The 71,077-nt window shown below is 41.1% G+C and overlaps 4 protein-coding genes and 1 non-coding gene across 7 annotated transcripts; 1 reads left to right on the top strand and 4 right to left on the bottom strand.

Moving 5' to 3' along the window:
* Positions 1–40,382: 40,382 nt before the first annotated feature.
* s1pr5a (sphingosine-1-phosphate receptor 5a) lies at positions 40,383–43,811 on the top strand. The gene is made up of 2 exons (XM_006805091.2): positions 40,383–40,498; positions 41,192–43,811. The coding sequence occupies exon 2, from the start codon at positions 41,491–41,493 to the stop codon at positions 42,625–42,627; it is 1,137 nt and encodes a 378-aa protein (XP_006805154.2). The 5' UTR covers positions 40,383–40,498; positions 41,192–41,490; the 3' UTR covers positions 42,628–43,811.
* Positions 43,812–45,279: 1,468 nt separating this feature from the next.
* spc24 (SPC24 component of NDC80 kinetochore complex) lies at positions 45,280–49,169 on the bottom strand. Its single transcript, XM_006805090.2, has 6 exons — positions 49,100–49,169; positions 48,431–48,605; positions 48,127–48,271; positions 47,934–48,038; positions 45,597–45,673; positions 45,280–45,494 (listed from the first exon to the last, which is right to left on the bottom strand). The coding sequence occupies exons 2-6, from the start codon at positions 48,594–48,596 to the stop codon at positions 45,388–45,390; spliced, it is 600 nt and encodes a 199-aa protein (XP_006805153.2). The 5' UTR covers positions 48,597–48,605; positions 49,100–49,169; the 3' UTR covers positions 45,280–45,387.
* A 650-nt stretch (positions 49,170–49,819) lies between these two features.
* On the bottom strand, positions 49,820–56,677 carry kri1 (KRI1 homolog). Its single transcript, XM_006805089.3, has 18 exons — positions 56,485–56,677; positions 56,271–56,347; positions 56,073–56,175; positions 55,885–55,987; positions 54,956–55,013; positions 54,820–54,869; positions 54,639–54,741; positions 54,466–54,543; positions 54,247–54,359; positions 53,930–54,158; positions 53,653–53,823; positions 52,042–52,117; positions 51,771–51,886; positions 51,514–51,676; positions 51,309–51,439; positions 50,723–50,787; positions 50,545–50,640; positions 49,820–50,461 (listed from the first exon to the last, which is right to left on the bottom strand). The coding sequence occupies exons 1-18, from the start codon at positions 56,567–56,569 to the stop codon at positions 49,975–49,977; spliced, it is 2,304 nt and encodes a 767-aa protein (XP_006805152.2). The 5' UTR covers positions 56,570–56,677; the 3' UTR covers positions 49,820–49,974.
* On the bottom strand, positions 50,874–50,972 carry LOC118455324 (Z30 small nucleolar RNA). Its single transcript, XR_004844107.1, has one exon. It is a non-coding gene; the product is annotated as a Z30 small nucleolar RNA (small nucleolar RNA).
* Positions 56,678–59,779: 3,102 nt separating the features above from the next.
* On the bottom strand, positions 59,780–70,457 carry ldlra (low density lipoprotein receptor a). 3 transcript variants are annotated; one of them, XM_035913994.2, is made up of 19 exons: positions 70,211–70,457; positions 67,702–67,827; positions 67,475–67,597; positions 67,011–67,391; positions 66,787–66,909; positions 66,585–66,707; positions 66,351–66,470; positions 66,021–66,146; positions 64,972–65,143; positions 64,661–64,888; positions 64,456–64,574; positions 64,202–64,341; positions 63,930–64,071; positions 63,549–63,692; positions 63,327–63,398; positions 63,054–63,290; positions 62,871–62,951; positions 62,625–62,782; positions 59,780–62,494 (listed from the first exon to the last, which is right to left on the bottom strand). In XM_035913994.2, the coding sequence occupies exons 1-19, from the start codon at positions 70,266–70,268 to the stop codon at positions 62,438–62,440; spliced, it is 2,730 nt and encodes a 909-aa protein (XP_035769887.2). In that variant the 5' UTR covers positions 70,269–70,457; the 3' UTR covers positions 59,780–62,437. The 3 variants fall into 3 exon arrangements, with proteins under 3 accessions (XP_035769887.2, XP_035769885.2, XP_006805151.2); XM_035913992.2 differs by having other exon boundaries at positions 63,054–63,398; positions 67,011–67,388; XM_006805088.3 differs by having other exon boundaries at positions 59,781–62,494; positions 63,054–63,398.
* Between the last annotated feature and the right edge of the window lie 620 nt (positions 70,458–71,077).

Raw genomic sequence — 71,077 nt, 5'->3', positions numbered from 1 at the left:
TTGAACACCAGCTGGGGGATTTGCTTAAAGCAACAGCTATGTGCTCGGAATGAGCTCATTAGGAATATCGTCTCCCACAGACCAAACTGAGTGAAATCTGAGCTTTTGTTTCACAAGGATTATTTGTTCATAAAGTGACATCATTATTTGAAACTTTGGCCATGTTTGATTTTACCATCTACATATCAACAGCGTTTGTATGTCAGAAAATAAGAAATGCAAAAATACACCTTTTAAACCAAGGTTATCCTGTGAGCTAACATGCTAGTTAGCCACGTTATCAGCCACAGTGTTTTATGTTCTTTTCCCTAATTTGTTTAATTTAGTTTATCATTTATGAGCAATTTTCCTATCTATGCCTCCAATTTTCTGTTCTCTCAAAGATCGGTAACTTCTTATTGGTCACTGATGCAATTTCTTGTGTCAAAAGGTCAAAAGAATTGTACTTTAGTTGAACTTTTATAGCTTTAACAACACCCAGTGTGTGTACGTGTGTGCCCTACTCACTTATATGTCTTAACTATAAAAGAATCTGCTCTGTGTGTGTGTGTTCCTTTGTTTGACCCTGCACAACGTATATTTTCTTCATCCATATGTGAGTGAGGCGGCTGTGATTAGAGGGTGCCACTACAGCGTTCCCCTCAGGCCACTTCACCCTGTTATTTTCCCCTCATCAGCCCGCGCTCTCTACAGGGAGGGTGGGTCCGTGACCTCCCTCCCACGCACAACCACGAGTGAGGGAGGCACCCGTTTCACACAACCCCCTTCTTAAGTCACAGCAGAGAAGCGGTTGAGGTCACAGGCCCCCTTCTGAGTCCCTCACATCCCCTGGCAGAACTCCACATTTCTCATAAAGCAAAGCTCATCAAAATCCCCAGGCCTCCATCCTGAATCCCCCGCGGTCTCCTCCTTACTTTGACACAGACGAATATCGTCACTGTCTTCCATCCGGACTCATGGAAATCATCAAAAGCGATAAACTGGTGACACTGGGGCAGGGTCAAAGCAAACTTTTGAGCCTTTGAGTTCAATTCCCTTTCACCTTCTGAACCGCAAGAAATACGTTACAGAGACAAGGGGAGGCCAAAACCGGTGACATGAGCAATATCTCTCGCAAGTGTTCTTTGGCATCCTTTCTTACTTTTTGTCGTATTTTTTAAAAGTCTTTTTCTTCTCTTCTTGGCTCTTTTTCCTGCTCTCTTCCTGCCTCTCCATTTCCCAGCCAGCATTCAGGAACTTTTTAAAAACAGGCTTCAGCGTAAAACAAACAGCCCGCGGCCTTCTTTAGTCGAGCTGCCCCATGAAGGCAGGGAACCAAGGAGGGAGGAAAAAAAACAGTAATAAATTCACTGGTGGAATACATGTAGTACTGAACATCTGCTGGAAGTTTGAAGTTTGGGTTCATGAGGCTTTAGGGGAGTTAAAACAATACTGGAGTGTAGAGTTGTGCACAATGTCAGCACAGCGACTGGCAGGCAGCTCACAAGGGAATTTATACTTTTGTGTTAAATCTGTGCCCTGCCTACCTCGTAACCACAAACCCTTGCGACCTGAAGAACTGACCTCACATGCACATCCTTGGAAGCATAACTACGTGTTGCTTCAAAGCGGCCGGTAACTGTTGCGATTGGCCCGTTCAGTACTCTTCATTCCTCCTACACATTCTTGGCTACTTTGTCGCTGCAGTTTGTGAATTTATCAGCGAGATAATAACACTCATCGCCTCAATATGAGGACTCTCAAATGTCAGCAAATTCCTGGAGGGAGATTGCCGAAACTATGGGAATGGACGTGAGGGAATGTGCAAAGAAAGTGGAAAAACTTGAGGGACAAATATGTCGGGCTCTGAAAAACAAAGAAAAAAAGTCTGACCACAACAAAGAGTGGGGACCAAGGAGGGAAAAAAGTCCCAGCGTTTAGATTATGTAGTACACTCTACAAAGACTCACCGCAGAAGTCTAAATCAGCCATAAGTCCTGCTTTCAGTTATTGGCACTGTGATGCTCCCTGGCCAACCATTCAGACTCTGAATCTGGACTCTTTCAGAGCCTTTTGGTACGCAGCAACTACAGTAACTACAGTAACTACAGTAAAGCCGAGCTTTACACAACAATCTCCCCTTGAGATAATCATGTATGTATGAGCTGTAGTGAAGTTGTCACTAGAGCTGATAAAACATGTACTTTTTAGCATGCAGCTTGCTCTGTGAAGCAGTTTTTCCCATGGGAGACAACCTTTACATCAAAAGTCCAATAAGGGTCGCAGAGTTTCTGTTTAGCTCAGAGTGACTGATTCAGCCGCTGCTCACGGGGCAGATTACCATACCAAATGCAGGGGTTTTCACCTTCAGGCGTGGTGGCATAACCACTAAAGCCCTTTTGAGACAGACAGTTGTTTTTTTTTTTCGATGATGGCATTTTGTCAACCAAACATAGGTCAGTTATACATAAATGTCATTTGTTTGTATTCAGATGTCCCAGTGACAGTGCTCGACAGAGCTGCGGTAGATGGTTGGCTCACAAGAACAGCGTCTCTGTTCCCTCTTTACCACAAAAAGAGGTGCCATATATTTCTATGTATTTCTATTATAAAAGGGCTGATTAAGTGCCAGCTTAGCACTGGCACAACAGTACTGTGGGACCCAATGCTGGAACCACTGATGTTTAAAAAAAGAAAAGAAAAAGAGGTTAATGATTTGCAGATGAAGCTGACAGATTGTGTCTGCCATTCTTTTCTTCCAGCAGAGATGACCTTATTTATGTAAAGTTCGGTTGATATGTGGACTTGTTCTCATAAGGTTCTCAAAAGTGCAGCAAAATAGACTTACTGGCAAAGATAGCATGTTGGTGAGAAAGAGTGGTCTATGTGTGTGTGTGTGTGTCTGTGTGTGTATGCGTGTCTGTGCTGCACAGTGTTGCAACAGCTACCTCTTGCACACAGGCTCAGGGACGGTGAGCTCTCTTCCTGGAAATGTCAAAAATACCTAATAGATAAATACTTTAATATTGTTTCAAATTAAGAACCAAGCTGATGAAGACGAGAGAGAAGCGAGAGTGGCCGCGGAGCTCATTCACATATGAGTCACATATGAAATGATGTCTGCAAGGGTCTTATTTACCAGATATAACCAGATAAACTGTACACTGTTGTTTTCTTTGTCTTTTGTTTAACATTAAAGTAGTGCTAATCAGTGGGCATGCAATGACTGTGACTGTGAATATTGAGAAAGGGCCAACTTTCTCAGCTTCTCAGTAAGCCTACAGAAAATGATCAGTCAGTTCTGTAGTTCCCCGTGACTCTGTTTTGTTTTGCACGGTGGCCCCGAAAGGTCAAACAACAGAAAATAGAAAAACACTGCAAAATGAAAGTTGAATTAAATTAATAACACAAAATGGAAATAAACAAACAAACCTCAACTGAAGTGTATTATGTATATAATTTGCTGCTTCTTTTAAGTGTGTCTCAGTTTTATGGTTTGTTTGTTTCTATTGTGTTTTATTCAGTTTTATTGTGTTTTATTGGGGTTTTTTTCAGTATCTTTCCTTCTATTTCTATGTCTCTTTCTAATTTCTTTTTCTTAAGTTGCAGTGTTTTTGACCTCTTAGGGCCACCGCAGTTTTGAGTTTTTATGCTTTTTATATCTTTTTAAAGAAAACTTTTGGATTGAATTTTGGCTTTAAACCAAGCAGGAGACACAATATCAACAGTAAAGATGTAAAAAAACAAAAAAAGCTCAAACCCACAAGATGACTTAAAGAAAAAGTGTAACTATTGAACGTTTATTTGGAAACAAATGTCTCCTAACAAACAAGTAACGTGAACTATTAGAAACTGCTGTTATTATTGAATTGTTAGCAGATAGAAACACTGTGTTAATGATCATACATTTGCAATGTTTTGATAGCTTATTGTATATTATAGAAAGATAAATCATTTTGGCTCCAAATCAGCCTTACAGTCATATAGATTTCGACTGAGGCCTTTGTTGAGGCCTAAATTTATGCTGTTGAATTATTTGCTTAGGGATAAGATTTGGCATGCTCACTTCTGGACATGGATTAACTTCTTCTCTGCTCTCTCTCTGGCTTTGTCCAAAATTTATTCAAATATCCAGCACAAACAATCATGCCACCCCCCCCCCCCCCCCCCCCCCACACACACACACACCCACACACCCACCTACCTCCCTCCCACTCTATCTACTGCAGAAGTGCAAAACAAAATAGTCTCCAAAAAACACCCAACTCCCAATTGACTGTCTGGAATATACACTAAACGGCCTCATGGAAGGGAAGAGGAAGGCACACGACAATGATGTGAGAATATTTAATCAGCTCATGGAAATTTCCTGCATCCTGCATTCTAGCGTCTCTTCTTCGTCTTGTTCTGAAAACCACAGAGCATTCACACAACAGCAGGTGCGAACGCGCACAAAGAGAAAGTATGAAATGGAAAAAAAAAAAGTTAAACGGAGATACTTAAGAGTAAAAACAAGACTGGGCGACAGCCTTGCCACCTTCAGAAGCAAACCGCAGAGCAAAGTGGCACACTGTCTGTATTTCTGAATCTGAGAATTGTGGCTGAAAGTTGACATGTGATTGAAGCTGAAGCACAAATCTGGGTCATACCCCACCTCGTGCTGCTCATGCCCCCACGGTTTCTGCAAGACAACTCTGAATACAGTACAGCTGTTTTTAACTCAGGTTTAGGAATCTTACTGGGGTGTGAGTAGTTCACACAAGGACATTTTTCTACAAGGCCACGTCTGCCACGTCTTAGCTGTCACTTATTACTCAGCTGTTGATGTTTAATATCATAATGCTATGATTCAGGCACACACAGGTTCCCACAGTCTGCTGTATTAACATCTCACAGGCATCAGCTATTCCCCAAAATGCATTTTCTTATAAAGAGGAAACATCGGGTCTGTTAATATCACAACTATGATGATGGGAATCCAAATACAGAGCGAGGCCAGGTCTTACATCACTTGAGAAAAAAATAACTACAGGCAGAAAGTAAGTGCGCACATATCTTTTTGACACCATTCACACCGTTGCTCTGTTTCTTGTTCTTTGTGTCTTTATCTCATTGTTTTCCTCGTAGATAGCAGCCTTGGTAATCTCTCGGCCTTCCACTGAGCATTAATCAACCACGGTTTACTTTAGAATGTAATCCCCATATTTAGCAAGCACAGAGTCCTGTTAAGTCCCACGATCCGTGGGAAACTATGATACAAGACAAGAGGAGTGATAGTGAAGATGCAGACGCCCTGCTAGAAGAGAAACATGACTTGTTTGCAGCTAGCTGACTTATCTTATCAGCAATCACCAGGTCTGCTGAGTCTCCCCAGAAGAAATGAAAAATACAGGTTTACAGTAAATTAAGAGAACCTCAACCCTGCGAGCTCGTATCTGTACCTGGTTTACTAAATTTAAGGTCTTCTCAAAAAGCGGTTCTCACATTTTGGCTAAAGCTCTGCTGTGGTTCCAGTGTTTTCCCAAAGTCTGTTACCTCTAAACTCTACCAACCAGCTTACAGCTAAGTCTTAAAACCCTTCCACTAACCACAACAAGACGTAATTATGATTTTAACCCTAAAACCGAATCCTCGCAGTCAAACAGGCCTTAGAAAGGCTGTGAAAAAAGAATTGTGTAGTTAGGACATTTTTTTTAAAATTCACACTATGATTTTTTTGTTTATTTATTTATTTATTTGCCTTTCATTTCCTGTGACAAACGGTAACTCACACTGTCGGACGAGTGGTTCACAAGAAAGCTGCGAACCCACAGTCTGCCCGTCCTGCACAGACACGCTTTGAACACAAACAAACACACAAACTCTCACATGCACAGTAAATGTATTCTTGTCACTGCGCTCTTTGCAAAATAACGTGAATGCCTGCATGTGATAGAGATGCAAAATGTACCTACCAAAAGAAAAAGACTCAAAAGGATGCTATCATTTAAACAAATATTTTATTATTATCACAGCGCTTCCGTAAGAAATTTAAGTTTCCTTTTTAGAGAGGCATTAATCACAATCTTTCCATTTAACTGTCACATGACAGCCTAAAAGATATGACCTTTGTGCATGTGAGCAGGAAAGCAGTGAAACTGTTGATATAAATGAGTGAAAACTAGCTGCCAAGCAGTGAACTAAAAGGAGTAAAGTGCTGGCCTGCAGTACCTAAAAATACTGGTCAGCTGAAAAATAGGTTATGGATATAAATACTTGACCAAATCAACCTAACTCTGATATTTGATTAAATTATCTGAACAATATCCAGTTTTATAACCCCCCAAAAACATTTCATTCAAAATTTCATTTTAAAGGATAGTCTATAATAACCAGGGCTACATTCCCTCTCCCTATACTATGTATACATTAGGGGTGCAACGATACACAAAATTCACGGTTCGGTTCGATTCGATACTTTGGTTTCACGGTTAGATATTTTTTTGATACAAAAAAATGTTCATGCTTTTTTAATTTGTCATTTCTTAAAATTATAAATATACATTTTAACTCAAACGTACAGTTTTTAAATTTAATGTTGCTGAAACAACAAAGGGATAAAATAATACATCTATCTGATCGAGAAATCACTCATCTTTGGAAAAGAGAGTTTATTACAGAGAAATGGCTCTTTCCAAAATAAAAGCTATACTATACGCTTCTTCTGGGCTATATTCTCAGCAGCATATTAAACATATCAGGTCCCCATAAGGAGAATCATGTGCTAACAGCTGTCTAAATGACTCGGGTAAAGTTTGTAGCATGCGTGCTTGTTGTTTTTGTCTGCTTCCACTTGTCTTTGCACTAGGATGCTGTCGGAGTAAATGTGCAGTCATATTCGTTGTGTTCCCACTAGTGCTGTCAGCATTAATCTGAAATGACGTTAACGCCACAACACGGCAAATCTCCGTTAACGAGCTACCGCGGATCGCCCCGTGCGTGGGGCTGGACGGCGTCAACACGTTAACGAGCTAACTGCGCTAACGCACTAGTTCCCACCAATGTAATTGAGCATTGCTGGCACATCCGACATACTGTTTTACTTTTGTCCATGACGCGCTTACCTTCAGGGTCATACTTAACATGAAAACCAAAATAGTTCCAAACGCCAGATCTGAATGAGGGTGGGGGAGGTTCAATTTGCCATGTTGCAAGGAGCTTAGCTTCTGTCTGCTAGCTTGTGCTGCGCTCAGTGGAGCTGCGCTCGACAGTGCAGCCTAGGCGGAGTAGTCGAGCGCAGATCCACTGAGCGCTCAACACAGACAGCATCGTCAGAAGAAAAGTTGATAAAATAAATTTAAAAATTTGTATTGTTCGATACATATGCGTACCGAACCGAAAGCACTGTATCGAACGGTTCAATATAGATACGAGTATCGTTGCACCCCTAGTATACATATTTGTAATGTTTTGTTAATCACAAACAAATCGTCGTTTTTTGTTTCTGTTCTGTGTCTTTTCTTTCTATGAGACCTTCAGTTAAATTTTGAGAAAGTTTATTTCAGTCCCAACACATACTCACATTTAATGCTTGTATACTACTTCCTGCATTTGTGTGTATGGCATGATCTGCATCTCTACAACACCAGAATCTAGGGGCTCAAGAAACCATTGTATCACACCAATATCTACAATAGCAATTTGTGGCGCTAATAAGTAAAATGAAAATAAACATGAAGGGTATCAGCTATCAGCTGTTACCAAGAAATGACCCAAATATGATTCCAGCAAAAGATGCCCACGTGATAGCCTTGCCAGCTGGCCCCACACTTACCACAATGCTAACCACAGGACTCAGCAGGGTTTGCAGGGCATGGTGTGTTTAGCTGTGCTTGTGTAAAGCTAGAGCGAAGAGGACTAACTGTCTTAACAAGTAAAGTTAGTCGTAAATAAGCAAGTGTGTGTGGTGTATTTAAACACACAAATGCATAGAACGCTCCTTTTAAGACTCAACTAGGAGGAATACAAGGATCTGCTTTCACCTCGAATGCCGCGATCACAAAAAAAAAAAAAACGGCGTGAACTAACATACTCTGATATCACTGCCCTCGGATATCACTGAACTGAAAGTGAGCTCATTATGAGCCGCCTGCAGCGCTGCTTTAATCAGTGAACGACCGCATCTGTCGATAAAAGCAGTGATGGATTACCAAGAGCTCACAGTAAACTTCAGCAAAAGAACAAAAGCAGTGAAGCCAAACACATCGAGTGAAACCACACAGATAGTGAAAGAAAAGAAAGAGGTGAGTCTCTCGCTCCATCTCCGCGGTGACAAGAGGAGTGTTTTCTCCAGACTTGGGCCCGTGCCTATGCGAACGCCCTCTGCTGACCTCACAACCTTCCCGTCGATCCCCTCCCCGTGGACGTCACGCAAGGCCACAGCTGCATCCCAAGTCTGAGGAAAACATCAGCTTGGGCTGGGGAAGGCTAGCTCTTTTTTTTTAGATCTTTGGAAAACCCACTTTTTAGAGGCCGAAAACAGCTTTTTGCCTCAGAGTGCAGCGTTCGTGCCCTGTCACCCTGTGGCTGTTCTTCATTAGAGGGAGGAGGAGGATGAGGGGGAACACGAGGGCTGGATCGAGTTTATATCTACAGCTGGGAGGTCAGCTTTCCTCTGGGACAATGTGAGGATATGAGTGTTCGATGACAAACTGTGATAAGGGGCTATGTGTGTGGGAGGCGTGGGGTAATGGGTACAAGGGCAGCCAGGCTCGTTTTTCTCACTCCCAGTTTGGCCACGAGTCTTCAAAAGCCTTCTGATTTAATTTAAGGTGTGAAAGTGCAAAGGAGATCCCTTTCCTCTCCATAGATGCTTAACAATCAGCTGATAGAGTGATGATAAGAATGAGCGCTTCCTCCGTGAGAAAGATTAAGCTGCTATTTTACTCAATAAACAAACAAGCTGTGGGTGTTTTTCGGGTTGTTTTCTTGGATGATGCTCTTTTATCAGGCTACTATTCTTAGGTCTGTCCAGTAACGTCCCCTCGCTCTTAAGCTCAAGCTCGTCTCACTGCGTCACGCGGATGATGAATCAAATTCAGTTTCCCAGCTGCCGCGTCATTCGTTGTTTGGACACAAACTGAAAACAAACCTACCCTGACTGTTTACGGGCTTTTTGAGGACTCGCCTTGATCCTGGTTGACCTCAGGCCTCAGACTTCCAAACTGTTTACACTCCCTGCCTCTGTGGCTTCTGCACGCGCACCCAGACTCTTGTCAGTCACAGTGCCGAATAGCACTCGTGAATTTTGAATAAGCAGCTCTTACAGTATGTACCGGCCCCGTTTCCTGTGCAATCAGAGGAAACCATGGGGGCTCATCGCTGGTCAGAGAGCCCATATGTTTCCTCAACTGCTTTCAATAAATGAGCACACAGACATCCGTCTCTAGGTATTTTATCTGCTCCCAGAGCCCACATCAAGGCCTTGGACTGTCCTCCAAAACAATAGGGCTCAGGAATCCCACTCTCTTCTTCACAAGAAATCAGGCAGTAATTTAGATAGCTCTATCTCTGTGTCTAGACACACAAGGCATGCCAGTGGTATCACTCTGTGAAACAATGCAGTCTTAATTGCTTTTCAAGTGATTCTGGTTAATACCACAAACACTGAGGGAATTTCAACATTGTGTAAGGGGATTTGGCCGGTGTTTGCTCTCCATCATGTCCATCAGTCCAGCAGCCAGTCGTCTTTGCATGAGGGAGAAGAGAGAAAGAGAAAGAGCTCCTCTACCGTGGAAGCAGCGTCCATTACAAGGGGATTTTTTTTAAAGATCAAATGTATCAGCAGTAAAATCAAGTGGGTTAAGCGACACCCACGTCATTCCTACCCCCCACACACGCAGACCAAAACTAGTAAATAATGACTTCCTGTCAAAATGCATGGCAAGTTGTGTTGCTTCCTTTTCATTTCACTTCTCGTCTTTCATGGGGACTTCTAAAAATCCCATTGGACTATTTCTAAAATCCCAAGGAAAGCAGCGTTTTAGTCATAATTAGTTGGAAAAATAGCAAAAGAGTTAAAGGAGAGGTGGGGGTGGTGTGTGCATGGCTCTGGAAGGTTAAATATGTGTCCTCTGAATCATTATATTTGATTTAAGTTGTACTGAGTGGGTAATTCTAAGGTCTGCTGATTTACAGCAAAGTGTGAACCCTTATGTGGTTAACCACCCTTTACTGTCTGCTGCTGTTCTCGACACAGACCGGTGGATAGCACCGGAAGGGACAGGTTTGGTCTTTTGGTGAAAATGTTTTTAATGCCCACTGAAACAAAAGGCATCAAAAGAGAAAGAAACACAACCTAAGTGATAATGGGGAACTTTTTTGAGTGGTAAAATAAAAGTGAGGTTTTATATGCAAAAATAGAGCACTGCAAACCATAGATACAAAATTAGGATTTGCATTAAAAAGGAAGTTGCTCTAAATTAAGTTAACAACTCTCGACATCAGAGTTTCATGCATGCATAAGGACTTTTTTACAAACAAACATGCATGCAGATTTGCCATTTCCAAGTAATATATAGTCCTGGAGCACGGCCATATTTCCTTCAGGGAGGTAACTTGTTGTCCAGACATGCACAGTGTTCAAAAACAGCACATCAACAGCAAAAAACAAAACAGTGATGTCATGGGAAAATAAAACAGGCACACCCACCTTAGAGTGGAGTGCACTGGTGGCAGAATGACGCTTGGTACCCTCTCTGATTCTTCGGGAAGAAGGCGTGAAGAGCCAGGAAAAGCGCACTCGTAGCCTCAACACTGGAATTCTCCGACACAATGAAAACAGACACGGAGGCTCCAGCTGTGCACAGGACAGACAATGTGACAGGAGGAAAAGATGTTTACAAGTTTTGGAATTTCTACAGACATATATATGTTAAACAAAACAAGAACAAACAGTTTTTAAACAGTTTTAAGACTAAAAATTCAGGAATTCTCTGAACTGCATTCATGTTGTTATACCCAAATTTGAGTCAGACACTGAACTCTGAGAAGTCAGAAATGATTCAAATATCAACTAAAACTAATTTTTCTGTTGGGAAATGCAAGTAAAAAAGGTCACGAGGTACCCTTTGTTTTGTTTTTTAACTTTAACTTCACCCTGTGAGACGAATGAAGAGTTACAACCTAACAGCAGAATAAGAATAGAAAGGCGAGCTGTGTTTGAAGAGGCCAAAGAAAGCCAGGACTGCACTGTGTGTGGGAACCTTTAAATAGCTTTGATGGCAGCCTGAGAAAACGTGGAGGAGGGTACAGTTCTCTCAGGTTGTGTCTTCTTGTAACCACTGAGCTTTATGGGAGATATTTGGGCTGTCAAATGACTAACTTTGCTGCTTTGTTAGTCAGCGTGCTATTGTTGGGCATTTGTTCATATAGAATATTGACAACTAAATAAAAATCTACAGTTATGTGCAGTGATGACATTTGCTGACTGTTTGCTAAACCTCTGTTCTGATGATCACTGAGAGTTTTAGGAATAACCCTCTCTGTCATCTTAGCAGTAAAGAGTTGTACTTCGGGTCTAAAGAAGCATCTTCGAGTTATAAGCAAGGCTCCGAACGCTGGTGTTAAGTGATGAGAACGACATCTGTGACACAGCCCAGAAAACCACCACGGCCAGTCAGAAGAACATTAACACACTTACAGCTGGTTACTTCAGAAGAGATGCTACCATTTCAAGTTCACATTAATCGCAAAAGTTGCATTTTTGGAGAATCCAGATTATGTTTCTCTTAAAAACAGACACACACACACTTAAAGAAGTTGTGTATTATATACCTAGAAACAGGACAAGTTTATCCTTGATGCTGTCTGGGCTTATAGCAATGTTAGCAGCTCTATGCTAGTTGTTTTTTTTAGACATTTAACATAGTGATGCATTCGTGAAAAACATCTGCTAGTCCTTGTTCTTGTCCTTTCACTTTAAGGGAAAGGGAAAATCTTCTGTTTACAAAGACATTGTTAGCTAAAGACCTAACTGAGGTCTAGTTTTATTTTATTTTATAACATGCGCTTTACTGAATGCTTACTGAAAGGTTGTAGCTTCTTTTAGTATCAGTCTGTTTTTTAAAAAAAATGTGTTTTAAATTGAGTTTCACAAAACACACACACATAAACTACAACAACAACAAAACAACAAATAATTTTCATTAAATTAAATTTCATTAAAATACCAGTTTTCTTTAGTGGCAATCAGCCAGTAAGACATGACTTTGCTACTGCTCGGATGCCTAAGAACGACTTCACGACGATCTATTTAGGTCAACACATCTCAGCAAAAGAACACGCAGCACATTAACTGCAGGACAATGAAGCTCAAACATGAATGGCACAGAGGAGATACATCAAAAGGGAGAAAACAACAGGAAACTTTCAACTGATAACGCTGCTGCTGATCTACAAACTTTTGCAGTTTGAGAACATACATACGTCCTACATACTGGCCACGCTGGCACATCTAACAGTGAAATAAAGTGAAAGCTTTTTGATTTGTAAGATAGTCTCACGCTTATGTGTTCCCATTCTATTGTTTTGGCTCACATCCGAGGTAAAACAAAGTTTATCTTAACAGTTCTTTTTGAATTTTCTGCTTAAGAAGCCCATATACTTAATTCTGGTAAATAAAAGTCAGATCACAAACCTCATGACCTAGAAACAGGCCTGGTGTTAAGTGTTGCATTAATATAGAAATGGCTGCATGCAAAAGAGCGTTCACACTTTTTTTTTTTATTAAACACAACTGTGAATCTGAGTGTTGGACTAAGTGTGATGCTTCGTGCTGTGCAACAACCATACACCTGCCCCACCCAGAAACACTCCGGAGAGGCCTGTCAGGTTCGATGATTGTTACTCAGCCGCTGGCCTCCAAAACTTACAAAAGGGCTTCCCCTAAGCTCCATCAAGCACTGTAGCCTGTTATAACAGTGCTTTTTTTTAATGAGCAGGAGAGGACAATTTACTGCAAATGGTTTGTTATTTTTAGATGTAGATTAACTTTAAACTCAAGAAATGTAAAGGAAGCATCAGGTTTGTACGGATTTAGTAAATTGCTGCGATGATGACTTTAAAATGAACTCTTAATCTGTTGATAGCCCTGAGTCATCCACCTCGAACTCGTCTAACCTGTGTCACTGAATCCTTGATAGCACTCACTAGTGTTTCTCTACCTCTTCTTTTTTTTCTTCACTCTCTGATTCAGTGTGCAAAAGTGGAAGCATTAGTTAGTTAATGCTGCATGTGTCCTACATAACAGGGACGATGCAGGATGACAGAGAATTGTGGTGAGAGTTAAAATCTAAACGTGAAGGTTTATGTGTAGGTCAGAGCCGATCTGCGCCACAGCTGCTGCACAGTGTCAATGTTTCACCCTATGCAGAAACACTCTTGTTTTGTTTTTAACTGGAACAAAGAAAAGATAGAAGAGTGAAAAAAAGAACAAATCCCTTCTTTGTTTTCTGGCAGTGGCCTGGTTCACATGGCTCTTTGCTTTTTGCAGGTGCGCCTGCCATTACACATTTCAGTCCAGTAATTGTAACTGTGCTATTGTCTGTGCTCACTGTGGCACCCGTTTGTGACTCATTGGCAATCGGTGGAGCCTGTCTGGTACTAAAAAAGTCTGTGCAGTTTTGTGTGTGTGCAGTTTTGCGTGTGTGTGTGTGTGTGTGTGTCGGCCTCTATGTGTTTGTGTGTGTGGCGATTAAAGAAGTTATGGTGCTCTTCCCCTGTTTCTCAGAGGGCACGTCCCATTTATGAAGCTGCTGTGCCTGTTGGTGAAGGAAGACAAATAAAAATGGGAAGCTCATTTCACCACCTAAAATAGATTGAATGGTGTAACAGATTGTATAAGACTGGGTCTGAGGGATGTGTGAAAGTCCTAAATTCCTGTTCTGCAGTTCCTCAGATGTGAAGTTTGACAAGAGAAGTTAAAAGGTGTGTATTTAAAAATACAAAGACACTTTTTTGTTAAAAAAAAAAACAAAATAAAAAAAGCAAACCCCAGTGTGGTCTAGATTTGTATTTTGCATCTATTTCCTCACTTACAGAAATACACGTTGTAGATGCATGCATTGTGTAAAACCACAAAACAGCAAAAATGGCCCACCCTCAGGCTCCCTGCCACAGTTTCCTGAGGAAATGCCCAGGCCACAGCTTGCAAATTTCCAAAATGTTTTGCAGGTCTGATTCCATAAGGGTTTACTGGTTGTTCACAGCAGCTCTCGCCTTTGTGGTTTATGACTTTTCTTTAGCTGAAAAAGGAAAGGGAAGTTTTTCTACAGCAGAGGCATTTAAGTGCATTTAAGTGTAACTAAGTTTTTGGCCCACGCTGGGTAATCAGCAACTCTAATTACTGAGCAAACATGAAATTAGAGAAAATTAGAAACTTTCTTCATCTGCACAAGCTGAAATAAGAAAGGCTTTGTCTGATGTCATTCAACCACATTATTTGGTGTAATCATCTGGCAATCCACGAGGCAGGAGCTGCTAGAAATATATGCAGAGGATGCAGCCTCAGCATATATATAGATAGATATATAGATAGATAGATAGATAGATAGATAGATAGATAGATAGATAGATAGATAGATAGATAGATAGATAGATAGATAGAATACCAGTTCTCATTTAATGGTTTTTCTTTATTTTTACTACTTTACTACTTTCTTTTACTACTTCCTACATTGTAGATACATACTGAAGACATCAAATATATAAATATATGAAACAAGATATATGGAATTATGGAATTCTGTCATCCCTGTTGAACAACATCTCCCACCCCATGCAGGAGACTCTGACAGCACTGAGCAGCTGCTTCAGTGGCTGTGGCACCCACGATGTGGGATGGAGAGATTCTGCAGGTCTTTTCTTCCATCAGCTGTCAGACTTCACAACAAAGACTTTGCAGTTGACCTAACACGTGCAGACAGACACACCCACCCACACACAGACACACACACATCCACACACACACACACACGTGAAATACCACTAAGTGTAATTTTTCTGACAACATAGTATTTTATTCTATTTTATATAGTAGGTTATTCTTTTCTGTTATTCTGTTCCATTGTTTATCTTAATTTGTGCTGCCGTAACTTTGCCCTGTCCATTTTCTACTGTCACGCAACTAATTTCCCAGGTGTGGGACTAATAAAGGTGTATCTTATCTTATCTTATCTTAGCACAGGAAAAATTGATGACTGAGTGAGTCCTCAGAGTAGCCACCCTTTGCTTTGTTGACAGTGCTGCAAACCCTTGGCCTTCTCTCAGTGAGCTTCATGATATAGTCTCTTGAAATAGTTTTCACTTCACAGGTGTGCCTTGTCGGGGTTCATTTGTGGAATTTCTTGCCTCCTCAATGGGATTGGGGCCATCAGTTTTGTTGTGCAGATGTCAGGTTGGTACACAGCTGAAAGCCTTATTTGACAACTGTCAGAATTCATATTATGGCAAGAACCAATCAGCTAAGTAAAGAGAAATGACAGCCCATCGTTACTTTAAGAGCTGAAAGTCAGTCAGTCTGGAAAATTGCTCAAGCTTTGAATGTGTCCCCAAGTGCTGGCGCAAAAACCATGAAGCCCTACGACGGAACTGGCTCACGTGAGGACTGCTCCAGGAAAGAAACACCAAGAGTCGTCTCTGCTGCTGAAGACAAATTAATCTGAGTCATCAGCCTCAGAAATCACAAGTTAACAGCACCTCCGATTAGAGCCCAGACAAATGTCACACAGACTTTTCAGCAGCACATCTCTACTGCTAACATTGCACATCTCTACATGAATCAAGCGTTTATGGTTAAATCGCTGCTAAGAAACCATGACTAAGGAAAAGCAACAAGCAGAAGAGATTTGTTTGGACCAAAAAACACAAAGAATGGACATGAGACCAGTGAAAATCTGTGCTTTGGTCTTTAGTTCAAATTTGAGATCTTGGTTCCACCCACTGTGTCTTTGTGCGAACACATGGTCTCTACATGCATGGTTCTCACCGTGAAGCATGGAGGAGGAGGTGTGTTGGTGTGGGGGTAGTTTGCTGGTGACACTGTTGTGGATTTATTCAAAACTAAAGGCACACTGAATCAGCATGGCTACCACAGCATCCTGCAGCGACATGCCATCCTATCTGGTTAGTGTAATTTATTTTTCAACAGGACAATGACCCCAAACACAAGACAGAACGTGTCACGAGCTATATGGCTGATCTCCAGAGACTATAAAGCTAGTATGAAAGGTAGTATACAAGTGAATCTAATCAGCATCATCACAGTAAATATAATCTGATGTGTTGCAGATCTCCTCCAGCTTATCCGAGAACACAGATGTTTCCCAGGCCAGCCAAAAGATCGAATCTCTTCAGTCTTCAATCGCTTGTCCTCGTGTACCCTGGGGGCCTCCTCCCAGCATCCTTGTCAGAGACCTGAATCACCTCAACTGGCTCCTTTCAATGTGGAGCTCTTGGCTCTACTCTCAGCCCTTCCCTAATGACTCAACTCTTTATCCTATATCTAAGGGAGAGACCAGCCACCTTTCGGAGAAACAGCTTCAATTTTACTCTCAGACCTTTCTTTATCATTCTATCCTACAGACTGGTGAAAAGATCTATCCCAGTCTGTCTAGCAATATCCCCTCTCCCCCTCACTCCTGAACAATACACTGAGATAATTATACTCCTCTGCTTGGGTTAGCAACTCATCCCAGACCCAGAATGAGCACTCCACCCTTTTCCTGTTGAAGTCCATGGCCTCAGGTTTAGAGATGTTAATTCTCACTCCCACCACTTCACACCCGGCTGCAAACCTTAGTGTGAGCTGGAGGCTACCCCTTGATGAAGCCAACAGAATCACATGATCTGCAAAAAGGCGAGATGAGATTCTGAGGCCACCAGAGTGGAAGTCTTCCACCAAGGACTGCCCCGGGCTCTGTGGGGCCGGGCGGCGCCGCTGCACTGGGCCCCGGTTCGGATGGGCCTGGGCCCCCCTTCCCTGGCGGGTCGCGGAGTATGGGGGTGCCTACTGGGGTCAGCGGGGGAGCTGGCCCCAGGGAGGGGTCAATTGCCCCTCCCTTCCTTCCCTCCCCATCTCCAGCTGCCTCCCTCTTCCCGCTCCACCACAACCACCCACACATGCAGGGCCTTGGAGTGGGGGTGTGTCACCAGGGTGCAGAGGGGGTAACCCCCCCCCTCTGTCCCCTTCTGGCTGCCTCTGCCTCAATTTTATCCCGCAACTTAGACATTCACATTACTCACACTCTCATTACACATACATATAGGATCTTGGGGGTGGGCACGCTACACGGAATCTCAATTACCATCAGGGTGTACACCTCACCCCTGGCGTCGTTGCCCACCTCTCAATTTTAAATACACGTAGACATTGAGGGCTAGCAGGAGGGACTATGCGCTTACCTGCTGCTCTCTGGCAGGTAGCTCCATGCCCTCCTGGGTTTTAAATGCACCTTAGAACACACATACATCAACACTACAATGAGCGGGTGGAGGGAGGTTAGGAGTCTTCTCTCACCCTCGTTCTCTGCGGTCTGCTGGAGCGGGGGGCTAGGAGGAGGAGTTGGCCGTCCGACTGGGGTCCGGAATGTGGGGCCTCCCTGCTGCTGCGGAGTCGGGGCGGTCTGCTTCTCCCCACTGCAGGGAAAAAGGGTAACACAACCTGGGTCTGGGTGCAGTTCCCCCCTCCAGGGGCAAGGGTACCTAGACCCGGTTTGTAGAGTACGCTTGGGGAGTGTGATTGTGTGTACAGCGTCTCTTTATGTCTGTCTCCACGTTGGTTAAGTGTGGAGTAAGTGCATATGAGAGCATGAGGGTGGGAATGGATGTTTGTATCTGTGTGTGCCTGTATGTCTGTGTCCATATGTCAGGTTGGGTATCAGACGCCACCTCTCTGAGGACAGCTCAGGCCCTCCAAGGTTTGGAGGCCTATCTCCCCCCACCACTTCCCCTGCCGGGGGCGGACTCCCTCAGACATCGGTGCGTTGGTGGTTCTTTGTGTCCGGGGGTGGGCGTCCGGGTGCACACCGGCTCACTCCTTGGCAGCTGCTTATCGGGGCCTGGAGCCTGGGGCTCGCTTGGGCCACTTCGGAGGTGGGGTGCCCCCGGCCTCTCGGCCTGGGGCTCGGTCACTCAGGCACAGCTGGCTGCCGGCGGAGCTCACGGGCACGTCGCTGCAACCCCCCCTGGCTTCTGCTCCGTGGCTGCTGGGTGACCCCTCATCTGGGACTCTCCTCAGCTCTTTCTGGGACAGTGGCACGGCTGCCCCTCTGTTGGTCTTCCTTGGTCTCTTGTGTTCTGGGGGCCTCTGGATGTCTGGAGTTTTGATCTCCTCCATACCTGCTTCATGCCCTGGAGGACGGGGCAGTGGCCCCCCACACCCTCTAGCAGATCATTACATGAGGGAACCTTTTAAGAAAACAAGCGCGTCCATGCTCACAGGTGTACACACGGGTGATCACACACACAAACTACACCCTTTTTGGCTCCTACCTCAATGCACACTGTGCTGTCGATCTTACGTGCTGCACAATAATGTTTAATATTTAGTATTTACTGTCATATTCCCATATATCATTGTGATGTTGTTTATTGTATTACTCTCGTTTTCTTCTGCTTGTTTTCTTTTTTCTTTCTCAACAGGTGATCCAGGTGATCGATATATGTATTTTTTTTCTTTTTTTTCTTTTTTTTTTTTTTTTGCTTATTCTGTTTTTTGCCCTTTTCCCCCGTCCCTCTTCTCAACTGTTTTCTTTCCCTCTTTCTTTCTCCCTTTTCTTTCCCCCAGTCAAGTCTGTCCCGTATTCAGCAAGTGAAAATAAAATAAAGAATAAAAGGTGAATCAAATGGACCATTACGGCAAAGCTGGGATGGTCAATTTGGTAAAGAAAATCCGTTGGGCATCTTTCTTCGCCTTTAGACAATAATTCTGATGGCAAAAGAGCCAAACGGGACAGGCAAAGAAAAAAAAAAAAAAAAAAAAAAGGAAGTCTTCCACCACTTCATTCTGCCTAGAAATCATGTTCACAATAATTATTTTTATTTTTTAATTTTAGTTTTACAGAATTGGTTACAGAACAATGAGCAGTTATTTTTGGAGTCCAATTCGTTGCCTCCTTCTAGGCAGGCTGAGTAGTGGGGTCCCATAGTTGGAGTGCACCCCAACTGCCCCATACCTTCATGTAGTGTTGCAGAGGCATGTCAACAAAGACAGCCTTAAAAAATTCAGGGCCTTAAGGAAGTCAGGGTAAATCTTATACACCCGAGGGGCCATCCCACTAAGGAGTTGCACTTTACACTGCACTGCATACCCTGTGTGAGTAGAGCACCAATCCCTCTTCTGAGTCACCTGATATTTTGCCAAAATCAGTTTGAGGCCATACAAAAGGCTTATTTCTGGGCTTCACCAACCTCCTGCCACACCCAAGACTGTGCTTCAGCTACCACCAGAGCTGTGCTCTGCTTGGTCTGTTAGTACCTGTTAGGAGTCCCACAGGAAAACCAAGCCTGATAACAGTCCTTCTGGTGTGTGATGGAATTGGTTACACTAGTTCACTTCCAATGTCCATCATCTGGTTTGTCATCAGCACGCACCAACCACCTTGCAGCTGCAGCTCTGTGCAGAAGTCTCAACAATGGAGGTGCAGAAAATGGTCCATCTGGACTCAATGTCCTCAGCCTCCCTAAGAAATCTGTCAAAGTTCTGCTGGAGGTGAAGATCTGGCATACCAAGGCCGCTGCCAGGCACTCCTAGTCCAACCTCAGTACATATTTATACTTGCCAGGCCTGTGACCTAGGGTGTCCTGGTGCCACATACACTTATAAATACCCAGTAGGATCATGGAGTCACCAGATGGCGAACCCTTCAGCGCCCTACACAGTGACTCCAGGAAAGCTGGGTGCTCTGTACTATCATTTGGTGCACAAGCACAAACGACAGTGAAGACCCATTCTCCAATTCAAAGGAGGAGGGAAGCAACTCTCTCATCCACTGGAAAAAAAAAAAACCCAGCATGGCAACTGGGATCATTGGGATACACAAACCCTTCAACCACGGTGATGTAACAATTCACAAAGGGGCAAATTGCCACCTTGTCACCTTACTGTGTTGCACATTAACTTTTATAAATCCAACAACTTTATCAGTAGCTACATGACACATTTTATGATTTTACCTGCACAGAAAAAGTTTGTTTATATTTGTTGAGCTGCTTAAAAAGGTTTTATTTGAAATTACCTGTCACTTAAAAAAACATTGCTTGCTCCTCTTCTGTACCACAAGCTAAATACCGAAGTACCGCAACTGCAACTTTATTTACATCTAAACAATGAAAGGATGTTTTTTCTTTTTGTTCAGCATGTATCTCCATGCTGTCACTGGAAGCAATGCTAAAAAATGAACTCATTCGACAGCAATATGTATTAACTTGCCTATCTGACTTAAACAGTCATTAATTGAAGTTCCCTAAATTCCAGTCTGGATCAGTCGGGCTCCCTTTCACCTCTGCTTGCATCCTTTTTTTGGTCATACCAACAATCCGCATGTCCTGCACTGTCTAACATACAGATGTTTATCAGTTTATATGTTTTTTATTATCTTAATGTTAGCATGGTAGCATTTTCTCATTAGAATTGGAAGCAAAGTACAAATGAGGCTTGCAATGTCATTACCAGTTGGAGGCCAGTTGGGGTTTCACTGGCTTTTGATTTTGAAACCGAAAAATCGTTCTTATATTTCTCAAAAATAATTACAACTCAGGGTTGTTAGTGGCTACATAGTGCAGTGGTCTTCACATTTGCCTAGCATACAATAGATCCCAGGTTTGATCTTAGGAAGAGACACAAATCCCTTTGGGGCTGCATAAGAAAGTGTGAAGTTACTTGATTTTTTCTTTTTTTTAATGTTTATGTTAATCTAAACCAACATCTTCTTTGAGGTTTCACAGCAGCTGCTTTCTTTTTAAGCTGAAGTACTGCCTCCTTCTTTTAGTTGTTTAAGCCGTCCATAATTATGCACAATATACGCTGTTGTCTAATTGCACTGCAGTCTTGTAATTACTGTGGTTGCTTACAAAAACCTAGATATGCATTTTCTTCCTGCAGCTGAGTTCTCATACCCAGTAAATCTCTAATGTTGGCCTGGACTCATCCTAACCTTGGCAGACCCTTCTTTTTTCTTCTTCACATATCCTGCATGAAGACAGGATGTGTTCCACTGTCTTGTTTCCTTGTCGGTGGTTATAATGGCCAGATGAGACCAGTTTGTGAATTATTTATCATTTTTTGGGGCAATGTTTTCTTAGTTGCTATTACAGTTGTCATTGTTCATCTCCCTCCAATTTAGCTTCCTCCTTCCAATTCTGAAAATTAAACTAATTAGCTACAAACACCCTTTCTAACACACACACACACACACACACACACACACACACACACACACACACACACGCGCGCGCAAGTGGTGTCAATTTTGTTATCCAATCTCTCAGCAAGATGGTATCCTTACTCAGATACAAAGACTTGCAGTAAGCAGTTACACACCAGTTACAGTTACAGTTACAGCAACCTATAACCAAAGAATTACTTTTAGATCAAATCCTCTCCTGTAAAAAGGAAGAACTTGCGTTAAGCACAAAGACAAATAAGATTTGACGCCAGGAAAAGCAGCAGTGAAACATTCCTTCAAACACTCTCTTACCTAAAGTGCGTTTCACCCAGTCTCACTGATTTATGGATGTTTTATGACTCCTTTGACAAGCCCTAGTGTACAGCATTAATTACCGATACCACAGATACCAATACTGTGACAGTTAATGTTAAGGGGAGCACAGGGGAGTAAGTGGGTCAAATATTTGTAGTTCACTGGGGGATAAAATCTGTGTGTGCGACAAGGCCTTGGGAGAATCGTGACCAATGACCTGTAAGCTTTGAAGAGAAAAAAGTACATGTACCAGTACGCACTGCTCAGTTCTTCCCCAGAGAAGCTACATGTGCTGTCCAGACGTTGCTGCTTTTTGCGTTGTCGGCCAGAACACGTAAATCCTAACAACGCACACATGACAGCGGGAGCTATGACTGACTGAGCTGGCTGGAGGCAGGATCATCTCATTAAAACCGCAGGTATCCAAACAGAACTAAAACCCAGCTCCCCATCCTTCCTGCTTAGCTCAATCATCTCCCACATAAGCTCTGCAATAAAACCTTGTATTTTAAACAAACCCATCCGATCTGATCTATAAACCTCATTCAGCTTGAACACCGCAATGATCTGTTTATAGTGATTAAGGGCAGCATCTGCCTAAAACTGGTGAGAGAATCATGCATAAACATGTGACTCATAGCGAGGACAGTGGGAAAGGGATTGGGGAATAATTGGCTTGAATTGATACAAGACGAGGACACTGGGGCCATTTCCAAAAACTCGACTAAAGAACAGTAAATCTCTGGGGCTAATCACGATAATAGTAACAGCAACCATGTGTTTAAATAAATTACTTTCTCCAGCAATGGCACAACTCTGTCTTGATGTTAGACAGCTCATCATAATAAACACTACAGTAGTACTATGAGACTAATCACAAAGTCATCCGTTTCCAGGGAATATCAACAAAAAAATGTAACACAATATGACTGCTTGGAGTTGTGGCTATTTGCTATTAACGTGTCCAGATGAGCTAGTTTTGGGGGAATTTTGACTCTCTGGGAAATTAGACTGGAGGCTGAGGTGTGTGTATAGCATCAGATGTTCTCATGTAATGCAACAGTTATTCAGCCTCAAGGGTTACACATTAGACTGGAAAAAAAATATCCCGCTTCCTGCTTGGTCTGTTTTTTTTGTAGGGCAATACCTCACGTAACTTCACAGCCTGCAGTTATACAGCCACTACTCAAGCCAGTAGGATGAGGTCCGCTTGTCACCATGTGTTGTTCCCCGTCACTGTTACACTGTCCAGAGTCACAAAACATGTATCCCTGACAGGAATTTCGGACAACTGTTTAAACCTACTGCTTGAAACTATGTATCACAAGAGGCCAGTAGTCTATCAAAGTGTAGTGCCAGTCAAAAAGCACATTTGATATATCTAATTTTAGTGAATTTCTCAATTTATTTATTTTTTTATCCAGTTCACACGATATAGGTCGGATTGCAGCAAAATTAAAATCAAAACAGGCCCATTAAGAAAGAATCAAATTAGATAAAATGAATGATGCATGCATTTTTGTGTCAAATTTTCTCACATGTTGAAACAAGCCATAACATAGACACAAACATAGATGGTGTTTAAAAGATGGAAAAAACTACTGTCACCCATTAAGTTTGTGGACTCATATTTTTGACTCTTAAAGCACCAAGTTTTGAGGTTATTTATAGAAAAAAGAATGTAGTACTAAATATACTCAGATTACTGTGTAATTACGTCTTCCTTCTAAAGGATGAACTTGTGGAGTGGACACTGGTACAGGGAAGCCACCATCTTGCCCTGCTGTTTTAAATACTGTGGTTGAGATCGACATCACCATTCAGACTAATCATGTTTTACATACATGGCTAGACATTTCCAAAGGACAAAAAACTCATAGGCGTTCATTTTTAATTCATCATCCGATAAGATATGAAGGATCACGCCTGTGTTTTATCATCTGATAAGGGGTCCGCTTCATCAGATAAGTGGGAACATTAAGGAAAGACACAACGCGACAGGGGTCTGGATAAAACGTCATCCTCTTTGTCCTCACCTCAAGCCTAAAATCTGGGCTCTAACACACAAAAATGTGCATTAACATACAATTACTTAGTCAGCAGTTTAAACATGTGACACTCCCATCTCTTGACAGCTGACAATGAGGCGGCTAACAACAACAATAGCTGGTTATAAGCTAACATTATGCCAGCTACTGATAGGCTTGAATGTCCTAAAAGTTGCACCAGCTAACAGTAGCTAACAAAGGCTAACTGATGCTAACAACAACAAACACAGGAACGCTTACAAACAGAAAAGTTGAGATCCTCAAAAACTCACCTCAGTATTGATGTCACTGGTCACAGGTGAGCGCCACTGACTCATCAACCAATCAATATTATACTTTTTTTTGCAGCCCTTATGAGTAGTGTTCTTTGTATTTGAAAGTGTTGCTTGAGCATGTGAGAGTACGTTGGCTTTATTTACTTGCCTAGTGATTCGCTTCACTAATGGTTTTTAGTTTCAGTAATAAACCTTAAGTTTTTTAATCTGACCCTACTGGCTTTGGGCTCATTTATGTTACCTCCCCTCTCGCCTGGCTGAGCTAAATTAAATAGATGCACTCAGAGTGTTTGGGTGACTGGGAGGCAAAAATGTAAAATACAGATATCAGTATTTGTTTAACCCATAAACTTTTATTGCTAAGTGCTGATAATATTTAAATATGTAAAAATATAGTGTGCACAGAAATGTTTTTAAATGCAGAAGAAACAGATTTATACACAGAAGAAATGGCCACGGCCTAAATGTACTGTAAATGTAATGTTTCTGATTTCTTTCGAGTGAGTGTTTTTTGGACCATATTTAGACCACAGGATGCCGTGCTACGTTATCAGCTAATACTAGGAGATTAGTTAGCTAGATACATCCATTAACTTGAGTATATTGCACAAATTTACATATCTACTAATCAAAGAAACAAAGTCAGAATACCATAATTTCTCTCACCAGACCTTCTTCTTGCCTTTTGGATGGGCTGCAGCACACATTAGGCCATATTATTTGTCAGATAATTAAAATGCTATGAACGGCACTAACAGCACAAACATGGTTGAGAGATGTAGCTCAGTGACCTGGATTAGCATGGGTGTGATAGCAGAAAGCTAATGGCAGCAGGTGTTGGCTGTGTGAATACTTAAGAACCATAACCCTTGAATTTAAGTCTTAAAAAGAAAGAAACAAGTGAGCTATTTAGAAAATTCACACGACTGCCAAGAAGAGAAAATCCATAAATAGAAAACATTTTTGCCCCAAGCTGTTTTTCAAAAATGTTTAAAAATTGACGAAGCAGAAGCTTAGGCACATACCAACATCTCACTTCTGACACCTATGTTTGTTTCGCCTTTTCTAAAACTGCATTAACTACACTACATTAGAAATGTTTTGGAGACAGTTACAACAATCGAGTCATCATCGCAGATAATAATATTGGAAGGGACTGAACTATGCTAACCTGATATCGTTGGTCAGCAAATAAAATGTGCCATTTTTTATAGATTTTGTTTTGCTGAATCCAAGCTTTAAAAAATAAAGAAGACTGCTACTCCAAGGATATGTACCTGTGTGCACCTGTGTACTATGTTTATATGAGTTTTAATCATTCTGTAACATTTGTCTACTTAGCATTTTATGGTAATATCATATAGTGATACTTGACTTTTTCTTCCTTATGAAATTTTTAAAAAAAAAAATCTATATAAAAAAGAGATAATATAGAACATTTTTAGAAAATATAACACTTTATTTAACAATGTGACTGTTACGTATGTTGAACCTGACATGTGAAAAAACATATTATTGACATGATGATGAAAAGTTTTTAACATTTTTAAAAACATAAAGATGTTATTAATTGCTAGAGTCATTTTAACAGTCCATTCAAATTCGGCTTACATCCACCAATGTCTTTAAAGTCAACTTAATGATTATTGGTCCAAAACGGACAAAAGGCTTATAAACTATGATTCAAGTAATATATATAGTGTGGCTTGTATTGTCAACATGTTGTCAACATGTTGAACGTACCATATAAAGATTTAAATTATGATGTCATCTGACCTCTCCTTCAAGGTCAAATAAGGTCAAACTTTCATAAAATGGTTTTTATCTTTAAAATGATGCTGTTTTTGTTTGAACTGGCAACATTTAGGAAATAACACTGCTATATGCAGACTCTAAATCTCATATAATTCGCATCCAAATATCATGTTACCTTTGACCTCTGACCTCACTTTAACATTTCACATCTGCCTTTCTTTCAAGTTGAACCTAGAATGTGTTGTGTTTAAAGAAAGTATGTTTAAGAGAAAAAGAATAAGCTGCCAAGTTAGAAATATACTGTAGTATAATATCATATAACAAACTCAAGTCATTCATGTCCAGCCTTTTTACAAATCAATACAAATTCCTACCCCTAAATAATCATATGCTCCAACATGCGTCCTCCTCTATATGTGTTCAAAGTAAACATCAGTCATGCTACTCTTACTTGATTTTTACTGCATTGCTAACTTCTTAAAGTAAGTTAAAAAACCAACCAACCAAATGAATCTATACTAAATGCAATCCTTGTGAGCTGCCTGGCTTTGGTGAAGGTTTTTTTAAAAATATACTTTCAAAAACACGTAACCATATTTTGCAGCCCTGCATATTTCCTGCTAGAAGAGTAAAATCAAAGTCTGAGTAGAGATGAAAAGCTCAGATTTGAAACTTGACAGCTGCATTTCATGCTCGTTAAAGTTCCAGCTCATAAGATCCCAACTTCATCAAGACCAGATGACACTGAATTACATTTATTCCACCGTACATTTGGAGTTTTAATAACTTCCGCTTTCAGTTAAAGAGTTTATAATGTATTCAAACTTCAGTAAAGTTTGACTGTATTTATTTAAGAAGCATTTTGGCTGTAGACCAGAGTATCTGACTTCCATCGAGAATTTATTCAGCAGAATCATGTAAAATCAAATGTAAAAACTCCAGGTCATGTAAACTCTCTAATGCAGACACGTCCTCCAGCCCTAACCTCACTTGATGACTGTTCATTCTTTCAGTTTTTCCTGTAAAAAAAGCATCATTTGCTTTGCAGAGGGAAGAAATGCATTAGTTGGGGACTATTTTCAGCTACAGAAAAAGACAGCAGTGGGACGAAAGATGTGTGACTGAGTGAAAGTAAACTGCAGTCACTTAGTGAAATGATGTGAATCACTGATTCATTTTTAATAGTTTGTTAAAAACAACGAAGTCCTGTGGTGCAGAGAAGTAATATATCACGCTCGGTTTGGCTCATTTAGGAGGATAAATTCACTGTTGGTTTTGGGCTCTTCTGGTCTTTTCGATTTTTTCAGATAAAATAAAATCCTCAGTTGCTACAAAAGTTTACAAAAGATTACTTGACAGTAATTGTGGCTTGGGGGTAATTTCAGTGGAATGTTTAGACTGAAGGTTTTACTCACTGCTTGGTTGAGTTTCTTTTTGTAAGAACTGGCATTGGCCGTGACATCAGTCTGTTTATGTGTGTAAGTGTGTGTCTCTGTGTGTGTGGGTGTGCGAACTGAGTTGGCTGTGCTGCAGATAAAAGTGAAGTCGAGCTCGTCGCTACATCAAAATCACACTGGGGGCGCGAGTTAAGCGCTCAGCCGGCGGACACGCTCGATACCTCAGCTCTCACACTGTGAAACACGGGGTGTTTCGCTATGTGTCTACAGTACGTGTGAGTGAGTGTACACTTGTGTGATCGTCTGCGAGGCAGGCCGAGCTGGTTTTAATAGTTTCCAGAGGTTTGACGTGTGTCAGCCAATAAAAACACAAGCACCTAGAAAACATTGAGCAATTCAGTTCCTGTGTTCACCAGGTTATCAATGCTACGAGTGCCAAAGACCTGACCTGTTCTGCTGGTTGTGTTTGCAAGGATACTGTACTGCAATAATACTTTCACACGCATCTACCCTGTAGTACGAGCCACAGGAAACACAGTAGAAAGAGGTGAGTCAGTGAAACTAAACACAAGCTGCTAAACATGACATCTGATCCATAAATGTCCACAATCAAAGTGGAGAAAGCCAGTAATGAAACAAAATCACCTCTTTATTACAGTTTTTGGACTAATGAAGCACAACTAACAGTAAAACGCTGGAACGCCAGTAAATTCAGAATTCCTACCAGTGGTCCAGTATTCCCTTTCTTTCTCCCTCCTCTTTTTTACGACAGACGCAGATGAAACCGGAGAGTGAATAACAATACTTTGGGTCTTAGTTAAATACAGGATCAGTAAAACATACCCAGCCTGGCCTCTGTGATGGTCTGGACGAGCCAAAAAGCCTCCCGATTTCCCCTTTGCAGGCCCACAACACACACAGATCTCGCTCGTAATGAAGGGTTTCTGTTTGGCTGCTTTTTTTGTTTGTTTTTTTAGAGGGAACCACTATGGAACAATGTATAGATTATATATGTACTAAGAAAGTGTGTCTCAAATATAAGCAGAGACATGGGTGAAGGGTGGAAGTCAGCCTTTATAGTGTTTGCACATCTTCTTTTATGCTCAGCAAGTTAAATATTTTCCACAGGGCTGTTGTGCAGCAGTAAAAAGTGCTTATCCACTTGCACTGTAACACCAAAGATGTTTAAACAGGCTCATAACGTCCCTGTCAGACATGCGGTAATAATTAATTGCAGCATTAATCAACAGATGCCAAACAAACAGTTATAATGAAACGCAACTGTGAAAAATCTTCTTGTGGTTTGCAAAATCTGTCTTTATTTACATGGCAGAGAACATACAGAAACCACAAACTATGTTATAAATAGCCACAGGAAGTGATTTCACCACATCAGGCAACTACAGCCAAGTTTAATATAAATTCATGCGAAACAAAAAACCACGCTCATGGAAACAGCTGTCTAAACCTTTCCATTAGCTGTCAATGCATGATTACAAAGGCAAAACTCTATCCTTATTAGTTAGCACCGCTCAATTTTATGTATCTCGCACAGCGCACACACAGTACAGTAATAATGAATGCAGATGTACTCCAACGCAACTGTGCAATATTATGTCATTAATAATAGTGGTTTCTGAGGTTACACAGACCTTATTATTTTCTTTCATCGGTATGAAGGAAAAGCTGTGTTTGACTATGACATTTGTTTAATGAGCCAGTTGAACCAGTATGCTACGATGAGTGTTTGTGGAGGTGTTTAGCGTTTACAGTGGTTTCTAAGTTTCTGTTACTGTAAATGTTTAAGGTAGCAAAGGAAGACTTCGTGTTCAAAAGTATTAATGTTGAAGATAAAACATGTCTTTCATGTCAACAAAAACAGAAACGGGCTTTGTAGCAGTTAAAAGTCCTTATTAAAAATAATCTGTGAGATGTTTTGGGTGGTCTTGCATGCACTGAGCTAATCTAGAAAATGTCTTTTATGATATCTAGGTGTGAGCCCACACCTTGCCCTTTTTTGAGTCAGTCCAGTTTTGGTTTGACTTTCTAACTTTCCCATGGGCATTTTTTTTATTCTTAAAGGCCACTGTTCTTTGCATTAATTATATTAAGCAGATGCTTGGAGGGTGCTGAGGAGGGTGCTTATAGATATTTGAAATTTGCGTCACTTGGGGATTTCCTAACAGTGATATCTAAATTGTAATGTTTGCATGTTTTGCATGGTGTCACTTTTCTGTTTCACTCCAAAATAGTACAGAAAAAACACTATACCTGCTTAAGACATTAAAACAAATAATAATACCAAATAAAATAAATGTAGTATTTCACCCCAGCTCCTCTGAAACTCTTAAACTCAAGATTAGGTTTGCATAACTCACAGCTCAAAATAAACCTCAGTAGAATCCCTCAATATATCGACGGCTTCACAGAAGTCATTTCTGCTCATCTTACTTTAAGGCCACACTTCTTTTAGAGTCAGAAAATAAAGGTGGTAACTGGAACCAAATATGGCTCTTCTGCAATGCCCTGAAATAACAAAAGAGTGGTTAGGCACCCTCAGTGGTACTTCAAAGAGGAGTTACTGTGCAGCAGCCAGAGTTGTGGGCCTAAGATGGCACAGACATGCGATAATCATAAAAATGCAAAAGCAGGGGGGAAACTACAAAACTGAGCATTTAGATTAATTTGAAGACGGAACTTTTAGGCCAAGTACATCGTGCACATACTTATTCTACTATTTAACTCTTTCTGTAATATATGACAATGCAACAGCATGACAGAAATGAAGGAAAATCATACAATAGTCAACTTTATATACTAACAAATTTCAAGAAAGTGCTGACCAAACGTTTGCATGCTACTATTGTTTCATAAATAGTAGAAATCTTAATAAACTGTAAGAATTAAGAGAAGAAAAAAAGTTAAGGTAGGCTGTGCGATGACATATTCAGCAGAACGTTGTTAAAGGTATTTCCTGCAGTGTAACCTGAGAAGGAATATTACTTTTCAAACCTGCATACAAGTGCAACATTGTGTGACAGGAAAAAAAAACAAACAATGCATTGTTATAGAGGACCAAAAATCAAAACACTTAAAAACCAGTTAGAGAGGGAAAAAATGAAGACTTGATGTATGTATGATCTCCCCGATGTGAGTGTGTGCGCGTCGTCGGATCAGCTTCTTTATGATTGTTGCAGTTTTCAGTTTAAAAAACAACAAGAAAAAAGGCTACCAGGAAGTCCAGCTTGTGGCCTGTGAAATTTACAGCCTTGTTTTTATTAGCGGTGAAGCTCAGATACAATAGTTGGGTGAACAGAAGTGTGCGTGTGGCGACTGGTCAGTATGTGGTGAGAGGTAGGAGGTGCTGAACGTAGACAATGGGGTGGTGTAATGGGGTATTTTTAACCGCTGTGCTAACTACGCTGAAATGACTTCTACGTCATTTGCTGTCTCGAGCCACACAATCTGTCTGCTCATATCTGTGTCACTTTTTTTGGACATATTAGACTGACTATTGTATCACTAATCTGCCCCTACCTGTTTGTGCCCCTCACTTTCTATCTATACAGCTATTCAGGCTTTCATTCACAAACTACAGCCGTGCTGGAAGTTCATTCAGTAGTTTGTACTGGGAGAAGCAGTCAGTAACTCAGAGCAGATGTAGTCTGTGTGTGTTCTCGCAGACAACGCAGCCCAGGACAGACTAGTAAACAACATCTACAGCATTATAAATCTTATGTTTGATCTTGAACATATTTTTATCATCATTGGGTACCTGACCAATGATGAAACCCAGACAAAGACTCAAGGATCTTTCCCAGAGAGGGATGCTGAATTCCCCCAAAACATCATCAACAATCATCATCTGTCTTTTTCCGAGCAGTCGGGCATGCCCACGTTCCCCTTGTGTGGAAGTGAAGGGAGCTCTTCCCAGGATCTGACCCTTTGGTGGAGAGTGTTGGTGGGCTGCTGGCGGGCCTCTATTTGAAAAAGTTTGAATAAATCTCACAGAGACCGTTTAGTAATTCTCATGACTCACCCCAACCACGCAGCCTGTCATGCATCCCTCCCCCGCCCACGCCCACTCTTTTTCTCCCCTTTTCTTCCCCGATGTGGGAATGCTCTTTTTGCTCTTTATTCCACTCTGGCCTCCAAGATGAACTCATCTCGAAAACCACTGCTCTGCGAACAAAACAAGCTTTCATAAAACTGCCCCTTCACATGTCACCCCTCCGAACAGCTAATGTGGAAAAAAATACATATGGATTAAAACATGAGCGAACCAGTCACTGAGCAGGGCATCAAAGCCTCAGTGGAGCACACTGTCACCGTGGAAACATCTCAAATGTCAGCCTTTCAGTTTCGATCTACAACTTTACGTTTTTCTATTTCGCTTATGAAACCGACATGGGATTACGTCATCGTTGGTTCGGGTTTGACTACAGAATCGTTAGAGTTAAAAAACATCTCGCAGAGGAACCCTATTAGGCAAGAATGCCCTTTTATCAAAGGTGACCTCATGACTTTCTGAGGCTTATCAGAGAACGCAGAAAACCAAGAGGGTAAAAGGTGGAAGGTTAAATGTTAAAATGTAGGAATGTGGCGACCGGTAGAAGGAAATGTCTGAGAAGTGGAACACGAGGGGAAACAAAGCCTCCATGGTTTGTGGGAGGATTGGAGGCTGCGGCGTTGTTACCGAGAAACACAGCATGGTAAAACACAGAAAAGGACGAGCAACAGCTCTACAGTTTTTTCGTCTTGCTGCAAGTGTAGCTGACAAGACTCTTTTATGAGTCTTTTATGAGTCCAGCCAGGAGAAGATTAGCTTAAAGTCCAGAGATACGCAGGCAGCTGAACAAAAATGATAAATGGTTTTATTGGGTGAAACCGGTGGACTGCAGATCCATTCGCATTTGTGGGCAAGAACTTCCTGGAGTTCTTTTTCTTGTGCCTGTTACCTTCCTGTTACTTCATGAAATAATCTGCCATGCTAATCTGTTGTGAGTGTTTGTATTTATAAAGCAAAAAGTGGTTACCGTTGGTTGCACAACACATTTTTTGCACATATGGGAGGGGTGTCCCTCATTGTCTAAAGCCCTGTTTCCTGTGGGACCGCTGTGTAATGGGCAACCTCAGGAAATCATTGTATTAAGTAATAGTGCAATATGCAATGATTCCACACAAACCGTGGAGAAAATAGACTGTACAGAGTAATAGTTATGTAGTCATAGTGACATCACCTGTTTCTGGACTCTGTAACTTAAAGCCTCAATGTTTGCAAATTGGTCCCTAACGCTTATTTTATGCTATCGCATTAGCAGAGGTGTTTTCTACAGAGAACACCAGGAACAGGCGACGTGTGAAAAATATATCAAAGGTTTTTTGGGGGTTTTTTTTAAATACAGTATAAAAAGTGCAGGCTGCGTCTGCAGTGGACACTATCATTTTAGTTCAGCTCTTTGAATGCTAGGTCTCCCCTTATGGCCACAGCTCACTGATAGCCGCGGAGATAACAACAGCACATGCAAGAGTGGCCAACAGACCGGTTGCACCACATATTTTTAATAGTGACCCCATTTGACACCTCTGCAGCCATCTGAAACCACCCACAGACTGAAGTAAACACGTTTGGTTGAGAGTAAAGTGCTAACTTATCTGCAAATCTTTGCTCATAAGCTGCAACCCAAAATCTGTGCGTAGACATATTTGCTAATTACTGCTAAGTAACTAAATAATACACTACTTAAATTTTACCCACCCAAACTAAAGCAAAAACGTCTTGAACAGGCTGTAAGTTCATTAAAAATCTTCAAAAAGCCACAAATGCAGTTGGCAGGGGCAGTTCGGTATCTCCAATTAGCCGCTGCAAGGCTTAGCAGATACAGATCACATCACTGATGCTCAAGTTGTGGAAAGAGCAAGTCTAAATTCATTAGAAGAGCAAAATGCTTGAGGATGATGAGATGGATGAAGGTGTCACTGAGTAAGGAACGCTGTGCTGCAAGTATTACCTGCAGACATTAGTAAGACAGTGTAACCTGTGATATGTTAGCAAGATGGTATTTCTTTCCTCTTAATCTTATAACAAAAACAGCTAGGTGTGTTTACGGCTGCCAGTTGGTTTACAGCGGAAACAAAGAGCAAGAAGGTGTTTTCATAATCAAACTACTTTTACACCTTCCAGTGTGTAAAAAAAAGTTTGCAGACCTTGACACCCTTATATAACCAAAGAATTGAGCTTTCTAACATGAGCTGGAGCTATAAATGGGTAACCAAGTAACATGTACAGCTCATTCAACCTGTTGGGGCTCGTGTTGGGGGTAGAGTCGGGTTAACAATAGTGACTTTTTCTAGACTTTTTCGCCTGTTTGAAATACTCAAATGAAAAATATGTAACGCCAAAATTAATGTATGAGATCTCATATATAAGGTAACTTCTAGATTCTTATTTGCAGTTTCAAAATTTATATATTGGGCCTTTTTAAACTGGTATGACTGTTTACTTGTAGGACTTGCTGAACAACATAAATTATCACTGTTGTTTATTTAGGATCATTTAGAAATGGCAGCTCCACGACCTGTGATGCCAGACAAGCAAATAAAGATTTTAAATTAATACTGAGTCGAACTGAGTTCAGCTCCACAACAGTCCCAGTCAGTGCTTATCAACTCCGAACAATTTTCCCAGAAGAAATCTTTTTAACAGACAGACATGAGAAAGGTCCTGATCCTCTCGTGCAAACAAAAGCTCTGAAAGGCCTTAGGGTAACCGCAAACAAAACAAAAGGCCGGCCAATGCAATACACCATGCAAGTGAAAGTGACCCAAACTATTGAGATTCAAATGGCAGAAACAGCGGCTTTTTTCGCTAATGAGGTGTTACGCTTGGCTTCAACAATGCCGCTCAGACTGTTTGCCATTAACCCTCTCAAGGCAGGCGTTGGCGATTTGCAACAGTTAAAAACTAACAACCTGATTACCCCACATACATATTTTATGAGTTTTTTTACTCAGAAGTACCACTGCAGGACTTGGTTGTGCATTAGCAACAAAAAGTTTAATTTGAGCCTGAGAGGGTTAAATATAAATACAAAGCTAATTCTTCATGCAGGCCAAGACAGTGGAGTGGTCAGCTAAAGTCCCCTTCTGCATAGCTCAGTTTCATTCATACCACTGTGGAGTTCAGTAAACACAGCTGCAAGCGAGCTGAGACAAAGTTGTGAATAAGGAGAAAATGACAGATAATTCTTCTGCAGCTCGCACCGGTCTAGCTTTATGGTGAGAACTGGTGGAGGTTTACATAGTAAATGAGGATGTTTGTGTTTTCATATGGACATAACTAACTTTCACATATGCTCCGTATAATGTGTAATCAGAATGGTCCCAAAAGGCAGCCTCTTCCTGTGTTTATTTATGCCAGAAAATCCCCACTGACCATATCAACTTCAACCAACAAAGCTTTTCCGCCTCCTGACTCTGAAGACTTGGGAATAAATTGAAAAATGTGAGAAATAAAATAGTGCATTTTGCTCTGCAGAGGCCTTCAGTTTTGCTTCAACAAGGAGGAAAGGGTTTAACAGTTCTGCCTAAAAAACAAACAAACATGGGCTGAATAGAAGCAAAGTATTATTAGATTATCAACTCTGTTGAAAGAATTTCTACGCTGTGTAGTGCACACTGTATGTAAATGTCACTTTTTGCACCAATCAGATGCCAACTTTAAAGACTCCAATCAGTCTGCATGCAGCTGGTAAGCACAATTAGATTAAATGCAGAAGTAATTACCATGCAAAGTATCCTGTGGCCATGATTGGGTTTGAGGTGTGAGGAGACTGAACAGAAACACTCAACATGGAAGCAGGCTTGTAGAAACACATCCAGTTTGTACATATGTTCTTCCTATTTCTCCTTATTGGGAGCTCAAAGCATGGATGTTGCCTGGGACAGCTGCACATGGAACAGTGTGGCAGTTAAGCTGGACAGAGAGGCTATTTCTAGGGCTCCCATAAATCTCTGGCAGCACCAACAATGCTGGACATTTGAGTTTATACAGCTCTGGTTCGTTTCCCTCGTTCTTTCTCTTCTTTCGTAATAGTCCTGTTTTGTAGTTTTTCCATATATTCCCTGCAGATTCAGTTTGATTTATTTACAAACAGACACTAGGAGCAAAATCTTGACCTTAGAGTCAACTCAACTGTTGAGAAATGTGGACAAAAAACACACAAGACAAGAACAGGGACACAAAGCATATACACGCAACTAAAATAAATACATAACTTAGGAATCCCAAGATGAAGAATGCCAAAAGAATAGATACTAACAGACAGAGCTAATTTATGGACACATATTTGTCTGAAGTGATGTGATATCCAGCTAGCAGCTGGATATGAATCTTTAATGCTCGATGTGGTCTTTTATTTTCTTGCAATCCTTTCAGCCTTTCAGCAATGTCCTTAAGAAATGTTATTGTAATTGCTAATCTTAAATTAATTTACAAAAGCTTACACAATCAGGCTCCTTAGTGTCCTTGTGGCTCCTCTTTGGGTTTGTGAATGCTTGGGAACATCTGTTGGAAACTCCCAGGTGCCGTTATGGAAATCCTCTATTTACTCATATTCACAGTATCAACCGTCATGCTGAAAAATGCTAAAAACATATTTGTCAATGAGACACTTTCCAGATTTTCCTGCATAGTGGATAAAAATCTGATGTCACTGTTCTGTGTTCATAAATCCATCAGTTTTAATAAGATCTCCAACACCACTGACCGAAATGAAGCCCAAACCATGACAGAGCCTCCACCATGTTTTACAGATGGCTGTGGACGCTCACTGTTGTGCCTCTCTCCTCACCTCTTTTGTATTTATCGACAAGATTTGAACCAATTTTATTACAGTTTGAATTCAACTGTTTTGTTAAGACCTGTTGCCACTTATTTTTAGTCCAGCGCTTTTGTAATGTGTAATGTGGCATACCTCAGCCTTTCTCCCTGTTTCCCGTCCTTAAGATTGACTTCTTGACAGCCACCCTTCCACTGAGACCATTTCTGATGAGGCTTCATTCTTTAAATGGATCAACTGAAGGTCTAGACGCATCTCTCAGGTCTGTTTCTTAAGGACATAAATGTTTTAAGCTATCTGGTGATGCCCACCACTTCCTCCACTTCTCCAGGTTCCTGAATTTTTTAAAGATACACTGCACATCAAGCTAAGATATGCCAATATTTCATTTTCTAGCTTTTTGAGGATCAGTTTTTGGTACAAATACTTTTTTATGTTTGTCTAAATTGGCATTTTAATTGGAACAAATTATGAGTTTTTGTCGGAGGCTGCTTGTCACAAATTTCCTAAAGATACAATTAAAAATGTGTTCTTTCCTAAGTTATTTGTTTTGTGCAGACACAACACGGGTTCGTCCTTTGTATTAAGTGCCTTTTTAATGCTCAAATGCTTCATAGGTCAGTGTTAAGTGACTTAACAAACAACAGAGCTTTTCTGTGAAAATGGTCAGGTCCAAGGACTGGACAGAAAACGAGTTTTAAATAAGCCCGGAGAGCTTTTGCGCCAGACAGCCAGTCTGATGAGATGAGAAAGTCTGGCTCTTTGTTAGCAAAGTATAAAGAAATGGGGGCTCAGAACTTTTGCACAGCCTATATGCTTTAAAAGCCTAACAGGATACAAGTTTTTATGTCTTGTTTTAGGCCATAAATGCTAAAATATAAATAATGGCTAATATGAAGCACTAATACTAATGTAGCACCAAAAAACAAAGATTTCTTTTTACTGGAGATGCTGGTGATGAATTCCTGCTGTTATATCAGTCGGTGCACCTTCATATCTAGGTCAGTCACACTAACAATCACAATAACCACATCACTCGCAGTTTATCTCGTGCTGAAAAAGTATCTGCTCCCTCATAAGAGTGGGGGTAAAACACAACCTTACTAATGGGTTTTTAAGAACTGCAATGTTCCTTGTATCCACACTCCTGACCCACAAAGAACATCTAATCTTGAATGGAACTAGTGACTCTGCCCATCTGCTCTTCATAGTGAGATAAGAACCACTCTCATATCTGTTGCCAAACCTAACTGCAGGTAGGAGCAGGCTTGCATAGCACACTTCAACTAAAGCTCATAGATTTAGAAACTACATCTTGTTTGGATCGCTGCAAAATACAGCAGCGACTCTGGGAAGCTAATGCTCAAGAGGAAAAAAAAAATATATATGTTGTAATGCAGATTCAATTACTTCACTAATGAGCCAGTCTTAGTTGATCTGCTCTTTATGTTTTCTTATTTAAAGCGCACTGCATCTCTACATTACAAAAAGCACTAACTTTAGAATTAGAGGGGTGTGAATTCCTTTCATTGTGTTCACTAAATAACATTAAAGGCATCTGTGTGTTGTGTTAGCATAAGGTGAGAACCTCATTTCGAGGTGTGATTTTTGCACCACCAGTGTGCCACCAGTAACTTGTCAGCGCAGTGAGAGCAACAGGTTTTCATAGTGCGTGACACAATCATCGTGAAAGAGGTGTTTTATAAAGTGTGTGAAAAACCACTTTCGTTTCTGATGTGAAATAAATAAAATAGAAACAGCCAAACGCTTTAACAATATTTACTTCAAACATATGCTCAAAAAAATATTTACGTCCCAAAACACTGACTTTAGTAGTAAGAATAGTAGAGTAGTAGTAGTAGTAGTACTAGTAGAGTAATTTGATTGCATGTAAATTTAATTTAATGTTATATTTAATAAAATCTTGTCAAATGAAATGTACGTGATTGGTGTACACTCAGCTTATACCGAGCATATTTTAATGATGAAGTACTTGAATAAACAAACCCTTTGACTTCATATATTTCAGCTGCATCTTACTCAAATTGATTGCTTCGTGTTTGTGAGGCCAAACAATCATTTTCAGTCAGAGATAAACAGAGCAAAGCAGACAGTGCTCAAAACAGCAGCAGCAAATCTAAAGGGAGCTATCACGACAAAAGCAGGACTGACTGACTTCCTTTCTGCAAGTGCTTTAACGTCACAGGAAAACATCAGCCCGAGCTTGGCGGTTTGGACAGAACATACCAAACACAGAAAGCCTCCACAGGCAGAGAGATGGCTGGGTGGGTCACGACTGGTCACTCTGCTGCTAAAAAGCCTGCCTGTGGCCTGAGGGAGGAAGGGCTGAAGGAGCAGCTCCCTACTGTGAGGAAAAAAAAGAAAAGAAGACAGAGCAGAAAGCCCTGCTGTCGTTGGCTTTGTGTGTTAACTAATCAGTGGCAGCACAGTGAGAACTTGTCACAGTGTCACTACGGGGGGCTAACTGCCATTTGACTGACAAGGCTCACAAGGAGAGCTTCAGCCTGGTTATCACTGGGTGGGCTTTAGGAAGCAGGGGATGAGATAAGTCAGGGGCACCGTTCGACCGCAGCCTAGGCAGACACCAACTGCATGATCACTTAAGGTGGTTAAAAGAGTCCCCAGACCCGCAGGTGTGCAACTGATGAGGCTGGAATAAGAGAATGACACATAAAGCCTGTATTAGTTATTTTAGACCCTAAATTCTGCAGCCAAAGGCCACTTAAGGCCTCATTAACCTCTAAAATTAGTCATTCGAATCTGGAAATGAGTAAGATGCACTAAGAGTTGTTTGCACGTCAATCTGTAGTCACAGCGTGGCTTCACCGTGTGTCATCTCCGACCAGTGACTTCATCTGTGTTTTTCTCAAGGATATCCCTCTCCTTTCGAGGCACAATGAAGCAGCTTCCTGTTTAGAGAGTCCAGTCCTTTGCTCACCCACCCTCACATTGCGCAAAGTCCACTGCTCCTAGGGTTTTGGGAATGACATGCTTTCATTATTGTAAAGAAAACAATCAATTAGTGAATTCATAAAGCTGAAAAAAGAGTGAGGTGTCATATATTTATTTCAAAACCTTCCCGATGAAAGCTGCGCTCTGTTTGGAGACGCAGCTCAGAATGAAGATGAAGAACCACGGGACTCATGCTGCTGATGTTCAGTCTACAGAACATCAAAATGACATTTAGCTTCCAATTATTTGAAGAAGACGCTTGATTTCAAGTTCCTTGTTTTATTTTTGCTTTAAAGGAAATAGCTGTAAACCTTGCATGTTTGGTGGTTTTCGTGCTTAAGAAGAAGAAAATTAAGCATAACTAAGCTGGTTTCTGTCATCTGTAGCTGGCAGTCACTTCAGGAAATGCTTGTTAAAATACATTTCATGCAGAGAAGAAAGTTTTTCCCTTTTCTGCAGTTTCAAATCAGTTGAGTGAATGATAGAGGGCTGGATGAAAGGTGTGAGATGTGTGAATTTTAACAGAAGATATTACAAGTTATGGGTTTTCTCTGTGTTTTGGAAGTGAGTAATGTATGGCAGACACCTAAATGTCTCTATGTACAAACAGTCTGGCTTGTTCAATGACAGAGAAGGACAAAAACTTTGTGTGTGTGTTGAAAACCCATATCAGAGACGAATTATTACTCAAAGCAGAAACATGTTTCTGTCTAAACACATGGTTGAAAGGGATTTTTTTTAATGCTTTATAAATGACATGTTGGCCAAAAAAAGAAAAGCTGAGTTTTGATGTGTGAGCTAAAAGATAATTACAGCCGAGGCCTATCTGACCGAGTTATTTTCTGAAATCTGGGGTTTCTGGACTGTTAAACAGATCCAGCTGCACAGAGTCTCACAAATGACTGTTTTTTCCACTGACAAATTAACTTTGGAGTTTTGAGTTCCCTTTCGGAGTCTCTATTTTTTATGAACTGTGGGGAACTGAGAGAGGAGAGGGAGAGTGAAGGAGAAAATCAGACAAAACCAGAGGAGCAGGACGGAGCCACACTTCCATACACACTTGAAATTTAAAAAAAATCCACTTGGCAGCTCTGTTACAGCACGTAGCTGCACCCTGGGGACAAACTGATAAGGTGGAAAAAAAATCCCACTCTCTTCCTCTTCTTGTGTTGCCGTGAAAACAGAAACAATCTGTCTTAGAGGTGCAATTTATCATAAGGGCAAAAAACAAACAAATATATATATATATATATATATATATATATATATATATATATATATATATATCAAGGGGTCAGGCAAAAGAGGGAGAAAAAAACTCGTTGAAACAAAGAGTCGTAGACCAACCCACTGCAGCAAGTTCAGTCCTGCCCTCCTCTATTCCCACAGCACAGTCGCGTGTGGCTGTAGTGCGCTGTGATCGCAGAGCCTGCGTCCTCTCCTCCTGCCGAGGGCTCATTTCAAACTCTTACTGGATATTTCAACGTTTTTAAGGTGCGTTAAAAATTTTGTTCTCTAACTTTTTTTTTTAGTTTGTTTCTTTTTATTCTGCGTGCGTAAAATGTATGACTCGCTTTAAAACTCATCAGTGTAGTTCATTTTGACTTCATATCGTGTGTTGGCCAGCTCTTATTTTACGTATGGCAATTAAGGCTAGACTTAGTTGTTAAATAAATAAATGACAAAGTAAATGAAATAAAATACAAAAAGCACAGGGTTAATTATGTTATCTATAGGACTTGTAGGTTTGGAGAGGTTAATGCATATTTACGCATGAATGGCAAATGGCTCTCTATGAGCTGGGAGCCACTTTAAAGTTTTTATGTGTAGTAGCAGTGAAAGAAAACATTAATTTAAGACATTAAAAAGCAGAAAACTATAGCTTCTACTGCAACGAATTAAGGAAAATGATCAATTACAGCTTCCTCGTTATTTCCATTCAAGCTTAAACCATTTTCCCCGATGAATTCATTACAGCTATTTTGAAGTTGTTACAGTAAATGGTCATTTCCCGTTGGAGACTTCCTGTCCTCATTAGTCATTAATGTGATTCCAATCGAGTGTAGTCTTTTTATTATTATTGTTGCATTTTCGAATATTGGAGTTTAAGTGATCCCCTGTTTCCTTTCCTCCGCTGTTTCACGTCTCACGTCTCACGTTTACTTTTTCCTCTCTTGTTTTACGCAGGTTCGCTATCATCGCCTCCTAGTGCGCGCCCCAAGCATTGAAGATTTTTGATTTTTGGAGGAAACTTTGTCATACCACAGGAAATCCTAAGTGATAGCATCAAAGGAAGGATTTCCACCCTGCATATTTAAGTTCCGAAAGAAGAAACAATGCCCAGGTGGAGGACTGTGTGACACTTCATCTGTGGATCTAACCTAAAATCAGAAAAGGCAAAGAAAAAAAATCTCTGGGAAACACAACAACGTGCTGCCTGTGTTGCTGCAGCCCCATCTTTTACCCCAAGGCCTACCTCTGCAACTATGTCTGTGATGTTTAGTGAGTACCAGAACAAGACCGTCATCACAGAGCACTACAGGTACGTGGGCAAGCTCGACAATGAGAAGTACCAGCAAGACGGACTCAAACCCGAGGCCATTGCGTTCCTGCTGGTCTGTCTGCTCATTGTTGCAGAAAACGCTGTGGTGCTTCTGGCCATATGGAAGAACAAGAAGTTCCACGTTCCTATGTACTACCTACTGGGCAATCTGACTCTCTCTGACCTGCTCGCAGGCTTCACCTACATGGTGAACATCATTACGTCTGGTGTCCACACATTAAACATGACACCTGTGATGTATTTCCTGCGTGAGGGTGGTGTGTTCATCATGCTGGCTGCCTCCGTCATCAGCCTGCTGGCCATTGCCATCGAGCGCCATGTCACCATGGTGAGGATGAAGCCCTACCAAGGCAATAAACAGGGACGCATGTTCGCTCTGATTGGAGCGAGCTGGGTGCTTTCTGTATTCCTGGGTGTCCTGCCAGTCCTCGGCTGGAACTGCATGGGTAAACTGGGCCAGTGCTCCACAGTCCTGCCACTCTACGCCAAGAGTTACATCCTCTTCTGCATCACCATCTTCAGCGCCATCCTCATGTCCATCGTGGTCCTGTACGTCCGCATCTTCCGCATCGTCAAGGCCAACACTCAACGCCTCGCTTCGGTTCCGCACCGGAAAGGTCTTTACCGCAAGTCCCAGAAGTACATGGCCCTGCTGAAGACAGTCACCATAGTGCTGGGAGTCTTCATCGCATGCTGGCTGCCTCTCTTCATCCTCCTCCTGCTGGATTTCTCCTGCCCAACCGGAAGGTGCAAGGTGCTCCATAAGGCAGACTACTTCCTGGGCATCGCTATGATCAACTCTCTTCTTAACCCCATCATCTACACCCTGACCAGCAAAGACATGAGGAGGGCCATCATCAGGCTGCTCTGCCGACCCTGCCTCATGACAGAAGACGGGCAGGTGAAGAAAATCGGGATGCCCTTCCTGGATTGTAGCACCACTAAGACGCAGACGGATGCAGCTTCACACAGGCTGGAGGGCCTGGACACGACAGTCTCCTCCGGTAACTTTACACCCTCGACGATTAAAGCCATTTATCCTAGGATATCTAGGACATGACACGGTGCCTCGCTCTTGAATTAACACTGACAGCAAGCACTCGGACTAAGAACTTTGCCTCTAGTGTGTGATTCGATTACCCCTTCTGAACTAAGACGCATTATCGACTATGCAACAGAAGTTGAAGTTTTGTGTTGTGCACTCTGACATTGTTTCAGTTCTCATCTAAAGAATGTGCAACATGTTTGTGGCGATGTCCAAACAGGGAGAAAGACCTTTATGGTTAAGCATTCAGTGTAAAAATATAAACATTTATGTTCACAATTCATATAAAAGTGTGACAGTGACTAACAGAAACATCAGTGCCTTAAATAGTAGCTTTAAGTTTCATGTAGGAAAACAACAACAACAAGAACAGCATTAGTTTTTTTTCTTCCTTTGACTTCTTAACAAGGCCAGTATTCTGATCGAGCACTTAGCAGTGTTTGCACGTACAGAGAAATCAAAGAGTGTGTGCAGATGTTTCACATAAATGCATTTTGATAGAGTGAAACCAAAGCCAAAGCATGAGATTCATCCTTATCTCTCCTCAGCCTATGTAGCACATAATGATATGTTGTCATAAATGTGGAGCATCCACACCCAGCAAAGCTGCTGCCAAACCCATGTAATGTCTGCCATATGAGTTTCTGGTCAGTGGCAATGCTCGGTAGAGGCCCCCCCTCCTTTTCCTCTGCCAACATCATACGCTCAGTGGCCTAGAGGACGTCATACGGGGGGGCTGAGCTGGGTGGTTCGCTGCTTTGGAGGTCCTTTTAACATATGTAGCGACACATGATGAATACCTAAAAGCAATAAAAGCTGACAGCGGAGGCTTGTAGACGCCTTCTGGGTTTGACAGAGCAGTATGTGGCAGTGAGATGTTTTAGCTGTGGACTTTGGAGAAAGCTCGTGCTCGTTGTGTTTGATGAAATGATGTAAACGTTTTTTTTTCCTCAGCTTTAACTGATGCAGCAGCAACAGTAGCGACCGATCACAACCCATCAGTGTGTGCAACCTGGTGAATTAATTCTGTACTTATTTTAATACTGTACATTAATGAGAGTAAAATATATATATTTACAGTTTTTTGTATACTTTGTAAATACTTCTAACCTACTTGCGTAGTATTTTTTTGTATAATTGTCATTTAAGTTATGATGGTTTTATAAGTGCACTGAATAAAAATATGTGAACGATTTTTACATCGAGGTCTTTGTGTCTTCTAAAGTTTCACAAGTCTCACAAGAGGTCGACATCCTTCCTGTTTCTCGCTATGAAAATATACATATACCTGGCACTTCCTGACTTATACAATAGGAAAACAATAAAATTACCAACTCGAGATATAAGAAAAAGTCAGTAATAGACAGGTTTAAAAATGTCACCTCTCTCTCACCTACTGTACTTGGAGAAAAATGTGAAGTCACGCAATAAACGATGTGCTTGTAGCACTTTGTGTTTGATTTGACACATTTCTGGTACTCCGAGACGAAACAACATGGTTATTTACTAAAGCTGGTCTTAAATTATCACGCCGCTACTTAATTGATACTAAAATAACTAAACCGACCACAAGTGGAGCATTTACCAAGTAAACACAGAAGCATCACTTAAATAATTCGGCAGAACTGAAAGCTCAAATACCTACTCAAACATCATCAAAGGAAAGCTCACGAATACTACACTGGAACGTGGGCTTAAGTGACAAAACCCCACCTCCATGGAAACCACTTGCCAAAACCACCGAATGATGTGTGCTGAGGCAGAGGTATCGATGAAGTTGCAGAAAGAAAAAAACAAAACTGTGCGCTTAATGCTCTGTTTACCGTAAGGAAACCACATTCTGGTAGCTGTGAATTTATGCCTCCCTAAGTCTGTATATGTCATCCTGCCCACTCTAAACCAAACACCATCCTGCAAAGAAAGGGGTGACTTAGTTCTTGTAGAACAAGGCCTGAGGGTATATAACACAACCCACAGTGTCATGCGTGGGCAACCAGGATACTTTATATTTGAAAATCTTTCTCCTGCTGCAAATGCACAACTTGCTAGTTCAGCAAAGCCACATATAAATGATGCTGGGGGGATTTTAATGGCCTCGTAGTTCATGTTTTACTTTTGAAAAAGAAAAAGAAAGGCCCAACAACAGCCACTGCAGACTGGACATAGAGGGAAAACTCAAATAAATAACTAAACTTGATATTTTTATTTGAATGTTTAAGGTGATCAATAAAAACTAAATAGAGCTAAAATTACAGGAGTGTGATTGCCAAATCAAACTAGATTCTGATAATAAAATTACACTGAAAAGTGTAAAGCTATTAAATTAAATACTAAGACACCCAGTTTATAATAAATTAATTAGACTACCTTGATATGGTGGCGTTAATGAAGGGGAAAAAATGAAAACCTTTATTTACCGATTTAACCTCTAAATCTTTTTTTAAATCTGCCAACAGGCTTTTCCTTTAATCTTTAAACTATACGACACTCAGTAAAGCAAAATGCCATCTCTAAAGACATTTAGAAAAGCTGTAGATGACGCTCTACAGCGACATCTAGTGACCGTCAAACCACTCAGTCTCATCCCATCCTCATTACTGAAACACATTAGACTGACGGCACCCCGACCAACATTTTAGGCACTAAACAAAAAGGCACAAATCCAAGGGTGTGACAATTTTAATTTTTAAAAACACGAGAACAGAACACGCAGATCCACAGACAAACAAAAATAACACACTCAACACCTCTGACTACTTCACATCCGTCCTTCGGCTACCACTCGGTGCTGACGAAGCCCCACAGCTGGTCGCTTACATCAATGCGAGAGCGCGATGAGGTGTCGATGTTGATGGGGGTTGCCAGGTCTGCACCATAGTGCACTGCAATGTAAGGAAAGAAGCTGATGGTCTGAAGCCACATCAACACCAAACTTTAAGTACATGAGAAGATGGTACACTGAAAATGAGAAAACATGACTGTACCTCCTTTTAAAATGTTTGCCGGGGTGTCATATTCCCACTTGATCTTGGTTATTAGGTAGTAGACCTGAGCCACGTATCTGTTAAAAAAAAAGAGAGAAAAGAAATAAGAACAAACAGAATTCACAGTCAATGCTTCAGATCATCTCTGACTACATGCCTGCACAGTGGAGTGTTTAAAGCTCTTTACAGACATGTAGACAGACATGTTGCCTTTTCTATTTTAACAGGAAGTACCATAAAAGGGTTAGAACAAAAAAACAAAAGGAAGTACCGGTACCATAAAAAAAAAAATAATTAATTAATTGATTAAAAAATAATAATAATCAAGAACTGGCCATAGTGGCAATTATTCAAACTCACAACATTTTTTAAAAAGCATATAAAAAGTGAAATACTCGAGGTGGGAATCATCAGATACAATAATATTGAGATTCTTAACATTCTGGATCTGCTGATTATTGCAGTACATTACATTGTGATTTAGCACCTTTTTCAACTGCAAATGATGTCCTCAAAGTTAAACCTTGTCAGTTTTATCCAATGCAATAAAACTGTGAAGTTCTCTCACTTCAGTTATTTTTTGCTGAAAGATGATATTATCAAACATACCGACACTGACACTCAAACCTGCCATTAGACAGCATCAGTCTGCAATCAGTCTGACACTGAATGGGGTCAAGCTGGCAATTACATGCAATCTATTTCTGATAATACACCAATTAATTGTAATATAACTTCAAAAATCACTGTTGCTGTCTACATAGACAAATTCACATTTAACAAAAATTGATATTTAATTATTGCAGTGAGCAATCTGTATTTAGGAATCAGATAGTTATCCGTAAACCTTCAACAATCTTTCTGAGTGACTGCGTCAGTCCAAGTCAGAGTGCAACTGTTTGGAGAAAGGTTGCCCCCTATCAGGTGAACCGCACAATCGCAACTCAGTCACCACAAGTTGCAGAATGTGAAAAAAAATCAATAGGAAGTCACCGACATAGACGTAAGAACGCTGCTGTTGTGTGACTCAGCCATTAGATCGCTCTGAAATAGGAGGTAGCTTTGGCACGCTAAGTGTAACCAGTGTTGATTTAATGCAAGTTTGCTCAGCCAACATTATACCAGGTGGTGCATGAGATGAGCACTCTTATTCGTCATACTCCCAGACTATTTTCATTTATTATTTAATAAAATGTTCTTTATAAAGCCTTAATTTAATAGCTGATATAAGCATATTCAAACTTTGATCATTCATATCCAGTATGCATAATAAGAAATGCTGTTTACTCCAGAGCTGTCAAAAGCCCGGGCAACATTAAAAGGCAACCGTTTGGAGAAGCATAGCAGAAAACTGTCACTGTTACAAAAACAGTAAACTGGAAGTGCAGGTTTGCAGCAAATTCAGAAGAAAGATTTCCACAAACACCCACAGGCAACAAACTCACTTCCGCTTCCATTTAACTTTATCCAAAACTTTGATTATTGTCATAACTGATTATTTGTTAATCCTGACTGTCAAGATGTGTCTTCATTGCATTAAATATTTTCCAGTAAAGTGATTTTTTTTAAATCACCTTAAATGGTTGAATATTGTAATGCTAAATAAAAAGGTAAACATAAATTATTTTTGCAGAGGTCTGTGCACATCTCTGGCAACTACAGGCATGCATGCTGCTTTTTTTCCTCTCTGTGATATTTATAGGGCAATGCTGATGCTAGAATGCAACAACAAAACAAAAAAAACGCTGATGTTCACACTTTGCTTCATGTGCAGCCTGTTAGGCATGCACAGCACAGTGAGATTGTGACATAAAGCTGGTGTGTCAGGCAAGATTAATTTTATGATCATGTTTTTGCTGTTTGGGGTAATCTCTGCTCGTGAAAAACAATGATTTACCTCTGCAACTAAGGTCAAAGAAACACATGCTCACAGTTGTAATCTCATGCTTGCTTATGCATTAATGTGACTTTTTTGGAATGACTGCATAACTGAACCACCACTACCATCCATCTCTGCAAGTCAAACACACATTAAAAAGTGAACTTTCCAGACCATGAGAACCATTTATGAGAATTTGATAACTTAAACATGACTTTTTAAGAACCATCTCACATCCATCCTGGTAAAAAAGTTGAAAGAATTTAAAGAAAAATCCCAGAATTAAAAAATATCCAGATTGTCTTCACTGTTCACACTGAATGGTGTTGTAACATGTAAAGTTGAGAGCATCTGCACTTTTACTGTTACTGCACAACTGCACACACAAATATATTCTTAGACTTGTCTAAATCTTATTTGAGATGAAACCCTTTTTTAACTAACTGCACCACACTCACACTGCTGAAGGGATGACCTCGGTGGTGTCTTCTTCGACTTCACTCTGAAGAATCTCGAGCTCATTTTCAGCGTTTCTCAGACTCTCCAACTCTTTTTGAAGAAACCTGGAGGAGGGTTCAGGAAGATAACAAATAAAATGGACTTGTTTTATAGCCTTTTTTCTTAATGACAAACACCTATAAAAAAGGATACTGTAATTCTGAGTCAGTGATCTGGCTCTTCGCTGTGCACTGCCTCAGCTGCTCCTCCAAGCTCTCCAGCTCCTTCTCCCTTCGCATCTTCTCCTGTTCCATGTCCAACAGCCTCTGACCTGCATTCTCTTCAATCTGAACCAAATCTGAGGATGGAGGACAGCGACACACAGAGGGAATACAATGAAGTTTTTCTGACACAGACAGTTTACACGAGTGTCACAAAATTTCACAGCCTTCCCTTTGGATTCATGTGCCCATGAAAATGCACACGATGGTGTAAAACAAACGGGCTGTTTGCTTACCTTTTAAAATCTGTGTGACAATCTTCGCTGTTTCTGTGTGTTGATCAAAAAGAGCCTGATGCTCATCTTTCAGTCCTTTCAGTTTGTCAGGCTGACTGCTGTTGATGAATCCCACCAAAGCCTCCCCAGTCTCCTCCAAGTCTTGAAATTTATGACCTTGAGCCATAGTGGGCAGCTAGAAAGCACAGAAGATACTAGATTAAAGTGAAAACATGCCGGCTAATGCTGTGAAAGAGTTTATGAAGACTCATTAAGCTTCAGGGGTAAACATGCAACCGTGAGAAACACCCAGATGAGTTAGTCTGACAGTGTAATAACACAAAGTAAAGTTTGAGTATCTTGATAATTCCGTTTAACAAGGGGAAGAGATTATTTTCGCTCTTGGACATACGTTCCTGTTACAAACTGTACGTTAAAAAGCTTAGAAAACATTACTTTTCATTTTAAGCGCTATAGGTAATATTTTAAGGCCCATAAAGACTTGTTTACGTTTACGAATCAAAGCTTCCTTTGAACGGTAGTTGCGTATCAAGCTAGCATGCTCTAAAAAGGCTAACAAACACAGTACGAGTGCCAAAAAAATATATTCCAGGGTATGTCAATCAAGTAACAACAGGGCTATGGAAGGAAGAAGCATGTTTTGAAGTCAAATTAGAACAGTAAACATACCGACTAGCACTCCTCCAGGATTCAAATTCACCCGCTGAGCGCGCCGATTGTTTTCTTCTTCGTTGGTAGTAGCCTGACTTTCAGACCGTCCTTAAGCTCATACCGCCCCCTAATGTACACCAGTCAAATGACAAAACATGTGAGGACTACTTGACTTTACAGAAATTCCTGTTGTAATTTTACTTTAAATTCCCCACTTTAAGTGATTTTAACACGTTGGTTAATCATTTAACTTTGCAGATGTCGACCTTTTAAAGCAGCTTTGCATGAGGAATTGAATAAGGTACAAGTTTTGTGTATTGATACACTTTCAACCCCCCCCCCCCACTTGTTATTTTTCCAACTATAGTTGGAAATGTATTTTTCCCCAACCAGTCGCTTCTGAAACTGGCCAAAACAAAAGATACAACCCACTCAATACAGCAAATTAATTTTGCAGTTATAAGACAGGCCAACCAACAGGCTGTTTTGAGCACAGAGCTATGGTGCACTTCTAAGAGCCCCCGTGGATGACATTTAAAACAAACCACAATGCCATTGGGGTTTCAGGAATTAGCAATTCATGCAGGTTCTCAGGGGTCCAGTACATCAATGAGCTGCTGCCAGATCTGAGTCATAAATGCCTGACATACAAAAACCACCCACACCTAACCATAAGCGTGCACAAATGACTCCAACCAATGCAAGAGTCACGAGATTAAACAGGACTGGAGCTTCAGGTTTTCATAGCTACCATTTAATACACATTTTATTTACATTATACAGTCAAAAGGGTCAATGAAGAAGTGAAACATTTGGAAAATTTGCCATTTTTCTCCGTGCTGTATTTCACACCATGATTATGAAGGATTGTATCTGAAACAGTGGCAGAGCTGTCACTCTTTCTTCTGCTTCTCCTTCTTCTCCTGAGCTTTTCGTTTTTGTCTGCCGAGCTGTCTGAAGTACAATCTCTTGGGGTTGAGGCCATAGGCCTTCAGTCTCTGCCTACTGAACTCCCGGCCGCCTATCTTCACCCCGATTCTTCCTGAGAGGATACGGCCACCTGAATGCTTGTGCTTCTTCTTAGACCATTTCGGTCTCTCAGTCCCACTTTTCACTTCTTCTGGTTTAGCTGCTGCCACCGCCTCCTCTGTAATCTGGGGTTCTCCTTTATGTTTCTTCTTGGGAATCAGAATCTCCTCCTCGTCCTCGATGGCATCCCCGGCCTCCTGAAGAGCCTGAACAAGAGTCTGTTCTGTAGAGTCCACAGGGGGGACTGCACTACCATCCTCTGCTTCTGTGTTTTGCTTCTCAGCGTTCTTCAGACGATCTCTTCGCTTCTTGCCCACCTTTGTCTTGGCCTCAATCGCATCTTCATCGCCTCTGTAGGGTAAATTAACATGGTCACATATTGATAAAATGATTGGAACACATTCATTAATACAGCAGATCAATATGTTACTCACTCCAGATACACAGAGTTAAGGATTTCTCTCTTCTTCCTGTCATTCTGAGCCTTGATTTTATAGTTCTTCAGATCGCTCAGCTCTTCCTTTTCAGACCTGTCAAAACAAAGAAGAAAAGTTGAACAAAAGACATCAGATAAAGGGACGAGACGCTTAAAAGAAGACAGAACCAGTGTACCTGAACATGCACGTCTTCCTCAGAGAGCACCAGCGGTTCAGCTCCTTGTCATTAGCCTTTATAATCTGCGGAGAGGAAGCAGCCTCATTAGTTCAAATCAATTTTTGGTTAATTTTGCATTTACTGCCACTTCATCAAATCGCTGTGTGGTCTGCTCAGAGAGAAGATTACGCTGAGATCATTCCCTGGTCAGAGCTCTCCCCAGAAGGAAGCAATACCAGATCAATCTAGCCAAGGCTCATCACCGCAGAACAATTCACCTACAGCCTAAACACTGTCTCCCACACATGCTCTGCAGCTTTGAACTCTTCTATATGCTGGTGCATGTGGGAACAGAACAGAGTGGGTGTCATGTGCCCGGACTCATGCATGGCCAGATCAAATAATGAGAGCAAATGAGATTATCCACAACCTAATTTGCACTACATGGCTACTGCAACACATCATTAAGAGCCAATATGGAGGCTACAAGAAGACTAAAACGCTGAGGACACAGCTATGTGAGCTGACTTCAGCTTAATGTGGTAATCATCATTAACCTGCCACTGTGCAAAAATGAAAAGCCTGCAAGTGCAACCTCTCTCACCTCATCAGTGGTCAGGCCAAAGTCATTGGGCACCACCTGCCTGTAGCGAAACCTGCACGGGAGGTCATCGATGATGTCCTCGTAGTCCAGCTTGTAGTACTCGTCCAAGTACTGCTCGAAGCTCTTCTCCTCTGAAACGACAGCGCTCCATCAGACAACCTCCACGCTGTGTTAGAGAGCACGTGCGAGCTTTAACGGCACTTACGAGGATCAAACACAGGTTTGTTCTTGGTGATGACCTCTGCAAAGTGAGACTTCTTTTTTTTCTTTCCCATTTGAGGCAGATCCTCCTTCTTCATCATCTTCCTCTCCTTTTTCTTCTTCTTCTTGGAAACTGTTTGCTGACTGGGGTCATAGTCTGCGTCCATCTGCAGAAACAGGTTTAAACAAAGATCTTTTAGTGAGAGTGTTGATCAGGACAATCAGCATTAGACAACTGATCAGTAAGGAGCATAAGCTCACATTAAAGTCTTGATCCTCGCAGTAGGGTTCAGCAGCACTGTACTCCTCTCCATCATACTCCTCGCCGTAGTCCTCCTCGCGTTCCTCTCCGGTCCAAGTGTCCCAGTTCCAGTGCTCTGACACACACAGCAGGTTATGTTCAGACATTTATGCAAAAAAATAAACTGAGCGTCACATCAAATTTCTACTCATGACTCAGTGCAACCCACAAATGTGTATTTAGCACATGTTAGCTTCAATCTGATTAAAACTGGCTTCTCAGTTAGCTCACCCTCCAGCTCATCATCGTCCTCAAACTGAGGCTTCTCATCCTCCTCCTCTCCGTAGTATTCATCGCCAAAGAATTTCTGCAAACACAAACTGCCGGTAAAGTTAAACGAGACTTTCGGTTCCTTCTTCAACCTCCTGGTTTAAATGCTGGAGCAGAGAAATCTGCCAAACGCAACGCAGCTGTGTGAACCGCAGGAGGCCGGCCATCGTTAAGGTCAACGCCGACAGCTGTTGCTTTGCGGCTCCTGCTCTGGATCTGAAGCTGTATCCATATTACAATCATAGCAGGTAGCTTGTTTACGCCACTCTTCCCCCCTTTCTCCCTCTACGACTGAAAAAAAAATACACTTTCCATAAGTGAGTCCAAATTTTGGGTTATAATCCTTCTGTTTAATCTCTCAAGTCTCAGATCAACCCTAACAAGGTTTCAGAAATTTCTCCCCCAAAAAAAGATTTTTTTCAAATGTTATATGACATCAAGTTGTTTCACTGTTATCTTGTTACTTATCACTGGAATATAAAACCAGAAGTCCTCTAAATGTGGGTAGCAGTAAATTTTCATACTTTCCTTTGTGATCCACGATCATATGCCACTGATTGTTTGGCTCCTCCCAACAGAGTATATGTGGGTTTTATCTCCTCCCTCCAAAGTGTGTGTTTGTGTGTGTAGCAGGATTTATGGTCCCGCAAATGTGTCTTCCTTACATCAAGTCCTGGTAAGTTTTACAGCAGATTCTAATAATTTCTTCTCAAGTCACCGCATGCCTTGGCACGTCCGTACCTCTCTGAAGGTTTAACCCTGCACCCTCGCACTAGATCAGTGTGTTGTACTGAGCAAATGCTCCCAGCTGTCCCTAGGTCCAGATTAAAACACAGGTGAATTTGCCCTCTCCAACACCAAACATTAAAAACTGACATAAAATAAATTTTTTAAAATTCTTTTGCTTTATAAAAAATAAGCTAAATTCTGGCATGTTTATTTTTTGTTATTTTACATGTTTTTTTGTTGATTAACGTGTTCTATCCTAATGCTTTATCATTGCAGTGTGCAGCACCTTTTTTTAGCTTCAGCAACGAATACCATTCACTCTATGATTACATCGTTGTAAAATGTTATGCGTATAAAAAGCAGCATCCTCACCAAATAAATACGAACAATTGTTGTTGTTCACTGGTGTAAAGCCTGAAGTTTGTTTGGATGATTAGCTTAAGTACTTGTACAGGATAACGGTTAAATCTAACCTTTTTTTTTTAGCCAGTTGTCATGATAAAAGCTAAAAAGCCTGGGATTACAGAGAACCACACCTTGGATTATCTGCATATGCCACAGTAAACTCCACAGAGATTCTCAGTTTTCATACATGCAACATGGCAGCAGATGGCCCCGCCCCTCCCTGAGCCTGGTTCTGCCAGATGTTTCTTCCTGTTAAAAGGGAGTTTTTCTTCCCCACTGTCAACAAGTGCTTCCTCATATGAGATCATCTGATTGCCGGGGTTTTGTCTGTATTACTGCATTGCTAGCTTTACCTAACAATATAAAGAACCTTCAGACAGCTATTGTTGTGATATTTGGGGATATATAAATAAAGAGTGTGTGAGTGAGTACACTGACCTGCATGAGCTGGTCGTGCTGTTTTGGATCGAAGTCTCCGTCGAGGTCGGCTTGATCGAAAGCGAGCTGCTCGTTCCCCGTCAGCTCCTGGAGCTTCTTCAGCTTCTCCATAATCTCTTTCCTCTTCAGGTTCTTCAACTGCTTCAGCTGCTCCTGCTTCTGTTCTTTCTCCTGAAGTAATTTTTAGGAAAGGGGTCAAATATTAACAAACGAATAAAGGATCAACTTGGATTCCTGTGGGGGGTTTTTTCCCTTCCTTCTCCTACATGATCCACACCTTTTGCTTCCTTTCTTTAATTTCCTCCCTTTTGCGTTTCCTGCGGTCGTCCTTGGTGCGCACAGAGGTGGCGATGTTTCGGGGATAGGTCTTGACCTCTTGAGAATCGGGCTCTTCAAAGCGGAAGTTGTAGCTCCTCTCAAAGTTTTCCTGGCGCTCTAAGAAAGTCTCCCCCTCCTCCTCTGAATCCTCCACGTCATCCTGAACCACCTCATCGTAGGTTGGGATCCTGCATGTGGCCCAATAAGTCATCGTTAAAGCTGGCAGTGTTTCTTCACTTCACGAGTAAGACATAAACCAACTGGTCCTCCACATACCGTTCTTCATCATTGTCATCGTCATCTAGGTAGCCCTTGTTTAGCACGTAATCCCTCAGGAAACGCTCCTTTTCATCCAGCTCTGGGTCATTCCAGTAGTCTTTTAAATATTTCTATATCAACACAAACCATTTATAACCGGTCAGTTAAACACAAACATCTTTCTCAACCAAAATGTAACTTCCTGAAGTCTCTCCAGCCTTTTTTACACACACTCACCATGTCCTTCACCTCTTCTGCACCCTCGAGTTCTGCCTGGCCTTTCAGCCACTCCACATAATCGGCCTCTTCTTTATCCTACGAGCATCCACAGATAAGTTTAACCTGACCTGAAAATCATCTGTAAATGACGCCAATTTAAAGATGATGAGCACCAGGTATCAGCTTCTGACCTTCTCCTCCTGTGTTTTGATCCTCTTGGTCAGCAGCTGGGATGCTCTGTCTGCCTCGTCACCTTCATCATCGTCATCGCTGTCCTGGATGAACTTGCGGAAGCTGCAGAGAGAGATTTCGACTTCAGTAAGTAGCCTTTGAGTGCGAGAGCGGGACAGCACGAGATGTCTCTTAACTTACCTTTCCTTCAGCTCCTTCTGCTCCTGCATGTAGCTGGGAGAGGCGGCTCTCTTTGAAGGAAAACAGAGTTGATTAATGAAAGCATCTGCAGTTTGTTCATTCCCAAGGAGACATATTAGTGAAGAACTTTGCCTACCTCTTTTCTCTTGACAGCCTCCTCATCATCGCTGTCGTCGTCATCATCTTCATATTTGCTGCAAAACAAGAACAAGACGTGTTACAGGCAGAGAGTTAAACAGGAAACACATGAAAGAGGAAAACACCAATGCTTCCTGACCCACTAAGCAGCGAATCAGGGACTAGCTTTCTTTGGCATCTTACAAGATCTGTGTAATTAATTATAAAGACACTTGCTGGCCAATACATTAGGCACACCTGTTCAACAACTAATCACGCAATCACATGGCAGGAAGTCAGTGCACTTAGACATATGGACCATAGTCAAGACAACCTGCTGAAGCTCAAACGAAGCATCAGAATCAGGGACGATTGTAATTCAAGTGACTCTGAAGATGTGAAAGTTTCTTCAACATGACAATGAATTCGCTGCACTCAGATGGCTTCCATTCATAGGATCTCAATCCAATGGAGCATGTTTGGGATGTGGTGTTTCACTTCGTGGATGTGGGGCTAACCAATCTGAACCAAATGTTTAATGCTGTCATGTCAGTATGAACCAAAATCTCTGATGATTGTTTCCAGCACCTTGTTGAATTGATGCTACAAAGAATTAAGGCAGTCCAGAAGGCAAACAAGGGTGAAAGCAGGTAATAGCATGGTGTAACTAATTAAGTGAGTGTATGATTGTATATGAGTGTATATTGCATCCCTGCCATGTCATTTTGTGACACTTCCCAACCAGAACACCTCAACCTTTTCAGCATTAAGTAAAATAGTTTTTCATATCAGACACCATATCCATCAATACCCATATTGATGTGTCAATATCAGACAGTGATAGCGGCTTACCAGCATATTAGTCAGGCTCTAATTTGGTACTACCTGTATATCCCTTATTGATGTAGGCTCAGGCTATTTGATGCAGTTAAACAGACTTTCACTCACCCTTCCCTTTCCAGGATGACTTTTCTTTCATAGTCTTTAAGATACATGGGCTTTACTGCTTTCTCCTTCGAGGTGGAAGGTTTTGCATCACTGCTGGATTCACCTGAAAGCAACAGGTAAGTCACTTCACTGCATGAAGATTATTACTAACCATCACAACAACGCTAATGTCAATACCCAACAATCACCTTCTGAGTAGAACTTAGCATCTCTCTCGTAGATCTTTGGGTCCTTCTTCTTCAGCAGCGACAGAGTCCTGTAAAAATCCCTCTCAACACCAGGGTCCAGCTCCTGAACGTGAGAGAATCACACACACACAGTTATGCATACAAGCACCTCATTGATAAGGAGTGGAAGCAAAAGAAAAGTTAGAGATGCTAACTGACCACTTCACTGTCATCGGAGCTGGACTCTGAAGACCCCGAGTCACTCTCATCTGCTCGGTCTCCGTAGCGATCCTTCACTGCACAAACACAGCGTGAACGCAGAGATTATAATAGCAACTTTCACATTTCCCTGGAGAAAACAACTACTTTTAAAGCTAGCAATACTTCCCCACGTTGGGACGCTAACACGCTGCTTAGCTAGTGACACACTTACGTCTCTGCAGCTCTTCTTTCTGTCGATACTTCTCATATTTCTGCGCGAACTGAGAGTTAATCTTCAGCTCCGACTTGCCCGACATGTTTTCACAGAAAAAAAGTCCCCTGTAGTTTAAATCTGAAAAGTAAACACAGCCAAGAGAAGTAATCCAGGTCGCTCACCGAAGCATGGTAACGCTGGAACACGTGGTTTCCGGTGTACGATTCGTGCGTTACGTCGATTGGCCGGCAGGGAGCGCGCGACTACCAGTTTGATGAGTTGAAGCCCCAAATTCTCGCGCTTCCTGTAACTGTAACGCGTATCACGAGATTGTGAGACCTCTACGTCATCAGTGTGACTTTTTTTTTCTATCCTGAAAAATCTGAATAAATTGCACAATAGATTTAAATGACCATTTTCACTGCCAGTGCTTCTTTTTTTGTTATTTTAAATTGTAACAAAGTTTCGTATATGAAGCAACAAATTACACTCATTTACAAATGTTTATCCCCTTAAAAGATCTTTACACGAACTAGTTGAATTAATTTAATTTTATCCATATTTGTACATTATGTCAGCTCTTCTGTAAGTGCATATTTTGTGTACCTATTTGGACTGCGTGGCCTACATTTTTACATCATATTGATTATATTGTATTTTTGAATAGTTTACAGAAAAGTAACAGAAAATTGCAAAGAGACATAATTTGGAAAGGAACTTCCAAAAGGAAGTCTGTCAAAATAATATGCATGAAATCTACTGGGCTCAAAAATCGTCCCAAACTCAGACAAATGTTCAAAAAGTTTGAGTGTAAAGCAACTGTTTATGACTCAACAACAAAAAATGCATAAATGGATACCATCAAAACATAAATAATACTTCTGTGGAGCAAAGTTAGTTTAAACAAAAACCAGTGAGAGAAGTAAGACAAGGGCAAGACTGTGTGAAATATGAGGCTGTTCTGATATGTTGTTGTTTCTTCTTTTGGATTTGATATTTTCCTTTCCAAAATAATTAAATTACTGAATAAGAGAAAACCTTTTGATGAAGCCTAAAAAAAAAAAAAAAGTAGAGTGTTTGTTGCTTTCTGTTTATCTTTCTACAAAGCAGTCAGTGTAATTCATTAAACCTAATGTTTAACCCCGGGTTTACAATGGCCCTACGACACGGTTAGATATTAAGTCCACTAACATTTACTGTATATTAATGATTTCTTACAGGTGACTCATAGGATAGAGTTGCAAATCTTACCCACTGTCATTGTTATGTACATATACACTCATAGGCTGAACTGGCAGGTAAAGCTTCTAAATGTGAAGCTAACAGCAATATCTTACATTAAATATTTTAGCTAGACAAAAAAGGGTAATATATACAGTTAATGAAGTTTTACATCTCCCCAATTCTTAGTATACAAATACTAACAGAAATAGTCATTATAACTAAAGCTTAGACAAATGATTGGTTGTAAAGTGCAGACATTATCTTGCATGATTTACTTCAAATACACATTTGAGGTAGCTGTGTTTTATGACTCTTTTCTGTTTCTTGCTTGTTTCTATTCCTATTCCACAATGTTTTAGAGACAAATATTGTACTTCATTACATTCATCTGAAAGCTTTAGCTATCAGTTACTTTTACAAATGAAGGAATTTAAACACAAAGCATACAGTATGAAAGAATAAATGAGGTTTTGTTATAACAAATTCTGTTATAAGTATAGCTCAAACAAATAGTAAATAAACAAATCAGGAAATAGACAGACTAAATAGACTTTCAGCTATTTGCATACTGTTTGAGGATATGTATTTTTGCTATTTTCAGAAAAAGAGCTTCACCCAAACCAACAATTAAAATAGCACTCATGGACTGGACTGGTTCTTATACTCTATGAGCACTGAGTACTTTTTGCAACTTGCCTCATTGCTTTTTTATAAGTAATTCTAATTTATTTAAAAGTATACAGCGGTTATAAGAGATCCTGTTTTCATGTCTGATAAAATACCCACAAATCATTTAAAAAAGGAAATAAATTTAATTTTCAGGCATCGACAGCACTCCTAACACTGACACAAAATGTTTTTTAAAAACTTTAAAGCCGATGCACTTCTTATTATTGTTAACAATGCTGATAAATCTGCTGTCTGGTGAACAGTGTGTGCCTTTCAAATATGGGTTGTGTGTCTTCAAAAAACACGATCTGAGCAAAGGTCAGTGTTTGGTCCAGGAACTGTCTGCCCAGCTGACGGAGTTTGTTTACTCAGTATCAGGTGAGCATAATGTCATATCCCAACCCACTCAGGGACAACATCCCTTAAGCATTTGGTGTTTTTATAGGAACCGTCAGTCAAATTTGCTATATGTATAATATTTAACCCTAATTAATGGAGTTATGTAAACGTAGCCATCCTGTTTATGCGACCACAGAGCCTAAATATCAAATTAAATATTAAAAAACATGAAACATACTGAGTCACACGGCAGAAAGGCGCTTGAACTTATACATGTTCATCTGTGGAAGAAACTAAAAGAATCATAGTGGTTAAATTAATGAGTAATGATCAGAAGGGATTTAGATAAAAACCTTTATTTATAAAACAGAACAAACCGTATTGTTTGCCAACAGCACGGAGTCTGGGACGATGTGTGCCGTGTGTCAGCTCAGGAAATTGGCCCACACTGGATGAATTAATGATGCAATATGTTCATAATAACGCACACTACGGCACTTCCTCTGAGGAACATCTGAGAGTCTGCTTGTTTTCGCATCCCTGTGTGGCTCTGTGTTTACCCACGTGTCTTTAGCATCTTCTGGCTCCTGTTATCAGCTCAACACTTCGCTGCTACTCAGCCTTGAACCTTGCACATGTCTGCTGATGGATTTGACCGCTCGTGGACAGAGCTGTACCCGGTCACTGTTGTTGTGACTTTGTCCCACAGCTGATTTAGAATAGCCTACTTAGAAAACTGAGAGATTTAGATTTAAATTTAACTGTCGGTCTAAATGAGGAGGATCTGAAATTCAGAGACAATAATTTTTATTCAGAATTACAATTTCCAAAGTATTTTTTTTTAATTTTTTGCTTTAAAGGCAAACACGAGTGAGCCAAACTGTATGCGGATATGTTTACTCCAGAAGCATACCTCCCTACATCTGCTCACTCTTTTACAAATACAGATAAGCTCGCTAATTAATGAAATCACTTCAATTCACTGTAGTACTCAGTTTTATGATGCGAACGTTACACAGATTAAGTATTTCGTAATCATTTAACATCATAAAGTTTCTCTTACAAAATAATTTATAGCTCTTATACCGGTGTTATTATCTACCGATTTAATTTGACACAAATAAACAAAAGATTGTAAAGTTGTTTTTTTCCTACTTGTGGGCGTGTTGGAGAATTTCGGAGAATAGTGGGGTGTCGTTTTTGGCTTTGACGTGGACTTTCTACGAAATGGGTCTTGTTTTCAACTGACCTATATAGCAGCCTCAGCACAGCAAAAACAAACAAAAACAAAACACCCACGTTTTCAGCCGGATTCGCTTATAAAAACAATATGACCACGAGCACACAGTCGTGGTAAAAAAGAAAACACATTCTCTTTTAATTCTCAGATTTTACCTATGGAGCAAAATAAAAATGCCCCAGCTCCTACCATTTCTTAAGATTAGGAAAATACAACCTCAGGTGAATATCAACGCGTGCCGTCCTGCACTGTGTCAGTATTTCATTCACCCAAAATGTGTCAACAGTTATGTAGACTCCATGATTCAGTAGCTTCTAGATCAACTTTTAACAGCATTAACTTGTAGTAGTCATTTTTGTCCCACATTGTTATGAAGGAATTTGCTTCTTTGCAACGTTGCTTCAGTTCAGGTTTGCAGGGATTTATTTATACACAGCTCTCTTAATACCCCTCCACAGCATTCCCGCTGCGGCAGTTCAACAACGTCTGTAATTTTGTTAATACAGAGAGAACTGATTTCATAATAAATAGAAGCATTTATTTCTGTACAGTAAATGTTTAAAGGATGAAACAATATTAACAACAAGGGTTAGGAGCAAATATGTACATTTTTATGAACATTGTATTTACAGCCTTAGTTCGCACCGTCACGCAGTGTACGGCTTTATTTCCACACATTACTATTTTTCAGCTTGAAATCCAGATAACAAACATTAACCCACACAATATTATAGTCTTTAGCATAACCACACTTGCAGGTACAGTGCTTAACACATTTATTAGATCACCTGTGATAAAACAACCCAGCTCCCACAAATATTTTAGAAATCTGTCAATCTAAACATTAATATTGTTATTTATCAGGCAAATAACACATTGAATTTATGTTTTTATATGCAAAAAGGATTTTTCCAATTACAAATACTGATAATTTAGAGCAGCTGTGGCATTAAAACCTTCCATTCAATCGTGCTCTTTTAAAGTTGTTAAGCACTGTAACACTGCCTAACACCATCTCCCATGCTGTAAATATGCATATATGCAAATCCACTCAGTAGCACCAACATAAACATGTGAACAAAATCTGTAGAAAAAAAAAAAAGAAACTCAACAATACAAATATATGATAATAAACCACAAAGGAAATCTGTCTGGACACGTGGCATTCTTTTATCAGCGATGCTGGTATAAGGCAGCCGGTCCTGAGGGAGCACTTAAATACACATGTGACTTGGTACAGAGCACTATACACTCCGCTTTTGGTCACATGTGTCTGAATCAATGCTTTTCAGCCTTTCAGGAATGTACTACACCCCATGAGGGATCTACATGCAAAAAAAAATTAAAGATGCCTCTCTAGCGCAGACATTGGACAGCTCAAAAGGCACACTGAGGCACAAACTCGTAGTGTCCTGAGATTCTTTTCTAGGTAAATGGCAGCGGTACCATTAGGTTGTTTTGGACTATATTTCTGCACAACCACTAAGGCAGATTGTATGAAGTATGATGACTTATCAGTCTGACATACTGAGGTCACACTAGGGTCACAATGGCGCATGTAACTCCCAGTGTTGCCCCCGTAATATTACATGTGTCAAGAGGTAGAGCAGCTCATCTAGAGCTCATCTAAGTTGGTAGTAGTTCCATTATTGGCTGCTCCGCCTGCATCCTAAATATCCTTGAGCAAGACCAAGTTGCTCTCTGATGCATGTATGAATGTTAGATAGCGCTTCTGCATAGAAGCAGTGCTCGTATGAATGGGTGAATGAGGCATGTTTAGCATTTACATTCGCCTGCTGCAAACTCAACTCTAAAGAAAAACTATAATCTGTTACTATGTGCAGTTTAGATTAGCTTAGCATAAGATAGCAAACCATTCCCTGGTTTTGCACAGAAGTAGCAATCACCTTGCTAATTTTACTACATAACACCTGTAAGGTGCTGACACATCACTTTTCAGTTTTGTTTTTATACGAACTTAAGAAAAAAGCTCTAGAGATGATTTTCCTGTTTGACAAAGCTAGGCTAGCTGCTTTCGCCTGATTCCAATCATTATGCTAAACAAAGTTAGCAACTCAGGAGGCGAAAGCTAAACATTTGGTTACAGAAACTGTAAAAACTGTTGTTTTAAATGATAATTAGTGCAAGATGTAATATTATCAAAATCCGGCAAGTGGCTTGAAAAATGACACAGTTACACTGCCAGCAAAGCAGTTATAATAACAACTAAAAATGATCAACATCAAGGACTTCTCAATCTGATGATCTGGTATGTTTTGGTGAGTAATGAAGAAAAAATGTACGCCTTGATAAGAAAAAAAAAAATTAACTGGTATTTTCACAGTAGAACGTCTATGTATCTTTGAGGATATAGTGGTTTAAGGTTGTCACATACAGGCTTTAATCACCATATCTTTGTGCTGCGTGAGGTAACAATGCTAAACAATGAAGAAGGTAGCTTATCATTAAGGCACCTCCTTCCACTCTGCTCATCATTTTTCAGTTCTCTGCAAAGACCGGATTGTCTGCCTCTTCATGCAAACTCACAACTTGTCTCTGTGAGGAATGCAAAGAAAAATTAAAGATGCAAAATGGATACTGCAACAAAACAAGGTTTAAACAGCATTTTTTACATTTAGATTAATATTAATATTTATATTGTAGAATTACCACCTTTTAGACTTACTTTTGGGTATGAGTAACCATCAAGGCTCCTCCAAATGTGCACCTGCTCCTCAGTGGTTTTTTGATAAACGGGGTTGTCAAAGTGAATTGTGTTGGTGTTCTTCAGCCTGTAGTTCCTCCAGAGCAGAACGCCACCAACAGCCACCAGAGCGACGATCGCTATTTGATGGAAACAGATGCCGAGGCTAGTTACACATGATGTCAGTACTGGGTTTTCAGTGAATGAGCAAAAGCTTAAAGAGCTTACCAAGAGGTAGTATAACGTAAAGTGCTATTGGGGTGGTAGACACAGTCTCGGTTAGCACTTCAGCAAATCCAGGTCGGATATCTAATGCAAAGGTAAACACAATATTTTAAGTTAGTGATACATAGAGCTGAACCTGTTATCTGAAATCTGCAAAACAACTCTCTTGGCACTTTGGCAACTCACTTGGAGAGGTGACTGGAGCTTGAGTGGTGGTCTGGGAGACTTTAGAATTTCCTGGCTGGGGTGAAGGCATCCTTTGTTGGGGTGTGGTGGACCTGAATGGAGGACTGGTAAGCCGTAGCACTGGTCTGGCAACAGTGCTGGGAGTTAAGACAGGCACTGTAGTAGTTGTGTGAAACTTAGGCTTCACTATGGTCCTGGGTGTAGTCCTGAGTATGGTCCTCGGTGTGGTCCTGGGTGTAGTCCTGAGTATTGTTCTCGGTGTGGTGCTGGGTGATACTGGTAGCAGATGAGGAGGACTTGTGGCCGGAACTTGCGGCAGCCCAGTAGCTTCAGGTGTTGGCACAGCTGGTAAAAAGAAACCGGAGGCAGGGAGCCAGGTAAAGGCTGCTTGATCGACTTAAATATTGTACTTATATTATTATATATTATGCACATATAACATTGTAGCAACTAGCTACATTCTAGCTAGCATTCGTATTACTATTGCTAGCATACCTGGTACACATGTCCTCATATCCCTGGCTAGCGTCATGTTATCTGGACAGAGACAGGTATACTTGGGGGGATGTCTTCCTATTTGAGGAGCTGCCAGGCACAAGAATTCACAACCACCGTTGAACACCTGACACCAGTCTCTTCCTGCAATGGGAAAAAAAGAACAGTGGAATCTTTGGAATGTACGCTTTGGATGATAGCTTCCACTCATGTCTGTATGCTAAACAAAAGTGAATGAGCTGGGCTAAGCACCCAATTAATGGATGCAAATCTCACTGTTTAGCTGACAATATTTCTAATATCAATATAGAAAAAGCAAGCCCTGACTTAACTTCATCTTATCTTTAAAAAATAAGTCTTTTAGTACTGTAACTCTCTTACCAGCAGGTTGTTTGAGGTTATGGAACAGAATAATGTCTTCTGGTGACGATAGGTGCTCCGCCAGCGGCACAATGTCCTCACCAGTCAGTCTGTTGGCACTGAGGATGGCACTGTTACTCACATCTGTCCAGAACACTTTTTCCTGCAAACACAGAAACAGTTAAGATTGAATATTTGAGATATGATCAACACTACAGTTTACATGTGCAGCGAGTTGTTTATGAGATGTACTGGTCATGGGTCTCTGGGTTTATCAGCTGGTAAATTGGTACCTCAAATACAGCAAGCCCCAGTGGGTGAGCGAGTTTGTGTTCATCAATGATGAGGGTGCGTCGACCACCGCCCTGAACATCGATACTGGAGAGGGTGTGCAGCTTAGAGTCCACCCAGTATAGCCGCTGGTTTAGCAGGTCTGGGGAGGAAGTGGGTTGGGGAAAGTTAGACTAGAGTGAACACTGGTGTTAACGTTTACATGAATAAATAATCAAAAACTTGAAACTGAAGAGACATGAGTGCTTGAGTTTACCGAGTGTGATGCCATTAGGCCACACGATGTTGTCAGTGACCAGTGCGGTGCGGTCTCCTCCATTAAGACCTGCCTTCTCAATCTTAGCTGGATTCCCCCAGTCGGTCCAGTAAACAAAACTGGAATGTGAAAAAAATAGTTCTGTTATGTACGCGTAACACAAACAATATAGGCATCACTGCTATTACCAGTGCTATTAGCTTACTTGCTTTGGGGGTCTACCACAATAGCGCGGGGTTTCGATAAGTCCTGGTGGAAGAGGGTTTTACGTCGGCTACCGTCAGCAGTTACAACTGAGACCGTGCCACGAACGCTGTCGGTCCAATAGAGGTTACCATGGACCCAGTCCAAGGCAATTCCCTCAGGAGCATCGATGTCATTACTGATCACGATGTGGTGTTGAGTGGAGTCTTCAGCCGAGTCCATTGGAGTTCTGGGTAGAAAGTAAAAACAAGTGTCAAATAAGAGTATCATGAACAAAAAGAATATTTTCGTTCTGGTTTCATTCCTGCTCACCTGTAGATTTTCTTCTGGGATATGTCTGACCAGTAGATCTCTTTGGTGGCTATGTTCATGTCGAGCGCCACGACGTTCTTTAGGCGAGGGATTACTCTCGTGTATTCACTTTTGTCCAGAGTCATCTTTCTGACCTCATGATGGTTAGTGAAGAAAAGGTAGGCTATTGTTCCTACAAGGACAGAATGAGGTATATTTCATTTTGCAGTTTCCTATTTAAGTAAAAGTGAAATTAAATGATACTAATTAGTGCTGTCAGCGTTAATCTCGTTAAAATGACGTTAACGCCATAAGTGCATTAACGCGGCAAATCTCCGTTAGCAAGTTAGTGCGGATCACCCTGTGCGTGGGGCTGGACAGCGCTAACGAGCTAACTGTGCTAACCGTGCTAACGGAGAATTGCCGCGTTAATGCGGTTATGGCGTTAACGTCATTTAAATGAGATTAACGCTGACAGCACTAATACGAATACAATATGTATCCTAGCTTTGGAATATAAGTGGTGGCGTTCTAGGAATATAATTAATACAATTTTGCCACTTAAACAGCATTCATGCTAAAGAGAGCAAGAGAGCTAATAAGCTTGCTAGCTTTAACTGATAAACTGAATTTGATTACTTCTGGCTCAAAAAAAGAAAAAAAAAGGTTGCTAATGAGCATAAATTAAAGGCTTCATGCTAATCCACAGACCAGTTAGTGATGTCATGGTATCTTTTTACATCTTTTATATACAGTCTGCACCTTCTACTTGTGAAACTGTATGAAATATAAACTCTACTTATGTTTTCTTATAGAAAAAGTGCCAAAAATCTAATTTTATTTCTATTCTAACACAATCTTTATTTATATCTATGGACATTCAACAAAACAAATACCAAATGCATAATTATCTTTATATAAATAAATCTAATTTTATGCTTAAAAAGGACTTTAATGATCCTTAACCCCCACCCCCCGAAGTGTAACAGCGAAACGGTTTAGTCATCAAGTTTAAACATTTAATGATTACACAACAACACGGGCAGAACACAGAGAGCTCAAATACTTACCAATGGCCTTGCAGTGTTTAGTTGCTGGGTCAACTTGGTAACCCTCCTCACACTCACATTTGTAGCTGCCCATCTGATTGATGCAGATTTGACTGCAGGTGTCTGGGTTGGCACACTCGTCGATATCTGAGTCGAATGAAAAGAGAAATGTCTTTAAAATTTAATGAACCAGGAGTCCGAGCATGTCGAGTCACTGTGTACACAGAGAATTACGAGATCCTTCTTTATCTAAAAGCGCAGCCAGTGAAAGGGTCAAAAGTAAACAGATTATTGGCACAGTTTGTTAATCTGGTTGAAGTTCACCTTTTTTACTGTAATAGTGTGGCCTACCTTCACAGCGCCTTGTGTCAACTAGGCTGTATCCAGGGGGACATAAGCACTCATAACCGATCTTCAGGTCTTTGCAAATATGAGAGCACCCGCCGTTGTTGTACAGGCACTCATTGGAGTCTGAAGGAAGAAGACAAAGGATCTTTTTCATTGGAATTCATAAAGTATAGTAAATCTTATTGAAAGCATAAAAAAGCAGAAATAATCAGACAGTTATTTATGAGGGGTACTCACCACATTCCCTAAGAGGCTCATCTGACCAATCCCTGCAGTCACGTTTCTTATCGCACACCTTCTCCATACTAATGCACTCTCCGCTGCGGCATTTAAACCGGGTTGGGCCCTCACAGTGGGTCGCTGTGTATGGACATAAAAAACGAGTTCAGCAAAAATAGATTAGAGATTCATAAGGCTGTCTAAAAGGTGGGACTCATACCATTCACGCAGCCAATCTCATCGCTCATGTCCCTGCAGTCATATTGATGGTTGCACTGCAGGCTCCCATGGATGCAAGTACCATCGCCGCATTCAAACTCGTCAGGAGAACAGGTGGCATGAGCTAGAGGGATGAAAAGGACAAGAGATTGTAAGAAATAGCAGCGCTAATGAATTCATAAAAAGGGACAAAGAGACAGTTTAAAAAAAAAAATTCATAATTACAGCAGTTAGCTTCATCTGATTGATCAAGGCAGTCAGCCTGTCCATCACACTTCCAGCTAACATGGATGCACTCTCCACTGCCACAACGCCACTCCATCGAGGAGCAGTGATGAATGCTCACGAGGTCAGGAGTCTTTGTCCCGCAGGTTTCGGGCCACTCATCCGAGCCGTCGGTGCAGTCGCGGTCCCCGTCGCAGGCCCACAGGCGTGGAAGGCAAACTGTGTTGTTGCACTGGAAGGAAGCGGAACTGCAGGTGACGGGCGGGCAGGATTCCTCGTCGCTGCCGTCCTCGCAGTCTAGGTCGTCATCACACACAAAGGAGGAGGACACGCACTGGCCGCTCTTGCAGCGGAACTCGAACCCCGTGCACTGCTTGGCTGCTGACAGGTCGATCAGAACAAGGAAGCAACATTAGCGAACGTAGGAAGCTGGGTAATGCATGGGGCTCTGAACTCGGACTTACCACAATTCACCTCATCAGCTCCATTCTCACAGTCAGCTTTACCATCGCAGCGCCACGTGCTCGGGATGCACTGGTTAAGACGCCCTGCACAGCTGAACTCTGTTGGTTTGCATGTTTTGACCGCTGGAAGTGGCACAACAAAGAAAATCTTAACTGAGGTCTTGGATTGCGGGATTGTGGAAGCACCAAAGAAAGTCCATTCACAGATCAGGTCACGGAGTACTCACCACAGGTACCAGGAAGTTCATCTGTGCCATCTCCGCAGTCATCAGAGCCGTCGCACACCCACCTCAGTGTGATACATCTCCCATTCCCACACTGGAACTGGTTGGTTCCACATGTTATCAGTGCATCTGTGAAAGACGGACATAAAAAAAACAAAAAAAACAAAAACAGTTCAGAAAAATTGTTTTAGCAATTGTTTATGAAACTGCTACACCTCACACACCATTTTTTACTGGGAGCTCTAAACTCTACACTCCACACCACACGATCCATCCCACAACCATTAGCAAAATTAGCATGTTAGGTAATTAGCAGCAACACCAAATACAGTTTAGGCTAGACCTCATGCTGAGGATAGGTGTGTAAAATGTAATATCATTCAAACACACAATAAATATAAAGAAAATCCAATAGCAGTTGAAGGTTATACAGGTGGACGAACCCAGTGACAGACTAACACAGAGCCACATCAACAGCGTGGTGTTGTTGGAGTAGAAATATCAGGTAATCCCGAGAGATTTGGTGTCAGCTCACTAGTGCATCAGTGTTATTTAGAGAAAAGATAAATGGCTAATCTAGTTACAGCATGTATGTGAGTAGGACAGGGTGCCTTTATCAGGGATATGCTGATGTAGTCAGTTCATAATCTCAGGTGGAAGTTTCAGGCATTTATGGTTCCTGGTAGAAAAAGAACTGAAGGCACAAACTCTTCCTCCAAAACCTCATCTTTAATGGAAGCACTAAAGCTTCTGAGCTAGAAGAACCAATCAGAGTGCATATTAATGTTAACAGAAATTCACAAGAGCTGGTAGTTTAGGCCTTTCCTACTTCTAGCCTCTGAAACTTTGAAATAACCAGATTTATATAAGAAACCAACAGTCGGCGTCTCACTACAGATTCCAAAATGTACATTTTCATATGTGTGTCCCCCATAAGAGCAGCTCAATGAAAGTTTATCATAAATTATGTATGCTTACATACACATCTCATGCATAGTAAATCATAATGGACTCTTAGGAGAGGTCAAACAGCTGGTGTTTACGCGGTCATCAAATAAGCTTGAGTTTATTCTTGTTGTAGTATTTTTATGACTCCAGATTTGCAAACATCTACACCAGGGAGAGATTAGCTATTCATTTTTATGACACAATATTTATGGCAATGGCATTACTGCCATCGCCATAAAGATAATGATTTATTTCATACTGACAGGCTTCTGAGGATTTCCTTGCAGGTAATAAAACTGTTCTTCTCTCTGAATGTTAAGGCTGCTCAGTGGACTTTTGCTATTTCTGCATCAGCTCTCATTCCCTGAATCCAGTGAAATGTTGGTCAGACCCAAGCTCCCACTGGTTATTTACTTAATGGGCTTAAAGTTCAGACCTTGAAAGACAAAGTGGACTGAATGACGGGGTTATTGATTGAGGGCAAATCAACAACATGTGCCCATATGGCTGTTTTTTTTTTCTTTTTTTTTTTTGGACGGGGGGGGGGGGTTGCCAGCCTCTGACATCTGATGTATGTCAGTCACCGACCCTGATGTTAAATAAGATGCCCCTTAGTGCTCAGACTTAAACTTATATTAACACACCTTTAAAAATGAATAAGATCTAACGTCTCTGCATCACAGAGACAGAAGTGCAGGTCGTCTGTTGAAATTTTAAACTTTTAAGCACAAGGCTTCTTTGTGACTGTTGAGGAAATGTGGAAGGGCGACAACCAGTTCCAACATGTTCCTGTCGCACTACTTTCTCAACTAGTATGTTGGGAACAGGTGTGACTGTGTGTGCTTTCAAAGTTGTGAGAAATTCAGCCTGAAGGTGACTGTGGTTTGGGATGATCTGGAGAGAATCCAGTCAGTTTCACAGTATCTGGCATTCCACCCTCCTGCAAACGGGGAGGATATTGTAGGGAGTTTATGTGCACCTGTAATTCATCCAAATCTGAATCAGAACAGCCCGGGGTGTTTGCACGTTTGGGGTTTTGCGCAAAAGGCGCTCTTTCTGAATCATTATGAATGACAGCGGCTTTCAAAACCGGCTCTTCAGAAACCCCACCTGACTTTTTTTTTAACCTCTCTCTCTCTCTCTCTCTCTCTCTCTCTCTCACACACACACACACACACACACACACACACAGTTCAAACCTGATTGGCTGCAGAAGCTGCTGCGAGCTGAGCGCCAGTAAATGAAGGCACAAAAAAATGCAGCTTCATTCAAAAACACACCGGCAAGAAAAGTCAAGGAGAACAATTATATTTAAAATTAAAGGCTGCACGGACACTAATGACGGAAAATATGAACTATGATGATATATGAATGATTTAAAAATTTGATTTTTAAGTGATAAAACAGAAGCCCCTTCAACCATCACCCCACCCTCCTCAAGTCTTTACATTTAAAGAAAGCGCAAGCGGTAAGATTTGATCCACATATCTTCACTGAACGGCATAAAGCTGGAGCAGTCCGGACTGCATAAATTCAAAGTTTGGATGCAAATCTCAGAACTTACTTGTCTGAAAGACGAGGTTGATGAGAAACAGCAGGGAGGCGCAACACAGCAATCTCATACTTGGCAGCTGCTCTGGATGATGCTCCACTGAAAGCCTACACTGATGAGTTCCCAGCCTGTCAGTAACACTGGGGATAGTGGGAATGCTGGGGCACTTGGAACAGTAGTTGCGGTCTGCTTGTTACAGAGATGCTCCTGCTGGAAGTTCTTGATGATGGAGCTCCGCAGACTATAGCTTATGACAACATCAGAGCCCCTTTCAATGTGGTCCAGGAGCCTGTGGGTGGGATCCGGGGGAGTGGGGGGCGGGGCTTGGAGTGGTGTGATTTCTGAGGCGCACAACCTCAACAATTGTGAGGCGGAGCTCCGTGCAGATGGGTTTCTACTATGAGTTAACCCTTTCAGTGTTTACGCACACCGCCCGGTTTCTTTCCTTGAAGGCAAATTTGGCAATCATGATGGCAGCGGGGAGTGTTTAAAGCTCCTCTCTGTGAGAGAGAAATTTATTTATTTATTTATTACAGAATAGAGTCATACCCTCCGGAGAACCAGCATATTCATTAATATCCTCTGTAATGGACATGTGTTTTTAGTCTAACGTCTTTTGACCTATTTCAGATAGCCTACTAAGTCCTGATGTACTAAACAGAGGACACGCTGGCCTTCCCATTGATTTCTCATGTATTAGTGTGGCCTCCAAAGAGGCAGGAAATCAAACAGTTCAATGGGGAAATTATTTTTTTCACCTGTTGTCAGGAGGATGTTGTTCATTTTACTGCCAAATGAAAAAGGTTAATAACTCAGAGCAGCTGTGGTTTAATGCCAGGACAGGATGGATAATTATGTGTGTGACGTGTGGACTGTCTG

The sequence above is a fragment of the Neolamprologus brichardi genome, chromosome 4 (assembly GCF_056152115.1).
Source record: "Neolamprologus brichardi isolate AB-2024 chromosome 4, ASM5615211v1, whole genome shotgun sequence".
NCBI classification, from domain to species: domain Eukaryota; kingdom Metazoa; phylum Chordata; class Actinopteri; order Cichliformes; family Cichlidae; genus Neolamprologus; species Neolamprologus brichardi.
The sequence above is the reverse complement of the archived record's forward strand: the minus strand, read 5'-3'. Positions and strand labels throughout refer to the sequence as shown.

Coding starts and splice junctions, on each gene's coding strand:
- ldlra (XM_006805088.3), bottom strand. CDS start 70,268: ATGAGATTGCTGTGTTGCGCCTCCCTGCTGTTTCTCATCAACCTCGTC. Junction 63,693..63,929: donor TAACCTCAAACAACCTGCTG/GTAAGAGAGTTA, acceptor TTCCCATTGCAG/GAAGAGACTGGTGTCAGGTG. Junction 63,399..63,548: donor TATGAGGACATGTGTACCAG/GTATGCTAGCAA, acceptor TCTTTTTACCAG/CTGTGCCAACACCTGAAGCT.
- s1pr5a (XM_006805091.2), top strand. CDS start 41,491: ATGTCTGTGATGTTTAGTGAGTACCAGAACAAGACCGTCATCACAGAG.
- spc24 (XM_006805090.2), bottom strand. CDS start 48,596: ATGGCTCAAGGTCATAAATTTCAAGACTTGGAGGAGACTGGGGAGGCT. Junction 45,674..47,933: donor GAGGTCATCCCTTCAGCAGT/GTGAGTGTGGTG, acceptor TTTTTTTAACAG/ATACGTGGCTCAGGTCTACT. Junction 45,495..45,596: donor GGCAAACATTTTAAAAGGAG/GTACAGTCATGT, acceptor CTTACATTGCAG/TGCACTATGGTGCAGACCTG.
- kri1 (XM_006805089.3), bottom strand. CDS start 56,569: ATGTCGGGCAAGTCGGAGCTGAAGATTAACTCTCAGTTCGCGCAGAAA. Junction 54,870..54,955: donor AGGCTGTCAAGAGAAAAGAG/GTAGGCAAAGTT, acceptor TTTCCTTCAAAG/AGAGCCGCCTCTCCCAGCTA. Junction 51,677..51,770: donor GCGAGGATCAAGACTTTAAT/GTGAGCTTATGC, acceptor CTGTTTCTGCAG/ATGGACGCAGACTATGACCC.